General features: G+C 47.7%; 2 protein-coding genes and 1 non-coding gene across 3 annotated transcripts; 1 reads left to right on the forward strand and 2 right to left on the reverse strand.

Annotated features, from left to right (window-relative positions):
• The first annotated feature begins 40,014 nt into the window (after window positions 1-40,014).
• On the forward strand, window positions 40,015-40,488 carry LOC124684604. The gene has a single exon (XM_047218881.1). The coding sequence runs from the start codon at window positions 40,015-40,017 to the stop codon at window positions 40,291-40,293; it is 279 nt and encodes a 92-aa protein (XP_047074837.1). The 3' UTR covers window positions 40,294-40,488.
• A 4,100-nt stretch (window positions 40,489-44,588) lies between these two features.
• On the reverse strand, window positions 44,589-48,119 carry LOC124701762 (RNA pseudouridine synthase 2, chloroplastic-like). The gene is made up of 7 exons (XM_047233865.1): window positions 47,756-48,119; window positions 47,310-47,453; window positions 46,599-46,862; window positions 46,241-46,440; window positions 45,571-45,649; window positions 45,199-45,374; window positions 44,589-45,097 (listed from the first exon to the last, which is right to left on the reverse strand). The coding sequence occupies exons 1-7, from the start codon at window positions 48,095-48,097 to the stop codon at window positions 44,953-44,955; spliced, it is 1,350 nt and encodes a 449-aa protein (XP_047089821.1). The 5' UTR covers window positions 48,098-48,119; the 3' UTR covers window positions 44,589-44,952.
• Window positions 48,120-51,979: 3,860 nt separating this feature from the next.
• Window positions 51,980-52,052, reverse strand: TRNAT-UGU. The gene has a single exon. It is a non-coding gene; the product is annotated as a tRNA-Thr (tRNA).
• Between the last annotated feature and the right edge of the window lie 18,483 nt (window positions 52,053-70,535).

The raw sequence follows: 70,535 nt of genomic DNA on the forward strand, positions 1-70,535 counted from the left end.
AAGGCATCATTGACTGTTACGGGGAGACGTTTTGCCGTCGACCAACTGTCGAGGATACTCAACGTCTGTTAGCGAAAGCCGAGGAGCGTGGCTTTCCGGGCATGTTAGGGAGCATCGATTGCATGCATTGGCAGTGGAGGAACTGCCCAGTGGCTCATGCTGGTCAATTCACAAGGGGAGACATCAAGCACCCTACCATAATCTTAGAAGCCGTTGCGTCGTATGACCGTTGGATCTGGCATGCCTTTTTTGGAGTGGTCGGGTCCAACAACGACATCAATGTACTCAACCAGTCGCCGTTGTTCACTGATGTGCTTAGGGGAGAAGCACCCGTAGTGAACTTCACGGTGAATGTACACGAGTACAACTATGGTTACTACCTTGCCGACGGCATCTACCCCTCCTGGCCGGTGTTCATGAAAGGTGTTACTCTTCCACAAAGTGAAAAGCAGCGAGTGTTCACTGCTGCTCAATCAGCTTGGCGCAAAGATGTCGAGTGTGCCTTTGGAGTGCTAAAGGCTAGGTTCAACATTCTAGCAGTTCCGGGACGCTCCTACTCGAAGCGTACTCTTGGGTTGATCATGCGTGCATGTGTCATTCTGCACAACATGATCATCGACGATGAGCGTGGTACAAATTTGGAGAACAACTATGAGACAGTTGAGTCCAACGTCGGCCCTGCAATACACAACCATGCACCACCAAGCCTAGCAGCCAGGATTCAGATGGAAAACGAAATGAGGGACTCACCGATGTATACACAGCTCCAGCATGATTTGATTGAGCATGTGTGGGCTAATGCCTAGATTATGTAATTTTTTCAAATTTTTATGTAATGTTTTCAAATTTTTATGTAATTTTTTTATGATGTAATCGGTAACAATTTTAGTTCAATAAAATAATTTCCTTGCATTATTTTTAATATTGTAATCTGAAAAAGAAATGCTGATGTCGAGGAGAGAGAAAAGCTGATGTGGAGGAGAGAGAAGTGAGAGCTGGCACTATAGCGAGTGCACTGGCACCGTGGGGTGAGAGTGAGGTGAGAGTGGGGTGAGAGCGAGGAAAAAAACTGACGTGGCGGGTGAGAGTGGGGTGATGCATTGACACCAGCCTCACGGGGCGCGATACAACTTGATCGGAGTCGCATAACTTGTTAGTTTCTTGTTGGATGCATGACCACTTCTTTTGGATTGAAAGTTGGCCGTGAAGAAAGTAGCAGAAACTCAATTCGTCTCCGGTGCGTATAAACCCTCTACCATAAAAACATATTTCGAAGTGTTAAAATATTTGACAAAAATACGTGTGCATCACCATAATATGTGTGTTCGTCAAGTTTCACGAAAAAATGATATTTTTTGTAGTCTACGTGAAAAAGAGAAAATTTATCTTGTGACAAGTCTTTGTTTTAGCACCGAATTTTATTTTTTTACACACGCCACACGACAAGTCATTTTTTCATGAAACAACTTTGTGAGGGCGTAGCACATGAAGATCTTACGTGCGAAACTTTTGTTTCAATTTTTTTAACATTTCAAAATATGTCTAACATGCATTTTAATATAAAAGAAGCATACGTTCCTATGTGCCAAAACATCAGTCCCAGAAAGTAGACGCTCTCATAAAAACCTTTGGTTGACCTTCCTCCAATACGCATTGTCTTTTTTGCTTGGCACAACATATGATCTTGGCTAGATGCATGCACAACACGAGGCCCTCCTTGGTGGTGTAGTCATAGGTCCTTTGGCTCACTCCCTTCTTCTTTCCATCGTCGGCACTCCCGGCCTCGACTTCAATCTAACCATCCTCAAAGACCTCATCCTCGCCATCATCAAGCACAAACTGTGTATTGGTCTATTGGTTGGCCACATTGGGAAAATAATGGCGCCCCCTCGATGTCGTACCCTTGAGTCTGTTGCTCGGTCCCAAGGCTGCCATCGAGGATGAGGCCACCGCCTGAGCACGGTCTGTAGGTCGGTATCATCGCCCTTAGCATAGTAGGGCTACGTATCATTGGTAGGTAGGGCTAAGTATCATTGGTCATCGCAAGGAAATGCCATATGATAATGGGGCATACCTCGCCGGCCCGCGTTGCAAGCATTGCTGGCATTTCGATGAACATGTTGCGTGGGCGGGGCATGTTCTATGGCGGGATTGCCCAGGTCTTCCTGCTAGGCCCCGCTCCCGAGTCACCACACACCGGTGTGCGGTTGAGGTCAAGGGCATGGTTGCCAGGCCGCCCTCGTCGAACTTGACCTACGGGAACGACAATCACGAACCGCCAAGACGTGAGAGCGGCACCTGGACCTGCATGACCGGGCATGGCGTAGCCGGCGACAAATGTCATGGTTGTCGTTGCAGATGTGGTGGTCGTGCGTCCTGGGAACTTACAGACCCCGCCGACGAGGCCTAGACATGATCACATAGCACTTCCCGCTTGAAGATGAGGACGGCCTCAGCGACAGTAGGAGAGAGCCCAAATTGGTCGTTGGCTTTCGCCTGGATCTTCATGGCCATTTGAGCGGACGCCCTTGCCGGGGCATCGACAGCAAACTGGATTTTCTCGTTCTTGTTACGCTGGTCAGTGTGCATTTCTTGGTTTGCACCGCCCTCTCTCATTTGCCGTCATCTCTTTCTTCGGCACCCATGCCTTCGATTTACGTTCGACAACGTGATTTGCGGCTGGGGTTGGGGCGGAAAGGGCCGGAGTTGGGGAGGCATGGTCGACGTCCATGGTGGTGACACCGTCCATAGCAGGCACCGGTTTGGCGCCGACCAATTTCGACTTTTGGGTTGCGGGAGAGGAAGTGGCTTATATGCCATTAGTGGGCGGGCCATGTATAGGTATATAAGGGCACACGTAGGGACATGTGCGCCCAAATTTAGCCCGCGAATATGTCGAGGTGGATATGGTGGCATTTTGCTTCGGACCGCTAGGATGAGATTCTACCTATTTTTTTATTTTTTTTTTTTTTGCGTGGAAGGAAACACGCACAATCTGTTTGCGCCGGGGGTGATGCAGACGCGTTATGGTGACTGAGCATGCCGCATGGGGGTGATCTTCTGGAGTTTTCTTTTGGTGTCATCCTCGCGTGTGTAATCTTCTATGCACTGTTCCAATTTTATCGAATGTTTCCAAAAAAAAAACACTTATGACGACTTTGTTGTACTACAAACTTGCACTTCTGAAACTTATAGCCCTTTTACTCACACACCATCTAAATTGGCTTATGTCAAGTACTTTTCTCCGTTCCATAAAAGTTGTTTGAGATCTATCAAAATTTAAATGTCTAGATATATACATTAAAATTTAAATAAAATTTCGACATGTTTGGTGGGACGGAGAAAATATATAACATGACAGTTGGCAAGTAAACCACCACACTGTTTACCATCGAGAATCAGGAACCGCACTCCCCACCACGTAATATCTTACCATGCTATCCGAACTTTGTCTCACTTTGGCATATAAACACTCGACAACATCAAACTGCACTACCTACACTTAATCGATGGCCACCCATACATGGTGCCACCTAGCTACATCACAAAAGACCACCATGATTCACCTAAGTAAGCAATTATCACATGGAAATTCAATTCGCCTTCCTCCCTCCACCCAAAATACATATTTCTACTTAGCGAAAAATTCTGACAACAAATTTCGCATGTACATCTCGACAATCTATGTGTGTTTGTTGCACGAAAAACCGATACTTTGTATGATCGATGTAAAAAAAGACAAAACATGGCTCACAAAAGCCTTATTAATTTTTAGCAACAAATTTAAGATTTTTAAAATGCATCAAAGATGCATTTCAAAACAAAGGGAACATATGCACCCAAGACCCAAAACATCACTCACATTATCACACCGCTATAGAAAAAAAGGAGTTGGAATGTTGTGCTTGAATGTAAGAATAAATTAGGTGGGAGCATCTTTTTAATTACGTTGGGATTCCAGGTTTAGTCAAGTTAAACTTTGTAATAATTTGACCAAATATATATGTAAACGTGCAAACATTTAGCATATAAATAAATGTAAATGGAATCACCCTAAAATATATTTTCTTATAACATGAAATTCATTGTAGATGTTGATATTTTTTCATATATACTTGATTAAACTTTGTAAATTTTGACTTTGATAAAACCTAAAACGCCGTGTAATTATAAGCGGAGAAAGTACCATGTTCTTGACAAGAAAATTGAAATGGATGTGATGTGGGAATTTGTATAAGGACAGCATTCGTCCACCATTAAGCTGGCTTTGTTACTTTGTGAGTTTAATAACTTACATGAACTATTAGCATCTAATACATGTGTCAGCCAATTAGTGTACACATGCGTGATCACGACTTAAACTAAATCTATCCAGCTGGACGCCTGGAGATATAATTAGGGCAATAAGGATCACACCAGAGTAGGAAAAGCGTTTTATGTAACATCTTTTTGAAAAGACAGTGTGGAAGCACAATGAAATATTGCTATAAAATCTCTCCGTGGTGAAGTGCAGCTTGGTATTGGTAAAATACATACGATTCTGCATGTAAATACTATATCGTAGACAACAGAATAGCCATCGAGGACTGTAAACAAATGGCCATGATTCTCTAGCCCACTAGTGACCGAAATCAAATATGCGGGTTCAACAATCGACAGCATAAAACTGCAGCACTTACGAATCTCGATCCATCAGCAAATCCATGGTGCTACTACCTAGCTGCACGGCAAGACCTCCATGATTAACCAAATTATAACGACGCCACTAGAAGACCAAAAGGTGAAATGATGCCGTGCATGCATGGATGAACTATTATTAGGTAGCTTATGTTCATGACAATAAACAAACTATGATGTTGGAATTTAGCAACATTCACCCTCCATTTACCTGGCCCCTTTTGTCTTTTGCTCGATTTAAAAACCAAAGTTATTCTCGTAGCATCGATGTGTCAGTCTCCCTAAAAAAATAATCGACGTGCGAGTAATGGTAGTGTGCTACTATACTCAAACCTCAACCTTCTATAAAAATATGGTAGTCTTTGGCGTACTCTCGATTTTTTTAGCCTATATGTGCATGTATTTGTATCTAATTTTGTGATGCCTAACTTAAGACGAGAAATGTCACTCACACTTCATAAAATAACAAGGAGCTAGCATTTGCTATATGGCAGTAGTGCATTGCTAGACAAAGGAGGATGCCCTTTTTTCTCCTTCTCGTTTCCCTCTCTTCTCGTTGCTTTGAGAGTAGCCGTGTGCTCCCGAGCTCCTCTATCCTTCTCATCTGGCGGCCTTGCTGGCTAGAGTGGGGAGGGGAGAGGAGGTGGGGCTCCTCCTCTGTATATTAATAGTAGGTTTTGCTTTTCATAGTTACTTTATGTGGAGTATGGCGTAATGTCGAAGGAGATGTGGTCCCCGGAGCTGTCAAGCGGCTTCTGGTGGCTGGTTGAGGTGGTATGCCTCTCCATGGTGCTCTAGAGGTTGGAGACGAAGGTGGAGAGGGAGATCCAAGAGGCCTGCCCTCAAAATAAGCTTGGTAGGGCCATAGATTTGTGGTCAACTGCTGCTGGTGGGGCCTTTTTCTTGTACCTCCCTGTTGGACGAAAGTTGGAGGCGGCCATGCAGTCAGTTTGGGCTAGATCTTCGGAAATCGATTGGAGTTCATGCTTACCAACACCTCTGCGACGGCGTTGTGTCGTCCATCTGCTGACTCAAATGGCCGTCAGGCGGCCACTTCGAGCTCTAGCGTCGGCCTTGTCTAGTGCCATCTCACGTTCTCCCTCCCGCCGTCGAGCCAAAGGGGAGGGTCTTTAACAGCTTTGTCATGGCTAGCATCGCCAGCCCATTTCCAAGTGGCGTCATCGTCATAGTCATCGTGGGTGGCCATGGCGTCGAGCACGTGTGCATCGTTGGTGGAGTAGGACCTGATCGTGTTCACACTTATATTCTAGGGTCTTTTCTATAAAAGTAGCGAAGTACGTTACTCTAGTATTGGTGGCCTTACAAATTACCTAGAGGACCTCCAAATAAAAAACAATGACTAGAATACGATCGTTAGCTTTAGCTTACCTACGCGTCGATTTAACCAGACAGGAGGGAGTACAATGTAGTCCTTGCTCGTTGGTCGCGGACCACATGCGGGGGTCCCAACTCCTCTTGAGTTCTGCTCTTGCACGCCGCCGCGGCTGCGTTTCAGCGAACTCACCTAGAGGCTGTGGTGTGTGTCAACACGAGAACCACTTAAAATTTCATTCGTTAGGGCATCTCCAGCGGCAAATGGTCGCTGAGCGACCGTTTTCGTCCGTGACCGGAAATGCGTCTGGGCTGCTCCAGCGGGGCGACGCAAAGTGACCGGCCCGTCCGTGGAGACGCAAACCTGGCCCAAATATGCGCCAGGTTTGCGTCTCCGCGGACGCTCGGCGGTCGCGGAAAATGTCCGCGTTGGGTACATACGGACCCGGTCGGCAGTGACTAGATAAGCAAAATATTTTTTTATTACTATTGATTGGCCAAAAGGACCATCTTTACAGAGATGGTTAGTCGAGTTAACCTAAAACTACAACGGCCGTACCTACTCGCCGTCGCGCGGCCTACACCGGTCTCGGTTACTCGCAGTCGCGCGCCCTACTACTGGCCGCCGGATGGGCCGGCGCCGTCGTCGAAGCGGGAGCGCTTCTTGCACTCCGCGCGCCGCGCACGGCGGCGAACGGACATCTCGTCCTCCCACAGGGCCGTCACCGTCGCAAAGGCCACCTTCGTAGCCGCCGCCTCCGCCGGTCGCCCGGGCCTCCTCCTCTCGCCGCCGCCGGACCGCCGCCGCCGCCCGGGCCTCCTCCTCCTCCGCCGCCGCGTCCTCCTCCGCCCGGACCGCCGCCCGGATCGCCGCCACGTCGGCGACGAAGCGGGCCCCTGTCCCTAGCCGCCGCCGCCACGGCTTCGTCCCCGGCGGCGATGGCGACCTCCGGCTCCCGGTTCTCCTGCTCGACCCGCGCGGGAGAACGGCCCCTACGCCGGAGCGAGTCCGGGTCGGAGCACATTAACCCCTAGCCATGGCCGTCGCATAGCCGGCGGCTTCCTCCTCCGCCACCAAAGCCCGGCGGCGCCGGGCGTCCCCCGCATGGGACTCGAAGGACGCGAGCAGAACCAGCGGGTCACGGGCGCACTCGAAGCGCCGGGGCAGGGGGGGGGGGGGTCGTCGTCCGCGATGTCGTGGATGACGGCGTCGGCCGGAGGGGCCGCGAGGGCCGCTCGCGCCTCCGCGGGCTCGGCCCTGGCGCCGGCGAGCCCGACCAGGGCGTTGGCGATCTCTCGCCCGGTCGCCGCGAGGCGCCCTTCCGCGCGCTCGCCGCCTCCGCCTCCGCCTCCGCGACCTCCGCCTCCGCCTCGCGACCTCCGGGTCCAGTCCGCTGGGCCTCAACGCCGGCGGCAGCCTACCTCGTCCTCCTCCTCCTCCGGGTGGAGCCGGGCGGCAAATGTCAACAACTTGCTCCCAACTCATGTGGTCCGCCATGGATGGATGGTACTGTGAGGTGTGCCCGTCGCACCCGGCGGTGTCCACCGTATATAGCCACGGCGGGGCGGAAAACGGCGTTTGCGCGCAGGGCGTTTCCCGCGCGCGCGAAACGCCGGCGAAACTTGTGAATGTATTGGGCGCGCGCGGGAACGATCGTCGTCGCGCGGGAACAGTTAATCGCCGGCGGCAGTCCTCGACGGGACGTAAAACGCCATTAGCGACCTTGACGCTGTCCCCGGATAAAATATGCGTCCGCACCGCTGGAGCTACCCCCGACGCAAACGGTCGCCCTGGGCCACAACGCGTCCGCGGGCCGACGGAAACGGACATTTCGGACGGCCGAAATGCGTCGCGCCGCTGGAGATACCCTTAATGTTTTTTTTTTTTTTTTTGGTTTGGGTCGGCTAAAGTTCAGTGGGACACTTTTTTGCCCTCCTCCTGGACTCCTGGTATTGATGCCGTGGGCCCGTGCGAATTTCTGTAGTACAAGCGGATGGACAGCGGGAGACAAAAGCTGCACCGCTGCCGGAGCGGACGGACCATGAGCAAGTACGCGCGTATCGCAGCGGGTCCCTCTTACTGACTAGCTACCGTGCCATCCCGTGGATGCTGCCTGCCATGCATGTGCTCCGGCGGTTATGTTTCACTGTTTCAGCTTTCAGCTAATTGGAAACTTTTCGATTGGTTTTGTTCGGCTAATTAAGTCAAATCATATCATTCACTATAATCGAACAATGATTAAGAGGCTGGAAACTATGTCAATCCAGTTGTGTAGTCATGTAATATGGAACAGGTGACCTAATGTGTATAAACATTATATTAAAGATCGATATAACATGCATTTTAGAAAAAGAATGCAAAAAGTACTATATCAAAATAGATGACATTGTACAAAAATCAATCACATTTTAATGAATATTCCGAATAAAATATAATATTACTAAAATAGTGTTGACTCTTGGTTTACTTTAATTTTTAGGATCATATTAGTATAGAATATAATGGTCGATGTTTCACCATAGAGACCATCGTCTAAAAAGTCGAACATTTTAAAACAACACAAGTAATTGTGAGGAAGAAAATTAGAGAGAGAGGTTACAACTATAAATGCCTGATTTGGTCCACCTATTAATGATGATGAACTATTTTCCTCAAAGTTTATGAATAAAATATATCGATGCTAAATAAATCACATTGTGATCTAACACCGGAAAAAGTTGTACTACTAACCTAATAATACTTACAAACAACAAATATGGATGTTTTCGCTGTTGACGCAATCATTATTAGCCACAAATTTAGGTTGATTGAAGCTATTACTTGCATATGTGATACTTTATTTACCATAACTTTTTTATGAAGTACAACTGGATTATTTCTTATTATAAAATGTTATATTGATGAAACCATTACTTTATTTTCTTGAACACTCCCAATCCACTACAGATGAAGCCCTTGCATGTTATTTGCGAAGGCCACCGCACTAGTTAGATCTTGTTCGTCTAATCCCTTGGAGAAGGGGTTAGTGGGGATTGGGTGGAGGGACGGGATCAACCAAATCCAAGTCTGAACCAGTTCCACCTCTTGGTCCATTCCCGAGAAAATGACCGAGGCCTTAAGGAGAAATGCTTTCATGCACCGAATAGCCATCCAGGTAAAGGATGATCAGTAGAGAGTGGCGTTTTGGAGCTCATGCTACATGGATCCCGTTTTTCCAAAAAAAAAATGTATGAAATTTTGTAGTTCAAAAAAATTCCGAACGAAAAATCTTGAGGCCGACTTCCTGTATTCAACCACTGTGAAAAAGAATCAACAGGAAAGACTCACTATTTGAGGAAGCGTGAAAATTCACAGAAGTGTGGATGTGAAGTAGTGGAAAGCCCTCCGACATTTGTCAGAATTTGCTACTTTTGTATAGCCTAGAATACAATCTTTGACCATGAGATTTTGCGCTTTGGCATAATGCATCATTGGCTGCATCTAGAAATATGCAGAACATTTTAAATTTTACAATTTCGAATTCGAATTTTGAAAGAAAAAACAGAAACCATGTAGCTCGAGCTACATTTAGGGTTTCCGATGATGAATAGCCTTTTTTCCTCTGCTAGCTGTTGCCTTTTATTAAAAAAAAGGAAACTGCTGGGCGTCCCCCGGGGGATCTGATTCCCCAGCCCCCGGGTCCCCAGCCGTCGGATCAACCATTTTGACGGTTAGATTTGCATGTAGCAAAAAAACACCTCCGGCAGCAAAAAATCACCCCGGCAGCAAATGACTGAAGCAAAAAACGGTTCGTTCAGAAAAGAAAATAAAAAGGCTGGGCTCGCCGGAGACCTCGCCGGAGACCTCGCCGGAGACCACGTAGCAAAACAAATATGATAATGTAGCAAAAAACGGTTCGCCCATGATACAAAAAAAAGATTGAGTTCGCCGGAGACTCGCCGGAACCTCACCGGAGAACTCGCCGGAGACCACGTAGCAAAAATGTTACGCTAATGTAGCAAAAATATATAAAAAATCGTTGAAGACCGTGACAAAGGTCTCGCCCAAGATTTCGCCGGAGATCCCTTAGCAAATGTATTGTGCAATTGTAGCAAAACCGAAATAAAAGTTATAGCAAGAAAAAATTCCTATGTTACAAATCCACAGGATAGAGACCTCGTCGGAGACCAGAAGTCGCCTTCAGAAGAGTCGCCCATGGTTGCGGCAACTCCGTGCACCTAAGGCAGCAACGCCTCGAACCATCGGTAGCAAGGTCGAACACCTAAGGTAGCAAAAATTCACCCTCGCCTGGTAGCAACGCTAGACATCAAAGGTAGCAAAAACCGGCCTCCGCCGGTAGCAACACCAGGTGCCCAAGATAGCAAAACCCTGAACCGCCAGCAGCAAACCCCCGAAGACGGACGGCGCGCGACACATCGAGCTGCGCTTGTAGCACCAGCAGCCGCTCCTCTCGGAGCCCTCTTTGCACGCCTCGACGGCGAGGAGAGGTGGACCTCGCAGGGCATGGCTACACCTCTCAGCGGCGCGCAACGCCGCCCAAAGCGCACGACTCCGCCCAATTCGATGCGGAGGCGACGAAGGCGTACGAGCTGTGGTGGAGGCCGAGCTCAGCGTGAGCGCCGACGAGGACGTGACGGCGCTGCTGCAGAAAGATTATTTCAGGGGAGGCGGCGGACGCGCGCAGGGAGGCGGATCTCGGCGTGGGGGGCGATGAAGGCGTGCAAGCTGCTGGGGGCCGACGAGGACGCGGCGGCGCAGATGCGGGAAGCTCGGTAGTCGCCGGCGTCGGAGGGAGTTGGGACCACGTGGCGACCTTCAGGCGGCGAGGTGCGCGAGCTCGGGGCAGCAAACGACTGGGACCGCGGCTGGGGCGCGGTGGTGTGGCAGGGCGCGGTGGCGTGGTAGATTTCTCCATCTCCATTAGCGAGCAGCAGTTGCGAGAGAGACGAGGAAGGAGATAAGGTTCCGTGGGAGGGGCCCACCAATGACGCGGCTGCTGGATGTTAGACGCGGCCTGCGCGCGATGATGGCCATCCAACGGCCACGGAGCCGGAGGATGGGAGCGCGTTATCCCCCGGGGGTAACGAATCATTTTCCATAAATAAAGGGCAGCGCTGAGCGTCCCCCCGGGGGATCAAATCCCCGATTCCCCGGGTCGCCAGCCGTTCGATGCGAATGGTATTGACAGCTAGATTGGGGTCAACGCTCCCGTACAGAGGAAAAACGAAGAAAAAATCCCCTCCTCCACGACGCACAACCTTGCAGCTGTCGTGATATCGTCACGGCATATGCTACGGGGTAGCTAAAGTTAGGTGGTTCCTGTATGGGCGTCGACGGTATCCGGATGCGGGATTGGTACACAGCACGCGGTGATGTACCCAGGTTCAGGGCCCTCGCGGTGGAGGTAAAACCCCTACTCCTGCATGTCTGATGTATATGACAGTATATGGTGTTACATAGTTGCTCCTTGAGCTGTTTGTCCTGGGGAGGAAGAAGCTACTATGAGCTATGATGAGCCTGGCCGGCTTGGAGAGAGCCTGGCCGGCTGCTCGTATGTGAGCTGAGAGAGAGAGAGGGCAGCGTTGGCCATGTTGAGCGTGAGCCTGAAGGGCTCTCCCTGGTGTGCCTTATAAAGGCTGGCACCCAGGGGACAAGTGGTGGCCCACATGCACTGTAGCTGAGATGACTACTGGGGTTCCATCAACTGTACACTACAGTGCTACTATTGTGCCACAGTGAGTCTAGTCTACCTATCGATAGCTTGATAGAGTAGCACGATCCCTTGTCTTGTCGCTGTACGTAGCAGAGCATCTCGATGCTGTGGATCCTGATCGATCTCATCCTTGGATGCTAGAAGCTGGAAGCTGGATCGTACGTGGCCTTGGTCAGCTGGCCACTTGTTTGGTCTTCACGTGAGGTGGTTGCATGTATGATGGAGAGTTGGAGCCGGCCATCTTGCATGGAAGCTGGCAGCTGGCTGTGGGAGTTGAACCCGGCCGCACGCATGGCGACGAGCAGGGAGCTGGCCACGGGGTGCTCCTGATCGAGCGTGGTTGCCGGTCGATCCTGCACCGATCGGGGAGCCGGCCGGGCGACCGCCCGGTCGGCCCAGCGCGGAGGCCTCCGGCCGGATGCGGCCCAAGGAAAGGAAGCGGCCAGCCGTCCGAGCGGGCCGAGTAGGAGGCCGACCCAGCAGGTGGAGCCAGATCCGGAGCGGGCCGGGCAAGCCGGAAGGCGGCCCGAGCATGGGCGCGAGCGTGGGAGCTAGCCTGGAGCAAGCCGGTGCAGCCGGAAGCCGGCCCGAGCGCGACCGGTTGACCCGGGCGCACTATTTCTTCTATGTTTTACTGATTTCTTCATATCTTTTGCTACGCTGCATCTTTTATTGATCCGCGAAGTGCTGCGCGCTCGTAAACTCGAGGACTTTGCCATACCGGGGGTCATCCCCCCGACATTAGCCCCCGAGCCTACGTGGGACTCGAAGAGTAGTCGAGTCGCGTGGAGGGTCCCGAACTCGATGTTGATGATGTAGATGATGATGGCGATGTCGATGTAGCCCATGGCGTGGCGTGGGGTCGCAGCCGGGCAAGGCGGCGAGGGCTCAGCCGGACGAGGCGGTGGGAGCGCAGCCGGGCGAGGCGGCGATAGCGCAGCCGGGCGAGGCGGCGAGGGCGCAGCCGGACGATGGCGGCGAGGGCGCAGCCGGACAAGGCGGCGAGTTCGCAGCCGGATGATGGCGGCGAGGGCGCAGCCGAACGATGGCGGCGAGGGCGCAGCCGGACGAGGTGGTGAAGGCGTAGCCGGACGGGGCGCGAAGGCGCAACCGGACGAGGCGCGAAGGCGCAGCCGGATGATGACGGCGCAGCCGGACGAGGCGGTGAAGGCGCAGCCGGACGAGGCGGCGAAGTCACAGCCGGACGAGGCGCGAAGGCGCAGCTGGACGAGGCTGAGACGCAGCCGGACGAGGCGGCGAAGGCGCAGCCGGACGAGGCGACGAAGTCGCAGTCGGACGAGGCGCAGCCGGACGAGGCGACGAAGTCGCAGCCGGACAAGGCGCAGCCGGACGAGGCGGCGAAGCCGGACGAGACAACGAAGGCGCAGCCGGACGAGGCGACGAAGTCGCGGCCGGACGAGGCGCGAAGGCGTAGCCAGACGGCGAAGGCGCAGTCGGACGAGGCGCAGCCGGACGAGGCGGCGAAGGCGCAGCCGGACGAGGCGACGAAGCCGCAGCCGGACAAGGCGCAGCCGGACGAGGCGACGAAGCCGCAGCCGGACAAGGCGCAGCCGGACGAGGCGACGAAGCCGCAGTCGGACAAGGCGCAGCCGGACTAGGCGACGAAGCCGCAGCCGGACAAGGCGCAGCCGGACGAGGCGACGAAGCCGGACGAGACGACGAAGGCGCAGCCGGACGAGGCGCAGCCGGACGAGGCGACGAAGTCGCAGCCGGACGAGGCGCGAAGGCGCAGCCAGACGGCGAAGGCGCAGTCGGAAGAGGCGCGAAGGCGCAGCCGGACGAGGCGGCGAAGGCGCAGCCGGGCGAGGCGGCGAAGGCGCAGCCGGACGAGGCGACGAAGGCACAGCCGGACGAGGCGACGAAGTCGCAGCCGGACAAGGCGCAGCCGGACGAGACGACGAAGGCGCAGCCGGACGAGTTGACGAAGTCGCAGCCGGACGAGGCGACGAAGTCGCAGCCGGACGAGACGCAGCCGGACGAGGCGTGAAGGCGCAGCCGGACGAGGCGCGAAGGCACAGCCGGACGAGGCGCAGCCGGAAGTGGTCGTTGAGGACCGCCAGCTCGAAGGCTCTGGGCCGCTGGCAAGGTGGACGCGGTGTCCACCGGCTCGTGCTGAAGAGCACCCGGAAGTGGTCGCTGAGGACCGCCAGCTCGAAGGCTCTGGGCCGCTGGCAAGGTGGACGCGGTGTCCGCCGGCTCGTGGCCGAAGAGCACCCGGAAGTGGTCGCCGAGGACCGCCAGCTCGAAGGCTCTGGGCCGCTGGCAAGGTGGACGCGGTGTCCGCCGGCTCGTGCTGAAGAGCACCCGGAAGTGGTCGTTGAGGACCGCCAGCTCGAAGGCTCTGGGCCGCTGGCAAGGTGGACGCGGTGTCCGCCGGCTCGTGCTGAAGAGCACCCGGAAGTGGTCGCTGAGGACCGCCAGCTCGAAGGCTCGGGCCGCGGCAAGGTGGACTCTGTGTCCACCGGCTCGTGCTCGAAGAGCACCCGGAAGTGGTCGCCGAGGACCGCCAGCTCGAAGGCTCTGGGCCGCGGCAAGGTGGACTCGTGTCCGCCGGCTCGTGCTCGAAGAGCACCCGGAAGTGGTCGCCGAGGACCGCCGGCCTCGAAGGCTCGGGCCGGCCGGCAAGGTGGACGCGGTGTCCGCCGGCTCGTGGCCGAAGAGCACCCGAAGTGGTCGCCGAGGACCGCCAGCTCGAAGGCTACGGGCCGGCGGCAAGGTGGACTCTGTGTCCGCCGGCTCGTGCCGAAGAGCACCCGGAAGTGGTCGGCCGAGGACCGCCAGCTCGAAGGCTCGGGCCGCCGGCAAGGTGGACTCGTGTCCGCCGGCTCGTGGCCGAAGAGCACCCGGAAGTGGTCGCCGAGGACCGCCAGCTCGAAGGCTCGGGCCGCCGGCAAGGTGGACTCTGTGTCCGCCGGCTCGTGCTCGAAGAGCACCCGGAAGTGGTCGCCGAGGACCGCCGGCTCGAAGGCTCGGGCCGCCGGCAAGGTGGACTCTGTGTCCGCCGGCTCGTGCCGAAGAGCACCCGGAAGTGGTCGCTGAGGACCGCCAGCTCGAAGGCTCTGGGCCGCTGGCAAGGTGGACTCTGTGTCCGCCGGCTCGTGCTGAAGAGCACCCGGAAGTGGTCGCTGAGGACCGCCAGCTCGAAGGCTCTGGGCCGCTGGCAAGGTGGACTCTGTGTCCGCCGGCTCGTGCTGAAGAGCACCCGGAAGTGGTCGCTGAGGACCGCCGGCTCGAAGGCTCTGGGCCGCTGGCAAGGTGGACTCTGTGTCCGCCGGCTCGTGCTGAAGAGCACCCGGAAGGTGGACCTTGGGGTCCGCCAACTCGATGAAGTCCATCGGAGATAGTCATATAAGAGACAAAGTTAGTCAGTAAAGACATATAATATGTGCAGCCTTAGCAGTGCTAGCTTTATGTAGAGGGATGTTGGCTCGGTTTCGTCCGAGCCCCCTGGAGTCATTTTCATGTCCCCCCCGCTCTTTGGCTTTTGCTCTTGCCAGTCGGACAGCCGGGTTGCGGTCTGTAGCTGGGTCAAGAGTGGGCCGCAAAGTGGAGCGCACAGTACTTAGACTTTGAGGGGCGGACTCATTCGAGCTACATCGGCGAAGGCCGGGATGCCCAAGGTGATCTCTCTTTGGACGTTGTTCATGTGAGGCGACCTCCAGCTTTTGCTCTTGCTAGCCATGAAGCCGGGTTGCGGACAACAGCTGAGTCGAAGAGTGGGCCTTTGGTACCGTACACACTACTAAGCCGTTTGTGGGATAGAGCATTTTGGACCAACCGGCGAGCCCCCGGGACGAGTTGAGTCGGTCCGGGGTTAAGCGGCGAAGTGCGGCGGGAGAGGGGTAGCCCCCGAGTGTAACTCGGGGTTACCCAGCTGAGCAGCGGAGCGGAAAGGTACTGCGCAGTACTTACATTTTGTTTTCGCTGTAGGGTTGATCTCGATAGTGATGAAGAGTTGTTGAAGCCGTAGAGGCGATAGAGTGGCTAGTGGCCTCAGCCGGCTTGACTCCAGCCGGCCAAGCTACCAAACGCGCTGCAGATGTACAAGTCGATGCAGATTCCGGCTGCACAGATTCAGCCGGACGGGCGACCAAACGCGCTCGGGCTGGTTCAGTCGGTGCAGGCTCCACTCATCCCATTCCCAGCCGGCCTGGACAGGCGGAACCGGTACGAGCGGAGTCGAGCCACCAACCAACAGACCCAGCCCCAGCCGGGTTAAGGACAGCCCGCCCAGCCGGCACTGGCACAGCCGGCTCAATCGATTGAACATAGAGCGGATTCAGTCGGCGGCATGTTTTCCGCCGGAATTTTTTTTTTATAGCTGGCAACTTATTTTTCTCTTTTTATTTTTCAGTCGGCAGCTTGCTTGAGCCGGCCACTTTTCTTTCTATTTTCACCCGGCTAGGGGATTTATTTTCAGCTGGCGAGGCGTATTTTTTTTTTCAATCGGCCAACATTCTCTTTTTCTTTTTTCTTTCTCCTTCGTTTTTCTTTTTTTCTCAGCCGGCAGCCATACGTTCAGCCGGCCCCACGTTTCTTTTCTTTTCACCGATGCGTTCTTTTCTTTGGCAGGAGAGCCATAGGCTCACGCGGCAGCCGGTACGGGCGCGGCGGGCGGAGCATCGCCGGAGCAAGCCGGCCGCGGCGAGCCAACGACGAACGTGAGCCAGGCGCAGCCGGTAGTGGAGCTTGGCGCGATGGCGCGCGGGAAGAGCCGGAGCCGCGAGTCGGAGTTGGAGACGAAGCCGGCAGGGGCTGCGTGGAGCAGCCGGAGGTGGTGCGGCCGACGCGGAGCCGGGCGGCGCAGGAGCCGGCCATGGCGAGGCGCGGGCGGCGGATGGCGCGGCGCAGAGCCGGCAGAAGAGTTGGCAAGGTCGGCGGTGGCGCAGCCGCATGACGCAGCGGTGAGCCGGCCACGGCGCGAGCCGGCAGTGGGCGCGGCGCTGCTGCTGCTGCTTGGAGAGGACCGGGCGCTGTGGTGCAGCTTGGGAGCCGTTGATGGCGCGCGCAGCCGTAGAGGCGCGGGGTAGCCGGAGTCGACCACGGCAGGGTGCGCGGCGCGCCGGACGAGGAAGAGCGCTGGAGCTGGGCGCGGCCGGAGCCGGCCGCCGCGACGGAGTTCACGCATGCCTGGATGGTGCTACTGTGAGCCGGCCATGGCGCGAGCCGGCAGGGGCGCAGGACGCGGTGGCGTCGCAGCTGGAGCCAGACGAGCGGGTCGCAGTTGGAGCCGGACGAGGCGTTGCGCACGCGCGCGGAAGGCGGAGATGGTCGCGGCGAAGCCGGACGGGCGCAGGTGCGCAGCAGCCGGAGGTGTTGGCGACGGAGCCGGTCATGGCGTGGCCAGGCATGTGAGCCTGAAGCGGAAGCCGGAGCTGGTGATGGCCGTTGGTGAGGTGGTCGCTGGCCGCCAGGCGCAGCTGCGTGGCAGCCGGGGGTGGCCTGAGCAGCACTGACCGGCGGGCGGACGTGGCGGAGGTTGACGCCGGCGAGCCGCAAGAGGCCGTGGCGCCCGGAAGCCGGTGATGGCCGTGGTGGGCCGCCGCGGGCGCGCGTAAGCCGCAGGAGACCGTGGCGCCCGGAAGCTGGAGATGTCACGCGGCGGTGATGGCCGTGACGGGCGCAGCCGGAGATGGCCGTAGCGCGGCCGATTCGCTGCTGTTGTGCTCTTGCTGCGCGGTCGGCCGGCCCGTGGCGGAGCGAGTGCTAACGCGGCCGTCTTCTGGTTTCTCGCCGGCGCTGCACGTATGCGCGCGTGTGTGCTGCTGCTTGGCCAAGCTCGTTATTGCTTGCTTGCTATAGTAGAGAGAAACAGCAGCCGTGAGAGTACAGGAAATGATATACTGTGGCTCTTTATGTGCGTGCGTGTTCACGAGACATGTAAACTGGGAATACAGAATACAGATTGAAACTTAGCTCGAGCGGCCGCAGATGTGCGTGCTTCTTTGCTGGTCGCGCGTGCGCGCTGCTGCCGTTCGTCGCTGGGCGCTGCACCACCGTCTGCCGGCTGCTTGTCCGCCAGCCCTGCTCGTCGCCGTGCGCTGCTAGCTCGAGCGCGCGTAGCGGCCGAGTGGAGCCGTCGCAGCTTGGCCTGCTGAGAAGCGTGCGCTCACGGGCGGACGAGGCGATGCAGCTGCGGCCGGGCGAGGCGTGCGCGACGGCAACGTGACCGCAGCCCCTGGGACAGGTCGGAGACGTCGCTGTCGGCCGTGGGCGTCGCGCCGAACGGAGACAGCGTGGCCACGGCCGGCCGGCGTGCAGCGGTTCTCCAGGGGCCAAGCCCCCGGTTTTGCTGTAGACATGGGCGCAGGTGAAGAAGCTCGCGGCAGCAAGGGCCGCAGCGGAGACGAAGCCGCGCCTGAGGAGGGCGGTGATGAAGGCCGCGGCGGTGAAGCCATGCTCGGAGAGGGCGGCGGTGAAGCCATGCCCGGAGAGGGCGGCGATGCCGGCGGCGTTGAAGGCCGCGGCGGTGACGATGATGAGGAAGGGTCCCGTCCGGACGAACTCCGGCCGGCGCCACTGAAGGCCCCACGGTGGGCGCCAAATGTCGTGATATCGTCACGGCATATGCTACGGGGTAGCTAAAGTTAGGTGGTTCCTGTATGGGCGTCGACGGTATCCGGATGCGGGATTGGTACACAGCACGCGGTGATGTACCCAGGTTCAGGGCCCTCGCGGTGGAGGTAAAACCCCTACTCCTGCATGTCTGATGTATATGACAGTATATGGTGTTACATAGTTGCTCCTTGAGCTGTTTGTCCTGGGGAGGAAGAAGCTACTATGAGCTATGATGAGCCTGGCCGGCTTGGAGAGAGCCCGGCCGGCTGCTCGTATGTGAGCTGAGAGAGAGAGAGGGCAGCGTTGGCCATGTTGAGCGTGAGCTCGAAGGGCTCTCCCTGGTGTGCCTTATAAAGGCCGGCACCCGAGGGACAAGTGGTGGCCCACATGCACCGTAGCTGAGATGACTACCGGGGTTCCATCAACCGTACACTACGATGCTACTATTGTGCCACGGTGAGTCTAGTCTACCTATCGATAGCTTGATAGAGTAGCACGATCCCTTGTCTTGTCGCTGTACGTAGCAGAGCATCTCGATGTCGTGGATCCTGATCGATCTCATCCTTGGATGCTAGAAGCTGGAAGCTGGATCGTACGTGGCCTTGGTCAGCCGGCCACTTGTTTGGTCTTCACGTGAGGTGGTTGCATGTATGATGGAGAGTTGGAGCCGGCCATCTTGCATGGAAGCCGGCAGCTGGCTGTGGGAGTTGAACCCGGCCGCACGCATGGCGACAAGCGAGGAGCCGGCCACGGGGTGCTCCCGATCGAGCGTGGTTGCCGGTCGATCCTGCACCGATCGGGGAGCCGGCCGGGCGACCGCCGGTCGGCCCAGCGCGGAGGCCTCCAGCCGGATGCGGCCCAAGGAAAGGAAGCGGCCAGCCGTCCGAGCGGGCCGATGAGGAGGCCGACCCGGCAGGTGGAGCCGGACTGGAGCGGGCCGGGCAAGCCGGAAGGCGGCCCAGCATGGGCGCAGGCGTGGGAGCTAGCCTGGAGCAGGCCGGTGCAGCCGGAAGCCGGCCCGAGCGCGACCGGTTGACCCGAGGCGCACTATTTCTTCTATGTTTTACTGATTTCTTCATATCTTTTGCTACGCTGCATCTTTTATTGATCCGCGAAGTGCTGCGCGCTCGTAAACTCGAGGACTTTGCCATACCGGGGGTCATCCCCCCGACAGCAGCACGCCGGCGTTGTCGAGCCCTACTTGCGCACCGCCGCCCGCGCCGCTAAATGGTGCCCGCTCCGGCAGCACCACCGTCCTGGACATGTAGCTTCACCTCCGGCCTGTGTTATCACCGCCAGCAGCCTCGCCGGACTACTTACAACACGGCAGCGCCCAGTTTGTAGCAACGGGCGGCGCCCGTTGGTGGTAGCACCGCTGACGGCCTCGCCGGAATCCTTGCAGCAAGCAGCGACCTGTTTGTAGCAACGGCCACTGCCGTTTGTAGCAAAGGCTGCCGCCGTTTGGAGCAACCGTCGCCTCCGTTTGCAGCAACAGCCGCCGCCGCTTGTAGCAACGGCCGCCCCCGCCGCCGCTTTTAGCATAGGTCGCCGCTCTTTGTAGCAGCCATCGCCACCCTTTGTAGCAGCGGCCGTCGACTATTAGAGCAGACGCCACCGCCCTTGTAGCCGACGCCGGCGCTCCTTGTAGCAGACGCCGCTGCCGCTGGCAGCATAGGCTCCTGTCGCTCGCAGCTCTTGCAAACGCCGGTCGTAGCATCACGACTGGGAACTCCTTCGCCGCCCCGAGCATCGAGCGACGGCGTGGCCCCAACTCCTCCGGCGTCCATGGCGGTCTCAACATCGAGCCCATGTCGGAGTTGTGGTCGGCGACCTGTGGCTGGGCGGTGGCCGTGGTGAGTGGTGGGGAGGCGGTCCGAGCTCTACGCATGGGATGCAGGCTTTCGCCAGGGTGCGGGCGCGGGGGAGAAGATGCAGCTACCGCAGAAAGCAATGGAAGATGCGGAGGAGAGCATATCGTTGAGGAAGAAGAACTAGGGGATAAGGTTGGGGGTGGGCCCGCTGTCGCTCGATTCTGCCACCAATAAGGACGCGTGTCGCGCTGGCTATCCGGAGGATGCGAGGCGAGCGATCGTCCGGGGGCAGCCAAGCGTTTTCCTAAAAAAAATCACTCGGTATACGTAGCTTCCATCCCGGCAGAAGCTAGGCAGAAAGTCTGGCGATTTGCACAAAAATAACCCAAAAGTGAAAGAAAAGCACAGACTAACCCTCCGGCGAAACTATTTCACCAATCTAACCCTTTTGTGTGGCGCCCCTCCCACGGGCGCCACACATGCCCATGTGGCTCCCCTCCGCCGGCGCCACACACCCAGCCGACATGGCCCCCTCGCCGCTGAGCTGGTGCGCCCATCCGACGTGGCAGCATGTGTGGCGCCCCTCCCAACGGCGCCACACATGCACTTGGAATCCCCCAAAACATACTGTAAGACAAATCCTCTGGGACTTAGCCGTTTTGCGAGGCTCGATGTGTGGCGCCGATGCCACGGGCGCCACACTAGCCTGTGTGGCGCCGATGCCACGGGCGCCACACATAGAGGCTCGCGAAAACGGCTAAGGACTTATCGTCCGGAGCCCCTGGATGTTTTGGTCCTAATAGTTCATATAAGTTGGCATGTGTGGCGCCGATGCCACGGGCGCCACACTAGCACTTGTGGCGCCAGTGGGAAGGGCGCCACACATGGACTTGTGTTGAAAACATGAAAAATCCTACCAAACTCCAACAGATTACGAGTACAACATTGGACACAACAAGTAGCAATTTCATGACATACACATATAACACTTCATAGGTCACATTGTAGCACGTAGATTCAAACAACAAGTAGCATTACAGACCATGGTTCGAAATGATATAGGGTTCACAAATCGATACTTATGAATATAGAGTTCAGAACAACACGTAGCACATCCTAGTAGCGTCCTCGACGTGCCGTCCTCGTGGGCTGCTTTCGGATGGCCATCCTCTTCGTCCGCTGCCTTGGCTGCTCCTGCTGCTGCTCCTGCTGCTCCTGCTGCTGCTCCTGCTGCTCCTGCTGCTCCTCCTGCTGCTCCTGCTGCTCCTCCTGCTGCTCCTGCTCCTCCTCCTCCTCCTCCTCCTCCTCATCTGAAGAGAACGGCTCGTCGTTCCTCATCCTCGACATAGCTGATCTCCGCGGCCGCCCGTCATCCTCCTCAGTGACAACCTTCTTTCCTCGGTTGACATAATCTTCCGGAGTGTACCGGTTTGGAGCCTTGCCCCTTGGCTTCAGCTCGGTAAGCTGACCGTTGCTTGGAGGTACGCTTCGGAAGTATGCCTTGACTCGGAATTAGGTCGTCCTCGGGAGGAATCTTCACAAACATGAACACATGAGATTACAAAAGTTGAAATTAGTAAGAACATGTTTCACGAGCAACAAAATAGTCCATACATGTTCTTCGGAAGAGGAGGATGTAGGGATTTCGCCTTCGCGGCAACCTAGCAAGTTCGCTAACCGCCGCATCTTTCGTGCGGTGTTCGCGTCATGGAACTCACGGTTACAAAGCCACCGGAACATAATTGCGTACATTCAAAGTTGGTGATCATACCTTAATGAAATTCCGCAACGGTCCGACGAGCTTTTCATCTCCGTGGCTCTGCTCCCACACAACCTCGCACTCCTCAGCATGTTTTCCGGATCTCCTCCCGCCGTGACAAACATAGCATACACAATTTAAGCGAGCACATGGCAATTTAGATGATGTACTAGTTAGTGAGAGAATCCATTACCACGAAGTTCAGCTCGGAAGCAATAGAAGTCGATCTCCCTCTCGCGAGCAAAAGTGTCGTGCTGGCTTTGCCCAACCTCATCGAACCGGATGGGGTCGTCCAAGATCTCTTCACGATACGCGCGCTTCACTAACTCGATACGCGTGTTCCGATGGAACCACTCGAGGTAGTTGTTGAAAGCGGTGAAGTCGTGAGGCACAATCTGCTCGGGGCCGGCATTCCGTGCCGCTTCCAAGCGATGTTGGAACGCTGCGATGTGGCCGCTATGATGGACCGGCCAATTTGTGATCTTCCTCTGCCGCTGCCTATCAAGCCTGCAAGAATCAACAAGTTAGTTTGTACCTCTTCTATCAAGAATCTTCCATCGCATGATTCCGAAGTTTACCCGTGAAGCGCCTTGTCCGTGTCTTGCCATATTGGTGGGCACTCCCGATACGACCCAAGCTGTCTCATCACTCTTTGCGGCTGGTGGTGTTCAACAAGCCACATGCATATGAGTGGGCAGCGCATACGCCAGAACCGCGCCTCCTCCGTGCACTTGGGGTTTAGGTCAGCCATCGCCGCGCCAATACGGTAGTAGCTACCATATGGCTGCCATTCCACCTGCAGCATACAATTATTTAGTACATGCCAGTAGAATCAATCAAAACTAGGATTGCAACTCCGCAGTGATCGGTTACCCGCTCGGCGGTAAGAGTGTCCAACTCCGCGGTGTACTCGCTCGTACATGACCATTGGATCGCTCGTCATCTCCGAGACATTGTCCCAAAGGTATGCCCAAGTGGGCTCCCGATCAGGAAAGTGAGGGAAATGAGGCCATGCCGTCTCGTTGAGTACCCTGGACGCCCAACCGATAGGCGGTCCCGGCTCCATACGGAAAGTAGGAGCATGCATCCACCAATACCGCCGCTCCCGGTCTTGCTCCCGATCCTGCGACAAGCTTCGTCCAACTGCGTACATAAGATATTTGGTTACTACTTTGTGTAGCGCAGTACTATAGGAAAATAGTACATAGAACAAATCATCACCTGCCGGTAGAGGTAGGCAAGTGCCGCCTGTTCCCCAACTCCACCGGTCGTCCAACACCGTAAGCGCCTTCAGCCAACACCAATGGGCCAGCTTACCCCCACCGTCGAGAAAGAGAGTCCTGGAAATCATGTACCATAAGTACACGCGGGCGTACGTCCTCCGAGTGTCCTCGTCGGCCTCTATGGGGCATTCTCGCAAAGTTAGTTCGATCCAAGTGAAAGACGCGCCGGCGGGAACTCTCTCCTTTGGATTTGCTGGCGCCGGAGGAGCCCTGCCAATAAGGTCCTCCATCTGTCCGCGCCACCCATCCGAAGCTGTGTTCATACACAGTGGCTCGCCCTGAATAGGTAGTGCAAGGATCATGGAAACATCCTGCGAGTAGGGGCCATCTCGCCGGCCCTCAAGTGGAAGGTGTGAGTCTCCGGCCTCCACCGGTCGACAAGGGCGGTGAGTGCCGAGGGGTTCATGTGTGGCCCCCACGGCTTACAAGGGATATGAACGGCATAAGACCGGTAGGCCGGATGAACTCCGTGTACCTCTCGTCATAAGGTATATCCGGTGTGCCATGGTAACGAATCTTCAAAGGGTGAAGATCCGTTCCCCTCTCCGTCATATGAACAGCCCGGTGCTCCCCGTCGTACTCTTCATCCAGAAGCCACACCATCCTACATGTTTACGCAACCATATTATGAGTCATTCCACTAACAAAAATGAGCAACACATACATGAGAGTTCATATCCAAATACATGAGAGTTCCATACATACACACATACATTCATATCTAGGGTTCCAACAAATATTTGGTTCAAATATGAGTTATTCCATCACAAATAGTAGACATTTCAAGACATACATACATAGAATTTGAACACATACATAGCCATTTTATATCTACATAGCCAAATCTAGGGTTCATAGCCATTTCAACACATACATAGCCATTTCAACACATACATAGCCATTTCAACACATACATGTAAAATTTCATATCTAGGGTTCCACCAAATCTAGGGTTCATATCCAAATCCACCAACATATCCAAATCTTGCTAGGTTCAGAGCCAAATGCACTAACATATCAATGGTTCATATGTAAATCCACCAACATGAATTTCCATGTCTAGGGTTCATACCCAAATCTACCAAATCCACCAACAATAGTGGACGAATCAGAGGGAATCGAAGGGGAATACCTTGAGGAATGGAGGAGGAAGGACTTGCCCGGATAGATCTGACGAATCCTTGGTCGATTTGGTGGGGGGGACGAAGGGGAGTCGGGCGGCGGCGGCGGTTTCCTGGGAGAAGAGAAGAAACAGAGAGAAGAACTGGCTGGGTCGGGCTGGGCGCGGGCGCGGGCGCCACACTTAAGTGGATGTGTGGCGCCCGTGGCATCGGCGCCACACAGGCTAGTGTGGCGCCCGTGGCATCGGCGCCACACATCGAGCCTCGCAAAACGGCTAAGTCCCAGAGGATTTGTCTCACAGTATGTTTTGGGGGATTCCAAGTGCATGTGTGGCGCCGTTGGGAGGGGCGCCACACATGCTGCCACGTCGGATGGGCGCACCAGCTCAGCGGCGAGGGAGCCACGTCGGTTGGGTGTGTGGCGCCGGCAGGAGGGGAGCCACATGGGCATGTGTGGCGCCCGTGGGAGGGGCGCCACACAAAAGGGTTAGATTGGTGAAATAGTTTCGCCGGAGGGTTAGTCTATGCTTTTCTTTCACTTTTGGGTTATTTTTGTGTAAATCGCCAGAAAGTCTTCCTTTCTTTTCTCCCCCGGCCTCTGATGCAGGCAGCATGCATGCAACAGTGGTAGCGTAAATGCATGTGCGCTACGGACTAGTGCCTGCAGCCTAGCTAGCGCAGTGGTGGTACTCCAGGCTCGCTGCTGCCCTGCCCAAGACCTGATCTGATGCTGAAATGGTCGTCGCGTCAAGCCAAAGGAACGCAGGAGGACAAGATGCATCGGTATACTGAGAGGGAATTGCAGTTTGCACTAGGTCCTGTTTCGGGCGTTGCAAAGACCACCAGGTCGATGTCTTTTTTTGCAACATCCACCAGTCCTTGTACTAATCTGTTGCATTCTAGTCTAAATTTTGCTTTGCCTTGCGTTGATAGCCTTATTAGAGCATCTCCAACAACAATAATTTGGCAACAACAATAATTTGGCGCTGCAAAACCTACTTCATGCGCTGCAAATTTTTAGCGCACGCTGTGTCGAATTCCCCTCCACCGGAGACGCTATTTCGCAGGGCGGGTGGCCCGCTGAAAAAATGCCCGCAGAGGAAGTGTTAATTTACAGCGCCACAAACATATTTTAATAGAAGATAGTCTAAATAAAAGATCTAAAAAATCAATGAAAATACAATTAAAATAGATAAACTACTAGTCTACTCGTCGGCAGAGGTGGACTCAGTCCAGATGTCATCCCAGCGAGCGTCATCGTCAGCCCAAGTCGTGTTTGGGTTGACTATCTCGCAGTCGGCGATGTCCCGACGGCGGCGCCGGTCTGCCCTTCGCTGCGCCCTGAGATCGGCGAAGAAGGCCGCGCTCGGCAATGGCGATCCGGCGCTGCGCCTAGCGGTGGCGGCGACGGTCCTCCTCGTCGAAGAGACACGGCGTTGGCGCGAGGAATGATTGCGTGTAGTTAACACGTCCGTTGGGAACCCCAAGAGAAAGGTGTGATGCGCACAGCAGCAAGTTTTCCCTCAGTAAGAAACCAAGGTTTATCGAACCAGTAGGAGCCAAGAAGCACGTTGAAGGTTGATGGTGGCGGAGTGTAGTGCGGCGCAACACCAGGGATTCTGGCGCCAACGTGGAACCTGCACAACACAATCACAGAACTTTGCCCCAACGTAACAGCGAGGTTGTCAATCTCACCGGCTTGCTGTAAACAAAGGATTAGATGTATAGTGTGGATGATGATGATTGTTTGCAAAGAACAGTAAAGAACAATTGCAGCAGTTTGTATTTCAGATGTAAAGAATAGGACCGGGGTCCACAGTTTACTAGTGGTGTCTCTCCCATAAGATAGCAGATGTTGGGTGAACAAATTACAGTTGGGCAATTGACAAATAAAGAAGGCATAACAATGCACATACATATATCATGATGAGTACTATGAGATTTAATCAGGGCATTACGACAAAGTACATAGACCGCTATCCAAGCATGCATCTATGCCTAAAAAGTCCACTTTCGAGGTTATCATCCGAACCCCTCCAGTATTAAGTTGTAAACAACAGACAATTGCATTAAGTATGGTGCGTAATGTAATCAACACAAATATCCTTAGACAAAGCATCGATGTTTTATCCCTAGTAGCAACAAGCACATCCACAACCTTAGAACTTTCTCGTCATCGTCCCGCATTTAATGGAGGCATGAACCCACTATCGAGCATAAATACTCCCTCTTGGAGTCACAAGTATCAACTTGGCCAGAGCCTCTACTAGCAACGGAGAGCATGCAAGAACATAAATAACATATATGATAGATTGATAATCAACTTGACATAGTATTCAATATTCATCGGATCCCAACAAACACAACATGAAGGATTACAAATAGATGATCTTGATCATGATAGGCAGCTCACAAGATCTAACATGATAGCACAATGAGGAGAAGACAACCATCTAGCTACTGCTATGGACCCATAGTCCAGGGGTGAACTACTCACACATCGATCCGGAGGCGATCATGGCGATGAAGAGACCTCCGGGAGATGATTCCCCTCTCCGGCAGGGTGCCGGAGGCGATCTCCTGAATCCCCGAGATGGGATTGGCGGCGGCGTCTCTGGAAGGTTTTCCGTATCGTGGCTCTCGGTACTGGGGGTTTCGCGACGGAGGCTATATGTAGGCGGAAGGGCAGGTCAAGAGGCGCCACGGGGGCCCCACACAACAGGGCCGCGCGGGCCCCTTGCTGGCCGCGCCGCCCTGTTGTGGCGGCGCCTCGTGGCCCCACTTCGTGACTCCTTCGGTCTTCTGGAAGCTTCGTGTAAAAATAGGCCCCTGGGCGTTGATTTCGTCCAATTCCGAGAATATTTCCTTACTAGGATTTCTGAAACCAAAAACAGCAGAAAACAAAGAATCGACTCTTCGGCATCTCGTCAATAGGTTAGTGCCTGAAATTGCATAATAATGACATATAATGTGTATAAAACATGTGAGTATCATCATAAAAGTAGCATGGAACATAAGAAATTATAGATACGTTTGGGACGTATCAAGCATCCCCAAGCTTAGTTCCTGCTCGCCCTCGAGTAGGTAAACGATAACAAAGATAATTTCTGAAGTGACATGCTATCATAATCTTGATCATACTATTGTAAGCATATGAGATGAATGCAGCGATTCGAGGCAATGATGAAGATAATGAGTAAGCAAATGAATCATATAGCAAAGACTTTTCATGAATAATACTTTCAAGACAAGCATCAATAAGACTTGCATAAGAGTTACTCATAAAGCAATAAGTTCAAAGTAAAAGCATTGAAGCAACACAAAGAAAGATAAAGTTTCAGCGGTTGCTTTCAACTTCAACATGTTTATCTCATGGATAATTGTCAACACAGAGCAATATAACAAGTGCAATAGGTAAACATGTAAGAATCAATGCACACAGTTGACACAAGTGTTTGCTTCTGAGATAGAAAGAATAGGTGAACTGACTCAACAATAAAGTAAAAGATAGGCCCTTCGCAGAGGCAAGCATTGATTACTATATTTGTGCTAGAGCTTTTCATTTTGAAAGCAAGAAACAATTTTGTCAACGGTAGTAATAAAGCATATGTGTTATGTATAAGATATCTCATAAGTTGCAAGCCTCGTGCATAGTATACTAATAGTGCTCGCACCTTGTCCTAATTAGCTTGGATTAACACGGATTATCATTGCATAGCATATGTTTAAACCAAGTATCACAAAGGGGTACCTCTATGCCGCCTGTACAAAGGTCTAAGGAGAAAGCTCGCATTGGATTTCTCGCTTTTGATTATTCTCAACTTAGACATCCATACCGGGACAACATAGACAACAGATAATGAACTCCTCTTTAATGCATAAGCATTCAACAACAGTTAATATTCTCATAAGAGATTGAGGATTGATTGTCCAAACTGAAACTTCCACCATGAATCATGACTTTAGTTAGCGGCCCAATGTTCTTCTCTAACAGTATGCATACTCAAACCATTTGATCATGAAAATCGCTCTTACTTCAGACAAGACGAACATGCATAGAAACTCACATGATATTCAACAAAGGTAAAAGTTGATGGCGTCCCCAGAAAACATGGTTACCGCTCAACAAGCAACTTACTAAGAAATAAGACACATAAGTACATATTCTTCACCACGATAGTTTTTAAGGCTATTTTGTCCCATGAGCTATGTATTGTAAAGGTAAAGAATGGAAATTTTAAAGGTAGCACTCAAGTAATGTAGTTTGGAATGGCGGAGAAATACCATGTGGTAGGTAGGTATGGTGGACACAAATGACATAGTTATTGGCTCAAGGATTTGGATGCATGAGAAGAATTCCTCTCGATACAAGGCTAGGCTAGCAAGGTTGTTTGAAGCAAACTCAAGTATAAAAGGTGCAGCAAAGCTCACATATGAACATATTGTAACTATTATAAGACTTTACATTGTCTCCTTGTTGTTCAAACACCTCAACCAGAAAATATCTAGACTCTAGAGATCAATCATGCAAACCAAATTTTAACAAGCTCTATGTAGTTATTCATTAATGAGTACAAGGTACATGATGCAAGAGCTTAAACATGATCTATATGAGCACAACAATTGCCAAGTATCACATTATTCAAGACATTAAACCATTTACCACATGCGGCATTTTCCGTTTCCAACCATATATCAATGAATGAAATAGTCCAACTTTCGCAATGAACATTAAAGATAAAGCTAAGAACACATGTGTTCATACGAAACAGCGGAGCGTGTCTCTCTCCCACACAAAGAATGCTAGGATCCGATTTTATTCAAACAAAAACAAAAACAAAAGCAAACAGACGCTCCAAGTAAAGCACATAAGATGTGATGGAATAAAAATATAGTTTCACTAGAGGAACCTGATAAGTTGTCGATGAAGAAGGGATGCCTTGGGCATCCCCAAGCTTAGACGCTTGAGTCTTCTTAAAATATGCAGGGATGAACCACGGGGGCATCCCCAAGCTTTGCCTTTTCACTCTTCTTGATCATATTGTATCATCCTCCTCTCTTGACCCTTGAAAACTTCCTCCACACCAAACTCGAAACAAACTCATTAGAGGGTTAGTGCATAATCAAAAATTCACATGTTCAGAGGTGACATAATCATTCTTAACACTTCCGGACATTGCACAAAGCTACTCGGACATTAATGGAACAAAGAAATTCATCCAACATAGCAAAAGAGGCAATGCGAAATAAAAGGCAGAATCTGTCAAAACAGAACAGTCCGTAAAGATGGATTTTATTGAGGCACCAGACTTGCTCAAATGAAAATGCCCAGATTGAATGAAAGTTGCGTACATATCTGAGGATCACGCACGTAAATTGGAAGATTTTTCTGAGCTACCTACAGAGAGGCAGGTCGAAATTTGTGACAGCAAGAAATCTGTTTCTGCGCAGTAATCTAAATCTAGTATTGACTTTACTATCAAAGACTTTACTTGGCACAACAATGCAATAAAATAAAGATAAGGAGAAGTTGCTACAGTAGTAAACAACTTCCAAGACTCAAATATAAAATAAAGTGCAGAAGTAAAATAATGGGTTGTCTCCCATAAGCGCTTTTCTTTAACGCCTTTCACCTAGGCGCAGAAAGTGTGTATCAAGTGTTATCAAGAATTGAAGCATTACCTCGGGCATCGCGCCCACCTTTCTTATTATTTTTCTTACCCTTTGATTTAGGGAATACATGTCTACCTCCTGATGTAGAGGTGAATTTTAGGGTGCCTTCTCCCACATTTATGACTGCTCCCAATAGTTTCAGCAGGGATCTTCCGAGTGTGATTTGTCCTGTTCCTACACATTCAATAACAAGATAATCGAGTGGATACTTGTTCTTCCAAGAATGGTTGTATGCACACCCTCGGCTATTCCCTTAGGAATTATAACAGAGTTATCAATAAGAGTTATTCCTTCTCCCCCTTCAACGAGTCCCCAAAGTGTCAAAGAATCATAAATACTCTTGGGCATAAGGCAAAATTCAGACATAATATCACAATTGGCATAAAAAGTTTCACCACCAATAATAACTTTAATAGTAGGGTCCCATGTTGAAGGTTCAGAGTTCACTAAAACTTGATCAAGACGGTTACGAACATAACTATAATTTTCTTTTAACCAAGATGCACTTGTCTCAAGAGTGTTTAATCTATTATAGATGCTAATAAGAGCTGATTCAAAGTTATTAGCTGAACTATGTGATGCAACTAATTTTTTTATGGCATTAAAAGCTTGATCACCATCGCAATGAAGGAAATCTCCTCCCACTACAGACATCCAAGGCATATCTATAGCGAATCATAAGCCCAAAATAAAAATTACTAAGGAGCAAACTTAGAGTCATTTGAGGTTCAGCTTTACGATAAGAATCAAAAATTCTGGACCAAGCATCTTTAAAACTCTCCTCATCCCCTTGTTTAAAAGTGAAGACTAATTCCTCAGGTGAAGAAGTAACAGGTGCAGAGCTAGACATGATAACAGAAGTAAAAATGCAAGTAACTAATTTTTTGTGTTTTTAATATAGAGAACAAGACAGTAAATAAAGTAAAACTAGCAACTAATTTTTGTGTGTTTTTGATTAAGTGCAGCAAACAAAGTAGTAAATAAAATAAAGCAAAGCAAGACAAAAACAAAGTAAAGAGATTGGAAGCGGAGACTCCCCTTGCAGCGTGTCTTGATTTCCCCGGCAACGGCGCCAGAAAAAATGCTTGATTGCGTGTAGTTAACACGTCCGTTGGGAACCCCAAGAGGAAGGTGTGATGCGCACAGCAGCAAGTTTTCCCTCAGTAAAAAACCAAGGTTTATCGAACCAGTAGGAGCCAAGAAGCACGTTGAAGGTTGATGGTGGCGGAGTGTAGTGTGGCGCAACACCAGGGATTCGGCGCCAACGTGGACCCTGCACAACACAATCACAGAACTTTGCCCCAACGTAACAACGAGGTTGTCAATCTCACCGGCTTGCTGTAAACAAAGGATTAGATGTATAGTGTGGATGATGATGGTTGTTTGCGAAGAACGAGTAAAGAACAATTGCAGCAGTTTGTATTTCGGATGTAAAGAATAGGACCGGGGTCCACAGTTCACTAGTGGTGTCTCTCCCATAAGATAGCAGATGTTGGGTGAACAAATTACAGTTGGGCAATTGACAAATAAAGAAGGCATAACAATGCACAAACATATATCATGATGAGTACTATGAGATTTAATCGGGGCATTACGACAAAGTACATAGACCGCTATCCGAGCATGCATCTATGCCTAAAAAGTCCACTTTCGGGTTATCATCCGAACCCCCTCCGGTATTAAGTTGTAAACAACGGACAATTGCATTAAGTATGGTGCGTAATGTAATCAACACAAATATCCTTAGACAAAGCATCGATGTTTTATCCCTAGTAGCAACGAGCACATCCACAACCTTAGAACTTTCCGTCATCTGTCCCAGATTTAATGGAGGCATGGACCCACTATCGAGCATAAATACTCCCTCTTGGAGTCACAAGTATCAACTTGGCCGAGCCTCTACTAGCAACGGAGAGCATGCAAGAACATAAATAACATATATGATAGATTGATAATCAACTTGAAATAGTATTCAATATTCATCGGATCCCAACAAACACAACATGAAGGATTACAAATAGATGATCTTGATCATGATAGGCAGCTCACAAGATCTAACATGATAGCACAATGAGGAGAAGACAACCATCTAGCTACTGCTATGGACCCATAGTCCGGGGGTGAACTACTCACACATCGATCCGGAGGCGATCATGGCGATGAAGAGACCTCCGGGAGATGATCCCCTCTCCGGCAGGGTGCCGGAGGCGATCTCCTGAATCCCCCGAGATGGGATTGGCGGCGGCGTCTCTGGAAGGTTTTCCGTATCGTGGCTCTCGGTACTGGGGGTTTCGCGACGGAGGCTATATGTAGGCGGAAGGGCAGGTCAAGAGGCGCCACGGGGGCCCCACACAATAGGGCCGCGCGGGCCCCTTGCTGGCCGCGCCGCCCTGTTGTGGCGGCGCCTCGTGGCCCCACTTTGTGACTCCTTCGGTCTTCTGGAAGCTTCGTGTAAAAATAGGCCCCTGGGCGTTGATTTCGTCCAATTCCGAGAATATTTCCTTACTAGGATTTCTGAAACCAAAAACAGCAGAAACGACAGAATCGGCTCTTCGGCATCTCGTCAATAGGTTAGTGCCGGAAAATGCATAATAATGACATATAATGTGTATAAAACATGTGAGTATCATCATAAAAGTAGCATGGAACATAAGAAATTATAGATACGTTTGTGACGTATCAAGGAACTCCGCCTCCTCTAGGGACCTGACGTCCGGGAAGTTGAGGTCGCGCCGCGGCCGCCGAAATCGTCACGCGGCCGCGTCGTAAGCACGCGCCGCCAGCTCCGGCGAGTTGTAGGTGCCGAGGGTGAGGCGGAAGCCGCCGGCGCGAAGCTCCGCATAGAACCTGCCGTTGGGACGCGCTCGGACACCGCAGAAACCAGACGACCCGCGGCGGCGCGGCGGCATCCCGACGACGAAGGTTGAGCGGCGGCGACGCGTGGCGCGACGAAGCGGCGAGGCGTGGCAAGACGAAGCGGCGACTGGAAGTTTCCACGGTGATTTGTTGCGCGCGCTCGAAGCGACACGCAAGTTTGGCGCTCGGGATAGCGCTCCCACACAGCGAGCGGGTTGACCACGTCTAACCAGGCAAGAGACGAACCGACCGAGCAGCCCTCTCCACACCTCGTTTTCCTCTCGACCTCTCACGTGAGCGCCGCCACGAGGGCACCAACGGCCGGCAAATCGCCGCCAGTTGGACGCCGATGATGGGCTCGGACGATGGCCTCGACTTCCTGCACAATCCTCCCCCTCCTCACGTGATGCTAGCCCAAGTTAAGGCAGATCAAGGACTCCCGCGAGAAGCAGAGACTATGGTGGTGGCAGCAGCAGAGGCGTCGTCCGTCCAATCGGTGGCGAGCATCTTCGACAACACGGAGGCCTTCTTCGCCGACCTCAGGGCGCATCGAAGGGCAGACGAGCGCCGCGGTCGCCGACCGCGTGATAGTCAACCCAAACATGACTTGGGCTGACGATGACGCTCGCTGGGACGACGTCTGGACTGAGACCACCTCCGACAACGAGTAGACTAGTAGTTTATCTATTTAACTGTATTTTCAATGTTTTTTTTGGATCTTTTATTTAGAATATTTTCTATTAAAATGTGTTTGTGGCGCTGTAAATTAGCGCTTCTGCTGCTGGCGCTTAGCGGGTCACCCGCGCGGCGAAATAGCGCCTCCGGTGAAGGGAATTCGGCACAACGTGCGCTAAACATTTGCAGCGCACCAAGTAGGTTTTGCAGCACCAAATTATTGCTGTTGGAGATGCCCTAATAAGGCTATCAACGTAAGGCAAAGCAAAATTTAGACTAGAATGCAACAGACTAGTACAAGGGCTGGTAGATGTTGCAAAAAAGAGGTCGACCTGGTGGTCTTTGCAACGCCCGGAACAGGACCTGGTGCAAACTGCAATTCCCTCGTATACTGGCCTATATCTGGTCTCCAGTAGAGAAATGCACAGTGAAATGCACTTTGACTCATAGGCTTCTATTATATGAATCCATATTTTGACGTGTTAAAAAATTCTAAACTAATTTTTTTACATATATATCTAGACATTTTATGTTGGTACATAAATTTTCAAAAAAAGAAATTTTTTTATGTGGCTCCTTAAAAAGACAAATTTTACTGTTGTAACAAGACTACGTACAGCACATTTTTTTGTCTATTTGTACACACCACACAAAATGCTGTTTTTCCATGGAAACTTGTGTACGAACATAGAATGTTCTACACCAAAAAATTTATGTCAATTTTTTTTTTATTTTTAAAATTAATTTTTAATTATTTTATATAATGGAAACATTTGCTCCTATGAGCCAAAACACCACCTCATCCACTTTTGCTCATAGGAGCATATGAGCCCGTTGTGCGAAATTACATTTTGACGTGTCAAAGAATTCCGAAATAAATTTTATATGTACATCTAGACATTTTATGTTTGTACACAAGTTTTTAGATTTTTCTTGTTTTTTTGTATCTCCTGTAAAAAAGATAAATTTTGAAGCTACAACACGACTACGTACAGAACATTTTTTGTCTTTTTTGTACATGCCACATAAAATATTGTTTTTTCACGAAAATTTGTAGAATGTCATGATGTACACCATAAATTTTATGTCAGAATTTTTTAACATTTAAAAATGTTTTTTTAATTATTTAGCATAATGGGTGTAAATGCTCCTATGAGCCAAAACGCCTCCTCCACATTTCACTACCTTCTCATCATCTCTGCGGTATGCGCATGTCACCATATTTACTGAATTTGTGCATATTTCATCAGGTCTTGTTTTAATAAGTTACAAAAAAGATAATTCTTTTGTTTATCTCCATTGACAAGTTGGCATCAAACTGACAGTGGACACACTTGGACAAAACCAAGGAGGGTGAACGGCGCCACATGCGTCCGATCTGGGAGACCTAGATATGAGATTTGCGTTGGAGCTGCCCGAGTGAGAAGACGAGAGTTGCGACAACAATTCCTTTCACAAGGTAATGATACAAAGATGCCGACATCACCTCCCATGACCGAAGTTGGCGCGGCTTTCAATGGCAGCCAAGTATTGCCCCTCCTAGCCGTGCCATGGCCGCGGGTGCTCGGGCACCACTATCCCCTTCACGGACACCATAGGTGGGGTTTCATGCAGCCACTTCTAGGGACAATGAGGGAAGAGGGGTAGATGAGGGAGGTGATGGTTGGGAGGGCTAGCGTTTCTCCCCGGTCACCCAAGGAGGAGGCGACGTGAGGGACTTAGCCGCGTAAAAACTAAATAAATAGTATTTCCTATGATTTCCCGTTTAATTCGAAAGTTCTGCATTTAAAATATGTATGACCAAATTCTATGGAAAATTATCTATGATGATTGTTTGATTTGTAGGATTGATCCTCATAAGATTTTTATTATGGAATTATTTGCACTAGATTCATAGAAAATATTTTTTTTTGATAATGGGCGTTTTATTACTCATAAAAAGTAATTACACCTGACCTCTGCATAGCTAGACCTCTACATAGCTAAGATGCGTACAACCATTCAAAAAGTCTCAAAAGTTTGGAGTGACAAAAAAAGGAGAATTACATATCAGACATGAGCAAATGTAAAACGCCTGAGGTGAAGATGGAGGTCCAATCCGTAGATTATGATGCCACCCATGTAGGGAAAAAGTATCTCTCGCCGTGTCCTCCAACCATGTACAGACCTCCGTAAACAGGTCGTGGTTCTTCACCTTCTGCAGCGCATACCACGAACGGAGAGTAGCTGTACATCTGTAGATAACCTGCAAGAGAGAATAATTCTTGTCATTAAAAACTTTGACATTTCCACACCGCCATAGCGACCATATAATGACAAGCGCTCCCACCCTAATAAACGTTCTAAATTTGTGATCGATCCCATGAAGCTAATTATCGAAGATGTTGGCCACACTAGTCGGGGGATACAGATCAGAAGCTACTTGGATGCATGATCATATAGAAAATCTAATATCTACACATAGCTCTTCTCCAGAATTCTTTGCTTTTCCTGTGGTGAAATCAAATAAACTTTGATCATTTTTTGTTGTTGGATTAAACATGCCTCATATTTGACTGATTTTAACTTACATAGAATTTAATCCACCTCAATCCGTGTCGATCCCCTCTGAGCCCCCACCAAACCGAACAAGAGTTTGAGAGAGTAGCGGTACATCTGTAGATAACCTACAAGTGAGAACAATTTTTATCATTAAAAACTTTAACATTTCTACAAAGTCATAGCGACCATATAATGGTAAGCACCCCCACCCTAATAAACGTTCTAAATCTGTGATCGATCCTATGAAACCAATTACCGAAGATGTTGGCCACACTAGTCAGGACATACATATCAGAAGCTACTTGGATGTATGACCATATAGAAAATCTAATATCTACACATATCTCTTCTCCAGAATTCTTTGCTTTTCCTGTGGTGAAATCAAACAAACTTTGATCATTTTTTGTTGTTGGATGAAACATGCCTCAAATTTGACAGATTTTAACTTACATAGAATTTAATCCACCTCAATCCGTGTCGATCCCCTCCGAGCCCCCAACAAACCGAACAAGAGTTTAGGGGAGGATTTCTTTCTGCCTGAGAGATGACAAGTAAAACAACAAACTGTTCCAGATTAGGAATCAGAAACCGCACTCCGCACCACCACGTAGTGTTATCTTATCTCACCCAGCTGTCCTTTTACTTTCTCTCGCTTTGGCATATAAACACTCGACAGCACAAAAATGCACTACGCACTAGTACCCTCGATCGATCATCACCATGATTGAAACAATGCCGTGCATATAATGATATATGTATGGGGGAATAATTCGGTACCATGCACAGGTAGCATATGTTCATGACAAGCAATATAAAAGTGTTAAAATACATATTACCAGCCATTCTCTAACACGGTGGACTTTTGGGTGAACTGGTTGGCTCATCAATTTAATATTGGGTATCAAAGTTAGGAGGTCTCATGTTCAAATCTGGCTAACAACGCACAATTTTTTATCCTACGCTTATGTTCTTTCCGTTTGTGTAGCCTAGATGAAAGAGGAGTGATAAAATACAGAGCCTAGTCCTTTTCAACAGTTTGAGCTTTTGAATAAATTAGATATATATTTTTAACAAAAGGGGATTGTGATATGGGAATCTAGCGACATTCGCCATCCATTAACATGGACTCCTTTTTTGCTCCATTTAATTATGTGTTGCATCTACATGTTTCAGCCAATTAGGGTACTCACGAACATGATCCACTTATATCACTAGTAGAACGACAATGGAATCTAGCTATCTCGAGAAAATAATTACAATGTTAAGAAGTAGGGTTGGAAACCGGTAGTAGATAATCCCAATTATCGAATATTGATATTTGTAAAATTGAAAATGATATGGAAATATCAAATCCAGATGAAAATAGTAATATATGGGAAAAATCCAAATTTGAATTGCCAATGACGATACAAATGTGCTACTACCTCTGTCTATAAGTAGACGTCTTAGGTTCATCAAAATTTGAACGTATGTAGACACAAATTAGTGTATATGTACATTAAAATGTAGAAAATTCTAAAAGATCTATTTATGGATGGAGAGGGTATTAAATTTTAAGAAAATGTGAATATGGAAATGAATTTACATACCAAAAAGTTGTTTTAACCATTTTTTAAGTAATTTTAGCCCGATAAGCCATTTAGCCAACCTGATTTTATTAACGAAGTGCTTACTTGTGTAAAACAGGTGGCTAAATGTTTTTTCTATGATTGAACTAGAAACTATCGTGTATTATATCACTATGTAATTAAGATAGATGTGCTAGGTTTATTGACTAATTTTATGTCGCGTGTCTACTTTACTTTGGTAGTTAATACATAAATTGCTAGCAATTTCAACATTATCTTACCTAAGCCGACCAAGCGGTTTCTCACTTTGGCATCTATAAACATGACAACATAAAAATGAACTAACTACTGTGATTGATCTATGATTATCTATTGTGCTGCCTTCTCCCTATCAGACGACCTCCATGATTAGCCTAATTATAACGCCACTAGAAGAACAAAAGGTAAAATGCCGTGCATGCATGGAATTATTAGGTAGCATAATCCTACACAGGTATAGCTTATGTTCATGACAAAAATAAAAAAGGAATGTGATGTTGGCACTTATATAACTATGACATTCGCCCTCCATTAACCTTGTCACTTTTGTTTCTTTGCTGAGTTTAATATGAACTTTTTAGCACCTAATACATGTGTCAGCCAATGAACGTACACATGAATGATCCACTTAAGATGAAAGCTAGCTAGCAAGACATATAATGAGCGGCAAGAACCACACCAACGCAAATTTTAATTGCAGGAAAAAGGGCGCCCGTCCGTTGCATTTGTAGTGGAAGAGAATAGATGCGACACGCTCCATCCCTATTCCCTAGTATCTTTAGCTTTTGTTAGGCAGAGACAGAGGCATGTCGCTGACGTGGACGCCAATGTTGACAACAGTCTAGCTGTTGAATGATATTTTTGTAGTGTGTATAAGTCTTCTGTTGTTGACTCCTGTTCTATCCATTTAACAAGTCTTGCAGCAAATCATGTATCCATCTTTATCTTTATGCATTCCCATTTGGCGGGGGAACAAAACTTCCATTGTTTTTAAAGAGTGGACGTCGACTCAACCGGAGCAAGAGAGATGCATTTGCATCTGTGTTTGGGAATATATTTCCAAATCAAATAGGTAGATAAAGTTGAGTTTGACTCTAGGGTGGAATATGATAAAGTTGAGAACCAACCTAAGGTTGGGTGTTAGGAGGGTGATTGTACCCCCATCCTACGAGAGTTCAAACTCCAGGTTTGACATCTGTGTGTCTCATTTTCTCGTCGACAGCGAGATGCCTATGGTGACTTCGTCAATTTCAAGTTTCAATCCGCCGGCTCAGTTTCCGGAGGTGCTCATAGGGGTAGGGTGTGCGTGTGTGCGCTAATATGAGTGAGTGTATGCACGTGTATGTGAACGTCTACATTTGTATTGTGTTTCTCAAAAAAAAAATCGTACTCATCCGTTTCAAAAGAAATGTCGCAACATTATTTGGATATGGGTACAACTGAAAGGCATCTAGATAGATATGTATCTAGACGAAGTTGTGACCCTTAACGGAGGTGGAATATTTTACAACAATAGATTTGTTTTGTGGACTGCGACAACAGATTATTAATAAAACAAGTTTAGCTCAAAAACGAGCCAAAATGAAAGGCCTACCGGTAAAACAAAATCCTTTTTTTTTCAGTTCAAAAAAAAATCCTTTTTTGCCATTCATTGTTTAGGGGCGTATTTCCAGGCCCAACTTATGAGGCCCAGTACTATTTCTAGCCCATGGCTGGTCCCGGCCCAGGCTGGATTTTGCTGTGACGCCTAAGCTGAAGCGGACCGCGCGTGCTGCCCTAAACAACGGGAAGACCACCGGCCGTCGGAGCGCCGCCGCACACTCTACCTCTCCGTCGCCTCTCCGCCCGGCGGTCCAAGCTCCTGCCGCCGCCTCTCCGCCCCCTGGCGTAAGTTCTAACTCATCCTCCCTTACCATCTTCGTCATGCCCAAATCTATGATTCTTGCAGCATCAATCGCTCTAACTTTGGGTCGATTTGGTTCATCTAGATATGTAGGATAGGCTGCAGGATTTGGTATTCACATGTACCGGATACGATTATCGAGACATCTTTACCTCTGTATGTATGGAACGCGTTTCTGAGCTACGGAGGAAGACTGAATTTGGTTGCAGTACAACGCCAACACCTCGATTCTAATCCCCATTACTGTACTTGTTTTAGTTCGAATTCTACTTAGATTGAGTCCATGTAAGGGCCTGATTAGTTTCAGAACTGCGTCTAATGGCCACTAGCATAACGAGCAGTACATTGTTCTGCACTGCCAAAGAGTTCAGCTACATGTCAAGTATGCGAACTTACCATAAAGTCGAACCCGTAGATCTCCCATCAGAGGTTCCTAATTTCTGCACTAAATTCCCCCTGGCAGGCGCGCCTAGTTGGAGAACAATGGAACAGACGGGCTCCGCCGCGACGACGATTCCTCATCCGAGAGCGAAGGCCACCCTGGTTCTCGGAGCAGAATCCTTCGCGGTCAGCTCCGAGTCTGGTACACTGTCGGAGCAGCTGGCGGCGATGAGGGAGAAGAGCATGGTCATCCTCAAGGACTACATCACCAGGCACAACGCCCCGAACGACGTCCCCGATGAGTCCGTCGAGGGCTTGTCCGACGACGAGGGTGAGGCCCTCGCGAAAAACCCGCCCAAGAAATCTAAGAAGCAGAAATGATGGTACTAATTGTTTTATTTGTCGCATTTTTGTCATAGTCCCCTTGGGAGAACACCCTGTCTTGTCCATTGCTGGATTTTCCTTCTGACGCACATTGTTAGGCACTGTCTGCTTTGTGTAAAGAACTGCTATCTGATGATATGCGTAGGGGAAGTTAGCCCCTTGCTGTATGACTCAAATTTTAGATGTTTTGCTTTGAGGAGAATATATGAGATTTGGCAAAAGAGCTCTTTGCTGTCAATTGTCAATGGCAGGAAGGCACCAACCACTTGAAATCCAACAAGAAATAGGTCTTTTGATAGCGGTCAAAATTTACGTTTGTGTTTTAGTGTATTTTCTGTAGATTACATGCATCCAACTGTGGAAATGTCTTACGGCATGTATTCTGAAATGTTTAAGCTAGCGACTGCAGAATGATCCAATAGGTTCATGCTCGTTTCATGTTCTGTTAGATGTTGGACCGGCATCGTGAATTCTACCTGCGTGGTGTTACTGATTTCTATTGGGAAAAAGAGTGCTTCCGAATGTCGCTTGTGTAGATGACTAGGCCCTTTTGGTCATCATTCTCCAGTACATACTTGATGCAACCTGTAGACTTTAGATCCAACCCTTGATTCTTTTTTTCTTCATATTACCATGTAGTTATGTCATATGTGCTTTTGATGCTCAAGATCAACTAATTACCTCCAATTGGTGTAGGTGTTTGTGCTGAAAGATTGAACACTCCACCGTCGTCACAAATGACGCGGCTGGTGAAACTTTCCTCATTGCCACCATGAATCTGGGAGGGTGTGATGGGATTTAAGAGAGAGCCAACCTTCCTCCATTAAGATTTTATTGGCGTCTGCGAAAAAGATACAAGGAAGGACTGCAGCCTGATAGCTTCGTAACCAATTATTTGGTAGATGGATTGGTGTGGAATCAAGAGACAATTGTGAATTTTCAGAATTGAGTAACCATATAGTACATGAAGAAGGAAAACCCTATGCTACGCTAGAGTCTTATTGATTCTCCTTTGTTACTTCTCATTCACCAAGTCTCGGTTTATAAACCCTTTTCGAGCTGAAAATCTACAGCAACACGATTACTATAACTACAACACTATTCCAACAGTAACAAACTAAATCTAACAACTATATGAGAGACATATTTTTGTCGGGAATCGCTATTCCTTATTAGGCGCCGATCTAGACCGTCAATCTTATGAACTCATCGTCCTCCTCCGTTGATCGGTAATTGTCAAAACACAGTATGCGGCAAGACTAAACTTGAACAATATAACTTCGGAGTATCAGTCCTGCAATGTCTCACACCGCTGACAAGGTGGGAGAGGCTAGAGAGCTATCTGGTAGCAGTGTCTTACACAGAGTTGTAAAAACATTTTCTTTATCGAGGAAGGTTTAAGGAAAATAGACGTGTTTCTTTCTGTGATGATATCATCCCTTTTTCTCTTAATATAAGATGTTATTACAATTAATTATAGTCTATAATTGGTTGTAAACTTGTAGCATTTCATATTAGATACAGTAGATATTTTTTGTTAGGTGCACCTACAACTCTCGACCTAGATATTTAACAATCTAAAAGTGGATCTCAATTCATGCAAGTACACTAACATAACGAGTGATACATATTAATCATTATCTGCACAATATTTTTTACGTTAGGAGATTCAGCGAAATGAATGCTTTTAGTACAAGAAAATATAATTAAAGTTTGCATAACTTTTTCCGTGCAATATGGTTTAAATTTAAGAAAAATTCTAATAGTGATGATGAATGTAGGAATTGTTGCATAGAATATTATATATTAATATTTAATGACACATCATAAGGGACCAACTATGTTATATGTACAATAAAAATATACTCGTTAAAATTTATATTGAAAAAAAAAGTTACAAATAAGTAAAATAGTTTACTATAAATATAAACAAGGCATACTAAATATATTTTAGATTAGGGACGGCGCTCAAAAGTTTGACGGTGGTGCTCTTGACGGACAAGTCCCTGTACAAAGGTCTTTGTGGGGTTGTAGAACATGGCCATTGTGTCCTTGTGGTTACATGGTGGTTTTGCTGCCCATCAAAAACTGGTTGTTATGACAACATTCTTGATTGGCTTTTATGACAACATCTTAAACTAGCGTATTAGACTAGTTTGTAATTTCCCCAACTCAAGTTGGGAACATGGCCAACATTGAGCTTAGTTATGCTTTCTTTAAACTAGCTGTGACTCAAGTAAGGCATAGGGTTAAACCTAGCCTTAAAGAAGGCATGCAAGACTGGATTGATACTTTGTAATTTTCCTTTTGCTTGGGACCAGAACATTGTAAATATGTCTTCTTTTATATATAAAAAATGAAAATGGCGCAGTGGGGGCCTTCCCCACTGTCTTTGTCTTCAAAAAAAAAAAAGCGTATTAGACTAACATCTTAGACCAGCATCTAGCATATTCTTGGCTGTTTGGTAGCCTATAAATATGTATTCCCAACTTCTTAGGTTGACATGGCATTGTGTGAGAAATAAACTAGAAAATTTCCCCAACTCCTAGTGTCATTTTCTCCCTCGATGAGAGTAAGATTTTAGTAACTAAAAAGTGGTATCAGAGCCAAGTGAGCAACCCCGCACAGTCGAGCAGTACCTCGTCAGAAGTAGTCCTCTCTTCACGCAACAGCCCTCCAGCGGCGAGCCATGTTCACAGGCCACTCTCAGCACCCGGTTAACTCGAGCACGCAGCAACGACAGGAGGCTGAGCTCGTCGCGACAGAGGAGAGTGAGCGAGCAGCAGCAGCAAGGGCGTCGAGGATGCCAGCGGCAGAGCTAGCAGCAGCCAGAGCGGAGCTAGAAGCAACAGCGGCGGTGGATGCAACATGTGAGGCGACGCCAGAGGTCGAGATATTGCGCGACAACGCCAACAACTCCATTTGTACGGCAGCCCCGACGAAGACCGCGAGGACCGCTGGTTACAAATAAGTAAAAAAGATTACTATAAATATAAATAAGGCATACTAAATATAATCTATACTGGGACACCGAGCTCAAATGTTTATTAGTACTTAATATCTGAAAGAGATATGATATGCATGAGAAATCATATTTTTTCATCTAAAAAATTGACAATTAACTCAGAATGGGAGAATGTATATATCAACCCAATTACATGGACAAATTAATTGACTAATTGATAAATATATTTATTTTAAATGGAAAATTCATTTAATAATTTGTTACCAAAGTTTGAAAGGAACATCATGATTTATATTTAATTTGTTTTGTATAAATTTTGAAAAAAATATAGATTATGGATCTTTCTCACACCATAGGTGTTATAGTTCATGTATACTACCCGATTCTCGTCTCACGTGGAAGCAAATATTACACTACTAAATTCCGTAGACCATCTTAATATTGTCATTCATTTCATCAGTACAAAAAGTATTCTAATTGGTATTTCCATTGTACATTATCTTTGTTGGGTCGGATAACTTATGCTAAAAATCTGAAACTACAATACATTATTTCTTTCAAAATTGTGGCATTAAATAGGTGTAGTAGGTTAGTACGTTCTTTTTGAGGATAGGCTTAATGGAGTTTTTTTTTAGATCGACAATTTGAAGTTTTAAAAAATTCTGAAAAAATCTTATATGTAGACAGTGATGACTTCTGCCTATGTGCGAAAAAACAATACAAAATATTATGTATTCCAGGCTATGTAAAAAATACAATATTTCTAGATCTGAGGTTCTGAATGATGCAAAATTCGAAAATCGTTTAGAATCGTTAGTATTTACCATTTTTGTGTAGATCGGAATACAAATGATTTCACGTTGAGATTTTGCAGCGCTCGTACAATACGTCACTGTCAACATCTAGGATTCTCCGGGTTTGTTTGAAAATTCAAAATGTCACTTTCGAAACAAAAATATATATAAAAAAACTAGCTCTCGGGAGCATGTTCTCCAAAGTGATTTTTTTGTGTAAGTTCACTTTTGTTCCAGCTCCACCCCTCCTATATAGTCATGACTCATAAGCTTTTAGGGTGTGCGAATGTACAAACATGTCCATGCACGCACAAGGTGACATGTCATGGACTATTCTTTATTGTTGAGCTTTTATTTTCGTTTATTTTTGGAACATAAAAGTTTCATTTCTCTTTTTTGGGTTTCTATATTTTTGGCACATTCATAAGATTAAGATTGCATACATTCAAATTTGGGAATAGCTTACTTCTTGCTCTGAGATACCTAAAGTTCCATTATTTTTTTCCATCTTTCCTCTTAGTGTGGTACCACACTTGAAATCCAACAAGCAGCGTCTTGATGTAAATCAAAAACATTGTGATTCAGTGTATTTTACATCTCTGTACATCACACACATCTAATTATGCTAAAATGCTTTCAACATTAAATATGTATTTTCTTAGGTTCCTTAAACATAGAAAAAAGAGTGCTAAAACTACATTTCCAAATCTTGTCAAAATTCTTGAAGCTTCTCTCTCGTGGCCTCCTTGTGTAGTCCTAATCTCTCGTCGAACATGCTAAAAAGCTTCACAACCTGTCCGTCAGTTTGGTCACTCACTCCAAGATGGCATGAGTCTGGATACATCCAGGCAAAACATATCATATCCTGAGCAGCATTTTGTGTATTCTCCATTCGCGTTAATCAGAAAATTGAGCAACACCATCACTATCTTGGCCATCACTTGTCGGTGTAACACGACGCAGTTCATCAAGTACCTCGGTAAAATCATCTGGAGGGGGGCACGAGAATTCAAGTGCCTTTCCAGAATGAGGATGCTTGAAGCTGAAAAAAAAATGACCAAAGTCAAATGCATGAAAAATGTCCTAAAAAGGAAATGAGACAAAACAATGTTAGTAAGATGCTCAAACTTGGATAATACCTACCCAAGCAATGCAGCATGGAGACATGGCCTGTCTATCTTTGATATCAGACTTGAAAGATCAGCATGATATTTTGAAGGAGTTTTGGGTCTCAGAAGTGACAATGCCATGCTTTTCGTACCTCCATATGTTTCATCACCAAGTAGGGGGTTCCCTAGATATTTTGCATGTGCTCGGATCTGAAAGCAATAGGCACAGGTTCATTAGCAAGATAAAAGAAATGGTTGTATCTGAGTATCATTTCCCAACGGTGAGATGTACACGGTATACAATTCAAAATTCCAACTGTTGCTTAGAATGCTTTCTAAGCCACAACAAATATTGTAATTGTGATGCCCCTTCTTAGAATACGAGACTATCATGTAACGTAATCACCTGGTGAGTGCGCCCTGTCTCCAATCTCCACTCTACAAGTGCAGATCCACCACCACAAAATACCTCTCTTACTTTATACCTGTAGAATTTCTTGAAATAACAGAGAAATAAATTTCTGGTCTTGACAAACTACCTAAGCAACCAAGCATGAAACATTTAAAGTTGCATAAACAATAATTGCAACATAAATAAGGGTGGTATTTATGTGGAGACATTCTACTCTTGTGAGCAAGATATGTATAATTACAGGAACCAAGAAGTATCAACTTTGTAATTCTATTCCAGCACAACTAATGGTAGGCTCCAGGAGTAAGTAGTGATGTCAGGAAATGGAATGTTCAGGTCAAAGTAGTCAAAGGCAAGGAATTAAGTTATTTCATATTTACACTAGTCAGCATAATTATGTACGCAACATGAACAATTTGTTCATTCGCGCGCATACAAAAATGACACAGGCTGTTTCATCTAGAAGAACTTGGCTTTAGGGACAACAGAACATTTCATCTAGAAGAACTTGGCGTTTAAACAGAAACTGCGGAGTATTTATTAGAAACGTTATTTTTAGTATATATGTGTTACCAAGCAATTTGTTTAATACAAACAGCTTTGGAGAAGCAGCATCATATATTCAACCACAAAAGAAAAGGCACAAGTCAAAAGCATGAATCACCTACTAGCAGCATCCTTTGCATATCTGTGGCCTGATCCAGGAGCAGCAACCATACGTATCCGGTTGTTTGGATCACGGGATATAGGCACTTCAATTCTCGCAGAATATGGACTAGGTAAACCACAAGTAAGACTGAGGTATACCCTGCTTATTGTATGTAGCTTGAATTGTTCTGCTAATTGGGCATGAGAATGCTCATCCTGTCAACAAGGTGATTCCAAAGTGAGTCTGTAAACTAACTTGTACAAAATAAAAGAGATCAAAGTTAATCTGGTAAATATTTGCAATTCCATCAATAGAGATCAAGTGGCAAGGGAAGATATTAGTGTTTTGTGGGATAGGACAAACTGGGCAGTACCTTAGCTACAACAAGCAGTCCACTTGTCCCTTTATCAAGCCTATGCACGATACCAGGGCGCACAATAGCTTCACGAACCTCTGAACTTACGTCATCAATAGTAAATTGGTCAACATCAAATACGTCAACATCATCGTCCGAAGATTCAGGGCACTCATCATCAATGGAGTTACGTGCTAAACAGGTAAAAGTTGAAATCTTGCAGTGGTGAAGAATAGCATTGACTAAGGTGCCATTTGCATTCCCTGGTGCTGGGTGAACAACCTAAAAGTAAAAACACATCGAATGCCAGAATAATTATCGCCACTGTCAGTAGAAAACTTGAAGTAAGAGTATAAGAAGCTAAATACTATTAGCATGAAAAAGTATTTGGGGGAAAAGGTTGTTGATAGGACAATACAACCAATATCTAAATTCGAATATTTATTTAACAAGCCTCAAAATTTGAAGTAGAACAAGAGATGCCTCATTTCCCACTGAATTTGCAGATAGCCAGAGACTTCTTGTCAGCTACATGTGTGGTTATCCACTGGATGTTTTTAATCATTTTGTTTAGCTAGATAACCTCATTGGACTCATATGTCTCATGCAAAGTCCAGCTATGCAGAAAAGAGGATGCTCAAACTAATGTACATAAAACCTTAAGCGGGACATTCCTAAGAACAAGGTAAATCTTACTATCCCATATCAGTGAAAAAAGATGGTGCATACCATATGAGCCGGTTTGTTAACGACAAGAAGGTGCTCATCCTCGTAAACAATGTCCAGCGGAATGTCCTCCGCTTCTGCCTTCAGTGGTGTTAGGTCCGACACTGTGCAGCTGACCGTGTCCCCTCCCTTCACCGTATGCGAAACCTACAAAGCACATCGCAGCGCAAACCAGCATAAGAACAGTAGCAAATGAGGAGAGGCTTACTAGCATTCGACATTTGTACCGGAACTAGCACTAATCATGATGTCATATGTGTGCGTCTGTTATGAATCAGTACCATCCTATGATATCTTCAGATGTTTAGCATGAATTAGGTTCGCACTTCTTTTTGGTACAGAGGCGTTCTAGTTCAAGCTAACTAACAAGTGTACAATGCTTAAGAAGGTTCCTAATTTGATTGTCGCAATGACAGAAAGATTTACAGGAAGTGGGGAAATGGCAACACCTTAGAGACGGGGCGGCCATTGACGGCGACGAGGCCGGCGCGGATGCTGGCCTGCACGCGCGCGCGGCTGACGCCCCCGCCGCCCAGCCGCGCGGAGATCCACGCGTCCACCCGCGACCTACCCTCCCCGGCCGGCACGGCCTCCTCCAGGCGCGTCCCGGCGTGGCCTCCCCTCCGGCTTGGCGGCGGCGGCGCCGGCGCAGGCTCCGCAACCACGTCTGAGTAGATGCATCTCCTATGAGAGGCCTGGAGGGAATGGATACAGTTCTTGCTGCGGCGGAGGAGGGTGGAGAGCGTGGTGGCGATGGCCGGCGGCGGAGCCGCCGTCACTGCGGCTGCCATGCTCGCTCGGGGGTTGGGTCCGTGGCGACGACTGAAGTGGACTTTATTTTTTGAGAATTAATGACGGATGTGGATAAAGCAAGGGGATAACGTTTGGGTAATTTGGGCCTTTGTATGGAGCCCCAATCTTTGTTTAGGCCCAACTTCAGTTTTGTTGTAGGTTGGGTATGTCCCTCTTCTATGATTTTTTCCATCCTCTTATCATTTGATTTGAGTTTGGGGCCTCTCCACCTCCTTCATAGATTGTTCTCCTCTCTTCTGTCCGGTCTTGCCGGTGTTGGGAGGGACGGAAAATCTGATCTATATGTGGACTTTTTAATTAAAGTAAGGTTTTCAATAAATTATGTGAGGTTTTGATAGTCGTCTTCCTTTTGGCGCCTGCCTTAATGAAGATAGCATCGTATACATAAGTGATATTTAGCTCTTCGTTGGACGAGATCTCCTTCTCCAAATCAATGGTGGTGTTGGAAGATTAAATTTTCTCTAAGATGGGAACTTCAATTTGTTAGATTTTGTTTCAATCTTTTCTCATGGTTCAAGCGAGGACGAGTCTCCGTTCAATATTTACCCCGGCTGGTACATCCTTGACAACGGTGATTTATACTCTAGGCTCTCCAGCGATGTCGATCAAACTGTTCGGTTTGTTTTTTCCTGACATGCTAGTGTTGGTATTCTTTACCGATTTTGATTGGCTACTTTAATGGTTACCCGCGTGGTGTTGTTATTACAGCTCAAGTTAAATTATTGGAGAACGTTCGTTGGTATTCACAAGATTGTGGTTTGATATCTATGTTCAGCTACCTTCAAAAGATACAATATTATGTTATAGAACAAGAAAGAATTTGATCAGACCTTGAAGATTTTCTAGGTACTTACAGACTATTTTGTAACCGCTGGAGATAGCTCATCTATCTCTACTATGTACTATTTACAACTATAAATATATATAAAGGTATTGATTGTAAAAAATCTCGTTTGCTCCAATCACTTTTGTCTATTCTACCGTTTGCTTAAAAAGAAATTGCATACTTTTGTTTCTAGTTTTAAACCACGATGAAGAAGCTGAAAATAGCTTAAATTTGTTTCAGCGGGGGAATGACTCAATCTTTCGGCAACAATAAGTACGCAATTTGATTTTGTGTGCGGAAGACACCGTGGTGGTGATGACCTGATCGTAAAGTCTTTTGAGCATAGTTCTCTAAATGTCACCCCGTGAAATTGAATTTTTTTGCAGTAATTCATCGAGGTCCGAAGGCACTCTATTAATACGCAGAACTTTGAAAACTTGTCGCAGCCAATTCATTTTCAGTTTCGTGCATCTCATTCATTCACACACAAAAAGTGTCAAGAATTCTTCAATTACATGAGAATTGGCAAGATGGAACAAGTCACTGTAGGCGCAACATTTTTTCTACATGCCCTGCCCAAACAGTTAGTTAGGGAATAGGGACCTCACTCGACCAACCCAATTGACCCTACGCTACTTCCCTCCGATGTACCTAGTTGAATAAGTTGAGTGTGCACATGATTAATTAATTTCATGTGAGCGACCTTCCATGTTTCATCTTCACAATCGATCTAAAGGAAGATTGCATCGCATGTGATCTTCACACATACGTGTCCAATTCAAGCACCACTCCACTTAATTTCATCTCACGGGTTGATGGCCGATCGGGTAGGTCACCAACTCGATCCAGGAAGCATTTATCCATGAAGCATGAAGTGGTGTATTTCCTTCGTGGAAATCATACTACTAACATGCGGTTAGCTGAAGATATTTTAGCTTGCAGTTAACGAACTATGTGAGCAGGGAAAAGTATCAAGATGATGGGCAGCCATGCGATGCAGGCCCTCCTATTTATAACGGGTCGTAAAACACGGAAAATTATAGACGACGGTGATTTGATTGCATATGGGATGTCACATAACACAATATATTACGATGGTGATATTTTAGGGACCCATCAGTCTATTGCCAAAGTTAAGGTGATACGAGTGCAGACATTTGGAGCTCAGGCTCTAGTGAGCCCAATTTTCGGCAAATAATAATTTAAAATTACATTTAAATGATATACCAGTAATTCTGAAAATAATTGTACATGTATATATTTAAGTGTATTTTTTTGCCTAAATTGTTTTAACATGTGAACAACATTAAAAAGATAAATATGTGGATTTTAAAGCAAAAAAAGAGGATATCCACTGTGTTGCTTGTATATTTCTTGCATTCACATATGAATTACGTATTACATAAGATTACACGTACACATATCCATGTGAAATTGTGCTGAGATGTTTTTGGAAACTTTTCTGTTTTTCAAATTTTAGGCTTTTTGCTCGAGCTCGCCTTTTCATTTTTGCACGATCGTCATGTAACTACCATCTACTGATCGTTGAACAATAGATGAGACACACATGCTCGATTAACCTGACATCAGATTTTTTTTTGTATGTGACCTGGCCAGGTAGGTCACCAACTCGATCAAAGAAGCATTTATCCATGAATCATAAAGTGTTTCCTTATTCTTTTTGGAAATCATGCTGCCACAGTGTTTTGATGTAGAGATATGGTTGCTTTTGTAGATATTTTTAGCTTGGAACGAAATTTATGTGCAGACAAAAAACATAAGATCAGATGAATGGGCACAATCATCACTACAAGAGATCTGATATACTGTGACGAGCTCAAGACGTCACGCAATAGCAATAAACGTCACGGAAGACCCCTCTGTGACGTAGTTTGAGCGTCACAAGCATCGCACGGAATCCCCGTCACAGATTACTCCCTTGTGACGCGGCGCGCAAGAAAACGTTATAGAGTATGGATGATGTTATGTATGATGTCAGCTCCTAGGAGACGATCACATGGCTAGGAAAAGTCACGGATTGGTGTCACGGATATGAATGATGTCATATATAATGCCATTTATTTAATTTATAAAAATCCTAATATTTTTTGAATTTTTAATTTTCAGTTTTTTAATATTTCTGATTTTTTATTTTCAATTTTTTATTTTTCAATTTTTCTCTAAAAATAAATATTTATTTCGTTCATAATTATTTTACCTTTTTGTAGCTATTATTTTTTAATAATTATTTTTGTATGTAATATTATTTCATTTTTATTTAATTGTTTAATTATTCCTTGCACTAAATTCTAAATTTAATATAGACCAGATTGTCAATAAAAATTAATTTCAAATTCATACGAAAACATATACTCAATTGCCATCAAAATCACAATATATATCTAACTCACGAAAGAATATCATCATACATAACCAAATAAGTTGCACGATAGAATTAACATAACTTTTAACATAATATAAAACAAGCAAACTAAGTTAATACTAGAATATGAGGAAAACTTCTCCGGTATGTGGCTCCTGCATTCTTGAGACCGCATTACTCTCCACTCATAGGCACCAACTGGACCAGGGCATCTAAATGCAGTCTTGTTAATATCTTCTTCGGCGATTGGCACCTGGTTATATCCTGAGTGGGCATCCAAGAGGCTCCCCTTTTTTTGCGAATCCCTGTTTGTATCCTTTGAGCACACGCCTATTAAGTAGCGATCAAATCAAGGAAATCGATCAAACGATCCCAATACCGTGAAAGAGAAACTTCCCAGATCCAGGGAAGCTTATTATAAAGGGCTTCGACAAGGGGTTTTCTTCGTTCTTTGAGCAAAAAGATAAAGATCGGATAGATTCGAACCGCAATTGCAAGGGTAATAACTACTATGCCAGCCCAAATCATGATCTTCACCAACTTGGATTTGGTTCTCTCGCGAAAATCGCGAGCTGCAGAGATGAGAACCATGAAAAGCAAGATCCCGAATAAGAAAATAGAAACCGAGGAAACCACAAGAGTGAAGACTAAAGTCGACTATCGGATTTGAACCGATGACTCTCGCATTACAAATGCGATGCTCTAACCTCTGAGCTAAGTGGGCTTACATAGCAGAAATAGTGTAACAAATAGAAATAGGTATAGTATAGGAAATCCGTAAAATCTCAGATCTTATTTATTAATCTTAGCTATTAACTAGTTCAAAATTTAAAGTTCGACTTATACTTAATAATACTTATAAAAAAATACTAAAACCTCTTACAGATAAAGTTAGCTTGATATGCTTAAGTAGAAGATATCTTTAAATAAAATTATAGAATTTATTGAAGCGATAGAGTTTTCTTTATATAAGAATTAGATCTACACCATATTTAAATAGAATGGAAATAAAAAAAGAAGGGAGTCGGGATTCCATTGGATGCAATGCATCTTTAAAGAAGATGCAGCACAGAGCAAACAAAGGCTAAACTAAGCGCTTTTGTTTGAACAAAACGGATTCTTGTTTCACCAAGGAAAAGAGATAAGTTCGGGATAAATTGACAATGCTGTCCACATTAATGGGAGTACATTATGTTTGCATTGATTTTTGCAGCCTTAATGCTTTTTGCTGGTTGGTTCCATTATCACAAAGCCGCTCCCAAATTGGCCTGGTTCCAAGATGTAGAATCCATGTTGAATCACCACTTAGCGGGATTATTAGGACTTGGGTCTCTTTCTTGGGCGGGACACCAAATCCATGTATCTTTACCAATTAACCAATTTCTTGACGCCGGGGTTGATCCTAAAGAGATACCACTTCAAGGGAGGCCAAGCTACACGTAGCCCTTTATTTGCGAACACTTAGAACACGTGGCCCTCTCCTTTGTGTTGTTTAACTATTTCTCCTCTCTTCAGCGTGGATGATGTCCTTGACCTCCAGATCCTTATTGGTACCCCATGGTAAAAAGGAAGGCGCTTGAGGAGTTGTACCGCTTTAGAACTTCAGCCACAGTTTGTCTACGAGATACGGGGTGCTCCTCTTCTGAAGCGGTCTGTAGGAAAAAAAGAATCTATGGTCAACTTAGATAAAGGTGATACGCTTCAATTAAAGTGACAAAAGCATAGTGTAAATATGTACTAAATATATAATTGCCGTTCATGAAGTAAATAACCAACAACAAGTAGTTATCAAGTAGCTCCACTAGAACAGAAACAACCAGCCGTAGCAAGCAGCAAGCAACACAGAAACAACAAGCGGCACGGCAAGCAGCTAGCAGCATATATCAAGCAACGATAAATACAGCCAATGACAACAGTTATTCAAGTAACCAAAGTTAGAGAGAAATCTTACATAGGATTCAAGGGCAGCAGCATTCATGCATCCCGTCTTTCTATTGTTATGGGTCTATTTGGAAAACCCAATGGGACTAGGGTCCTCATTGTTGGACTTGCCTTTTTCCACAAGATATAGGAATTCATATAATTAGTACTTCTACCAAACTTTGCTAAACTATAGCCAGCATTTCTTAATGAAATTGGGGATTGTGTAACCCCAATACCCCATTCCTCCAAACGAAAACAGTAATACATAATAAAACTAGGGATCGTGTGAGTAATTATATTGTTCAGACTAGCACTAATGAGGCCAGTTAACTACCTATAAGACAACCATGTTTTCCCGTTCATTACCAATGCCACTTTTTTCCTATTGGGACAGAACACTTGATCCAGCACAAGTAATGAGTTGCGTTGGACATGGAACTACAATGAGCTTGGCAGAATACTTACAAGTTGGTGGAAATACGCAGGACTAGACACGCTTTCTTCTTTGTGGCTTTGTAGAAGCTTTCTTTGGCCGATTCAAACAAGTTGGGAAAAAACTAGGCGGTGAATCAACATTGACTCCTACATGGTCTTCATAAGTTGAACTCTACATCTACTACTAAGACAGAAAAATAGCAAGCATGTTTTTTTTCGATAAAGGAGCATAGCTCCAGCCTCTGCATCAATAGATGCACACGGCTTGCTTTATTAAAAACGAAGTATCAAGTTGTTTGACACGAGAAAAACGTACGACACGACTCCCGCGAGTAGGGCGGAAGGGCGTGGTTTCTCTCATGCGCGCCGGGATCGGTAAATGAAAGAAAGACGTGGGCGTGCCAGTGTATAACGATACACAAAGAAACAAAAGAAATGCGGGAACAGTATTTCATTAATCATATAGATAACAAATACAATTCCCGTGTGTTGCGCTCCGTGGCCTACTAGCGCGGCCAGCCTGACTAGGGCGATTGCAGTCTCCTGATTCCCGGGGCCTCGGGAGGCTCCCGGTTAATTACTCCCGCGGGTTACGCCGCGAGACACCTCCGATTAAGCCGTGTGGTCGTCTTCGTCGTCTTCGCTTCACGTCCTGCATGCATGATGGTGGTGAAGATGTGTGTGGGCAGCGGCAGAGCCCGTGTCCTCATCGGTACACGCGCCGCTGTAAGCGTGGCCTGTGCTGCGGCCTCGCCCGCCCTCGCCGTCGCGCCTCGTCGGTCTTAAGCGGCGATGATGAGTGTTGTTGAAGTAGCAAGATGCAGTCCGGTTAGCTAGGACTTCTTAACGACTTAGCGGCATCGTCGGGGTGTGCAAGTGACATAGGCATCCCAAATGGGCCTGCCGAAGATAGTACCAGGAGTTTACTGAAGGCCCACTATCCGAAGAATAAGAAGATTCGGGAGTCCAAGATATATTAAGGAAAGCTAGAATTGTAATAGGAAGTGTTATTTGTAATCTGGCGGGGTGAGTTAGAAACCGTCCCGGACTACGTAACTTGTACAAAACGAAAACCCTCGGCTCCACCTCCTATATAAGGGGGAGTCGAGGGACAAAGAGAGGATCGAATCTATCGTCAACATAACCATAGTTTTCATAATCGTCGAGTACTTTCCGCCTAAACCTTCGAGATCTACTTGCCCTCTACTTCTAGCAAAACCCTAGTCTACAATCTGTAGGCATTGACAAGTTAATCCTTTGTCAATTGGCGCCGTCTGTGGGAATTAGAGGTTGCAAGGAGCTGATCTCGATGGCACGTTCAAGATCTTCGACATCGTCAACAGCAAGCAACGCGATGGATCGAGGTAACAAGGAAAAAACTGATCTATTCAATTTTATTCCTCACCCGCCCTCCCGTATGGATGCATGTGCCTATCTGGAGGAGCCCATCATCATGACGTTCGGAGAATTCCGATTTGGCGTCAACAAGGAAGGATCCTACCGTCTCGAAGTTCCGATCTCGTCGGAATTTTCAGCGATCGATTCTAACTTTTCGTCGAGTGACGAGGAGTTTTCGTCGCCATACTTCGTCGACAACAAGGCAAGCGGAAAGCTCGCCAAGATCGTCAGCAACACATCCTTCGAGTCGTCTGCGGACTCCTTTATAAGCAGCGACTCCGACAAGCGTCGACAGACTTCAACTTCATCGACAAGTCCGTCGCCATCGGAAAGGTCTTCACCACTCTATATGATGGTGTCACCAATCCTGATAAAAATCAATGCGCAAAATATCATCGGATCTATGTGGTAGAAGGGGCAGGCACATCGAACCGCAAACGTCGGAGGCTTTCGACGAATTGGGAAATCCATACGTCGATCCCGCTGATCTCGGACATGGCTTAGGCACTAAATATCCCGGATCCTCAACTCGCGCAAGGGTACGGCTCCCGCAAGAAGCGTGGGATAGGGCTGCGAAAGCCATGGATGGTTCAGAACCTATGACCACCACCGCTACTCGTACAAGAACTTCAAGCATATCAATATAGACTTGCTCGAGTAAGCGGAGAGTTAGAAAAACGAGACAGCATCCCTGAATAGGAGGAAAGAAGCAGCCTCGCACAAGCAGACGCCGAGCAGAGTTAAGTCGCCTTTCAGGAACTACGGGAGATAGTCACAGAGAAGCTCGGAGGAGAGCAATGTCTCGGCTGCAAAACATACCCGAGGCAGAAAGAGGAAGTATAATCCAAAATCTCGACATGTCCTTTATGTCGATCGACGAACGGGGAAATATCATCCCAAAAACGCCAGAGGCAGGTTACATGGCAACACAAGCTTACATCCTCGCATCCAGACCACCTCCTGGAGACCCGAGAGAACCATTGTTCAATATGGCAATGGCTGGAGTAGGAGTTATGGGAACAGCGTTTGCAACAACGCCTCCCGAAGAAAATCCTAGGCAAAATAGTCCACGACACACCGCAGCAGTTCAAGACCCACCAAGAACAAGTGGGGCAAGAGACACAGCGAGTCCAAGTAAGGGTGGACGAGAGCGCGACAAGAAAGAAGGGAGCGTCAGCACTCGCAGAGCTTGCCGATGAAGATATGTGTGGACTCCCATGCTTTACGAGAAGAGTTCGCAAAACTCGAGTACCAAAAGGGTTCAAGTTACCCGAGAATTTCAAGAAGTTCGACGGCCTGCAAGATCCCGAGGATTGGCTCGTGGATTATCTCGAGATGGTAAAACTGGTAGGAGGAACCAGAGCAACAGCTATGCAAAGTATCCAAGTCCACCTAAGTGGTGCCGCGAGATCTTGGATAAAGAAACTCCCCCTAAATGCCATCGACAGCTGGGATAACTTTGAGAACATCTTCGTGAAAAACTTCCGATCCACCTGCAAGAAACCTGCATCGTTGGAAGAGCTGAGGGCATGCCGAACAAAAACACGACGAGTCGATGAGGAAGTATATACAGCGATGGAACATTATAAAAAACTCGGCGGAAGATATATCCGACGAGAGGGCAATAGATGCGTTCGTGGCCAGGAGTCCGCCGAGCAGATTTCATCGAGGACTTAGGGAGAACTAACCCTAAGACCATATCAGCACTCATGGAGATAGCCAATAAATGGGCAGATGGAGAAGACGCAATATACAACAAGCGACACAGGTCGCCAGAAGAGGATCGTGGTCGAAATTATCAAAATAGAAGGCGATTTTCTCGCCAGTTCTACAACAACGATGCTCCCGGCCATATATCGGCTGGTTTTCGGGGAAATCCTGGAGGAAATAGTCGAGATGATTATCAAAGGAGCAACGAGCAACAAGGCGAGAATAGAGGTGATTTTCGCGGCAACAGGCAAAATAGTGGACCAAGGATTCAAAGACCTTATGTATCTCCCGAGGAGATGATGAACGGTCCGTGTCAAATGCACTTTTACCTCGACAACAATGGAAAGAGGCAGTCAGGGACATCTCCGTAAAGATTGCAGAAATTTCCGAGGCAATGTTGCGAGCCGCAGGAATTGCAAATGCCCAAGCAAATAACAGAAACCCTCGGGAGCCAAGGAGCGAGATTCACCTTCCACCTCCTCCCGCAATTACGGACGAAAATCGGCATCAGCTTAGAATTGCGGCAGCACCACATCCACCTCCATATGTTGACCCCAACTCTAATGGTGCGGTCTCGATGATTCAGAAAGCCAGGCCATCAAACAGGGCGCAGAAGGTAATCTCGCGACAAGTGTTCATGGCAGAGAAGATGCCTCCACCAACAGTCGAGTACCTAAATTGGTCGGGGCAAGACATCGGCTTCACAATTGCAGATCATCCGCAGCAAGTTCCTCGACCAGGACAATCAGCACTCATCTTACCCGCAGTAATCGCTGGTTTTGATGTGTCGAGAGTCTTCATAGATGGCGGTAGCAGCTTAAACCTCATGTATGCAGATACATTGAGGAAAATGAACATATCCCTAGCAAACTTGAAACCAACTGATACACGTTTCCACGGGATTACACCAGAGAAGCCAAGTTACCCATTGGGCAAGATCAACCTCGACGTTCAGTTTGGAACCCGAGAAAACTACAGGATAGAGAATCTGGAGTTCGAAGTGGTGGATTTCCCGTCGCAATATCACGCCTTGTTGGGACGACCAGCGTATGCCGAGTTCATGGCGAGTGCCGCATTATACATATCTGTTGTGGAGGTTGCCCGGGCCTAAGGGACCTATCACAATCAAAGGAAGTTTCGCGTTATCTGATAAATGCGACAAGGATTTTCATCGACTGTCAGAAACCTTCGGGATGCAAGCAGAATATGCGGCGCCACGGTTCACCGATTATGATGTACTGCCAGAGGTAGGGAGATCTTCTAAGGAGCCGACTTTCAACACAAACAAGGATTCAAAAGAGGTACAGATCCACCCAACAGATCCTAAGAAAACGACGTCCATAGCCGCAAACATGGATGTCGCATAGGAAAGCGCGCTCGTCGAGTTCCTCTGTGAGCACTGGAAAATCTTCGCATGGTGTCCAGCTGACATGCCAGGAGTACCCAGGGAACTCGCCGAGCACCACCTCAATTTGGATCCTCTCGCAAGACCAGTCAAGCAGCCTTTACGACGCTTTTCGGAACCAAGCCGCAAAGCAATGTTATCAGAGATAGATCGACTCAAAGACGCCGGTTTCATCAGAGAAATATCTACAGAAGCCACATGGGTAGCTAACCCAGTGATGGTGCCGAAGAAACACACAATAGTCCTTCGCATGTGCGTCGACTTCACGTGTCTCAATAAACATTGTCCCAAGGATCACTTTCCCCTCCCAAGGATCGATCAAATCATCGACTCCACGGCAGGATGCGAACGTCTTTCCTTCTTGGACGTATATTCGGGTTATAACCAGATCGGACTAAAAGAAGAAGATGAAGCCAAGACAGCGTTCATCACACCTTATGGCGTGTTTTGCTACAAAACAATGCCCTTTGGTCCGAAAAACGCGGGAGCAACATATCGGCGGATGATGCGAAGTGCCTAGCAACACAGATCGGAAAAAATGTACAAGTCTACATCGACGATGTCGTAATAACATCAAAGAAAGGGTCGACTTTGATCGAAGATTTGAAGGAAACCTTCGACAACCTCGACAAATTCTGCCTCAAGCTGAACCCGACAAAGTGCTCTTTTGGAGTTCCCGCTGGAGAACTTCTCGGGTTCTTAGTATCAGCAAGGGGGATTGAAGCTAATCCCGAAAAAATACAGGCCATCGTTACTATGAGAAAGCCAACAAAGTTGAAAGAAATACAACAGCTAACGGGGCGAGTCGCAGCTTTAAGCAGATTCGTCGCCAGGCTAGGAGAAAAGGCGCTGCCGTTCTATGCATTGATCAAACAAGGGGAAAAATTTCAATGGAACGAGGAAGCAGATAGAGCCTTCGAGAACCTCAAGCGAGCAATTTCGACACCACCGATATTGGTGGCGCCAAAAGAGAAAGAACCTCTCCTCTTGTATATTGCAGCTACACCTCAGGTGGTCAGCACGGCCCTAGTGGTCGAGAGAGAAGAAGAAGGCAAGCTTCATGGAGTTCAAAGGCCAGTATATTTCATCAGCGAAGTCTTGTCGCCGTCAAAACAGCGGTACCCGCAATATCAAAAGCTAGCATATGGAGTATTCACGACGAGCAAGAAAATTGCGACACTATTTTTCGGCGCACCCGATAATAGTGGTCAACGAGGCTCCCTTATCAAATATACTGAACAACCCAGAAGCTACGGGTCGTGTCTCCCTTTGGGGAATAGAACTTTCCCCTCGGGACATCACATATGAAAAAAGAAAAGCAATAAAATCGCAGGTCTTACCAGATTTCATTGCAGAGTGGATGGAGCTACAAAACACGGGACCCCCAGATTTATCGAGAACTTGGACCATGAACTTCGACGGGTCCAAAAGATTGGAAGGTGCTGGAGCAGGCGTGATATTAGTATCACCTGAAGGCGACAAGTTGAAGTATGTCCTGCGGATGACGTTCCCAAATGCGTCTAACAATGAAGCAGAATATGAAGCTCTCATACACGGGATGAAGATGGCGAAAGCTTGTGGTGCAACCCGACTGAAAATTTTCGGCGACTCACAATTGGTGGCACAGCAAGTCATGAACCAATGTGATGCAGTCAACGAAAGCATGATAGCATATAAAGAGGTGTACAACGAGCTCGAGAAGTTATTCGATGGTTGCGAAGTAAATCACATCAGCAGGATGAGCAACGATGAAGCCGACGTTCTTGCAAACATCGGGTCACAGTGCCTCGCGATACCTCCAGGCGTGTTTTGGGAAGAGATAAGCGAAAGATCAACAAAGCTAACAAAAACAAAGAAGGAGAAGAAAGAGAAACCCTCGAATATCACCAAAGACATAGCAGAAGAAGAAGAAGAGCAAGAGCTAGTCATGATGGTGCAAATTCCATGGATGCAGGCCTACGTATCATATATTCTAAGGAAAACAATACCCGACGATCCAGTTGAAGCAAGGCGAATAATCAGGAGATCAAAAGCTTTCACTGTGATAAAAGGGGAGTTGTACAAACGAAGTATTTCGGGCGTGCTACAGAGATGCGTCACACCCGAAGAAGGAAGAATCATCCTAAAAGATGTGCACGAGGGGATATGCGGGCACCACGCGAGCAGCAGAGCTATTGCGGCTAAAGCCTTCAGAGCAGGATTCTATTGGTTAACGGCAATCGAGGACGCGAAGGAAATAGTGAGAACTTGCGACGCGTGCCAAAGATTTGCCGCCAAACCCCACTCTCCTGCCGCGGAACTTATGCCAATCCCACTGTCTTGGCCCTTTGCTCAATGGGGTCTTGACATGGTGGGTAAATTACACAAAGCTTCGCCAGGAGGATACGAGTATATGCTGGTTGCTGTCGACAAATTTACAAAGTGGATAGAAGCAAAGCCGATAAATTCACCAGACGGCGCGTCGGCAATCAAATTTGTAAAGAGCATCGTCTTCAGATTTGGAGTTCCTCACAGTATTGTGACAGACAACGGCAGCAATTTTACGTCCAAGGAGTTCAAAGCATACTGCGCAGAAGTGGGCATTAAACTGAGTTTTGCGTCTGTTGCGCATCCTCAGACTAATGGACAAGTCGAGAAGGCCAACGGCATCATCTGCAATGGCATCAAAAAGCGCCTGCTAGGCCCACTGGAAAAAGCTCGGCATACTTGGCCGGAGGAGTTACCAAGTGTGTTGTGGAGTATCCGAACAACACCAAATACGGCGACACAAGAAACACCGTTTTTTCTGGTCCATGGAGCCGAAGCAGTCCTGCCGATAGAAATAGAGCATGATTCTCCAAGAGTCACGGAATATAATGAAGAAACCTCGAGGGAAGCCCTGGAGGACGACGTTGATGCACTTGACGAAGCTCGAGACGAAGTTCTGTCACGAGTCTCAAAATATCAACAGGACCTGAAGAATTATCACAGTCGGAGATTGCGGCCACGATCTTTTCAAGTTGGCGATCTAGTTCTGCGGCTCAACCAGAAAAGTCACGAAAAACTCGAGTCACCATGGCTTGGACCCTACATCGTCACAGAGGTAATCGAAGGAGGAGCATACGAGAATCAAAGACAAGAAGACGAGGGATTGCCGAGCCAAATCCCGGAATGTGGCACAGCTCGGGCGTTTTTACGCTTAGATGCCGAAATATAGTCTCCTCTCGTAAATATACAATGTACTGAAACGCCCGCGAGTTTTCGGACGCACTCTTTTCCTTTTTCGGGGCACCGAGTGGGGCCGGAGAAGGTTTTTAATGAGGCGGGCTCGCGGTGCTTTGCAATATAATAAAGATAGTAAAGATATACTTCTTATTCGTCGACATACTCGGGGGCTCTCCACCCTCAAATATCAAAACAGACAAACTCGATTTATTGAAAATATTTCGCCTTGGTACAATAATACCTCGCCAAATACATAAATCGGGAGTTGGTCATGATCAAATATAGTGCACACGTCAGAATATCTCATTACTCTGGTCCAAAAAATCCGACAAACAAAATATAGAACTTCGACGCCAAGATCATGCAGCCTATCAAAGTGTTTTATTACGGCTCAGAAAAGAACCTTGGGAAGAGAAAAATAGTACAAACTCCGAACAAAAAAGGCTCGGGGGCTCCGACAATATAGAGCATTCTGCGGAATACAACAAATATTTTCGACAAAGTTTTACAAATCAATCAGAACCCAAAATAGTATCTATTGACAAGCCTACGGTCGTTCTATGCTCGGCATAAGACCCCTTGACGAAGAATTCTGCATCCATCCGAAGAAGCTCGTCTATCATCGATTCGGCCACAGGAGTCACCATCTCGTTGATTGCATCAATATTATTCTTGCGACGAGTCTTCTTCGCCATGCAATTAACTACAATCGTCGACAAGTCCAACTTTGGATGGCAAATATTTATCATAATCATGGCAAATCTTGCTCCAGCAGTCAGTTGGGCTCGTACGAAATTATGAATACGAGGAGCATCTCTGAAGGTCTCTAGCAATTCAGGAAGAGTCGCAGGAACCTCATTTCGAGGAAATAAAGTCTTGAAAACAAGGGTCAACGTCGTCGTGCAAAAAGTTAGAAAATCGCGCACTTGGCAAGCACGATCTTGGAACCTGACAATCTGTTGGGTTCGGTCAGGAGTAGCCCAAAATAAAGAGCCATGGTTCAGAGAAAGGTTGACAAGAAGATTTGTTCTTTCATTTACTCTTAGATCTTCGGCAGCAGCATCAAGAACTGAGCCTATTGGAAAACAAGGGAAGAAATTTGGAAGAAGGCACAAAAAAAAAAAAAAAAGGCATTAGAAAGCTTGGGATACATACCTAGCATATCCGTGCTAGCTTCCAACATCAGCTCGAGCATATTATTTTCCCGGGCACTAGCTCCTTTCGCTTCCAATATAGCAGCATCCTTAGCAGCCAGAGCTTCTTCGGCTTGTCGACGAGCAAGTTGTTCTTGTTCGGATGCTCTCCGGGACTGCTCCATCATTGCTAGAGTTTGTTTCTTCATGGACTGAAGTTGTTCTCGAAGTTCTTGTAAATCTTCCGACAAAGGTGTCTTTGGAGGAACCTTCAAGGAAATTGTCATCGGTTCTTATTTTCTTCGACAAGGAAGAAGCGGGAGCAGCATCGGGAGAAGAAGGATTCGTTGAATAATTATCAAATATCAACTGGAAAAGAAAAACCCCAAATCAATGATAGCGCCAAAAGGAATTTCATTGATTGTAGAAAATTTACATGGCCATTACAAAAGAAGTTCTCCTAAGGGACTGGCTGGGAACTTGTCGCCTTAATCAAGGATCGCCAAGACCAGAATGGCGACAAAAGCAAAGGAAAGAAAGAAAGCAAAAACTAGACCTCCGGCCTTGAAGAGCTAGGAGTCGAAGATGGCTTGATCCCGAGATAGGCCAGGATTTTCTTCGTGTTAAGCTTTGCCGCCTTAATCAAGGATCGCCATTTTGCTTGCTCTATTTGCTCCGTGTCGCCAACTTTTGCCCAGTCAATAGTTTGTTGACTGTCAGCAACTAGGGCAACAGTGCTTTCCACGGCAATCTTCATGTTCTCATGGCGCAACTTCAGCCCAAGATCTTCGGGAGGATTGAAGCACTTGGCAAGGCCAAGGAAAGTTGCGAGCTCCTCTTTCTTCGGGAAGAAGTAGGGGAAAAGCTTCGACAACCCCGCCCGGCTTCATCCATGCCTTCACGCGCTTCCGACCCATGAAACTCAAGGAATGAAACGGCGTCCAGAAGAGCATCGTTGTCAGGATCCTCAAGCTCAAATTCTTGCGAGGTCCTATCTGACAAAACAAAAATAGAAATTTGTGTCAACAAACAAGTGCAAAAAAGGAAAATCCAAAGAGTATGCAATGGTGCAAATGCTTACCAACAAAGCGACGACTTTGTGTTTTAATGCGTTTGGTGATCGCCGCTTCGCGAGCAGATTGAGCAGTTATGTGATCGCTTAGGGAAGTCTCGGCGTCATGCAGACGTTTCCGAAGATCTTCGACACCAGCAGCATCAGCCTTCGCCTTGTCGGCCTCTTGCCTAGCTTCAACTGCATCTGATTCGGCCTTCTTACGAGCCTCTTCACATTGCTCTAACTTTAGAGCAAGCGTGTCAGCACGTTCGTTGGCTTCTATCAATTTCTCTCGAAAAAGGAAGACAAGATTAGCTATAAACATCGACAAGTCATGCGAGAAAGGAAGCAAAAAATAGTCGAGCATTACCTTCGATCTTCTTTGGCGTAATCACGGTACCCAACGAATTGGGCACCGATGCGAAGAAGCTCTTTGATCATAGGCTGTTAAAGAGAGACAAAGAAAGAAAATGTTGGCATAAGAAAAATGGCGACATATAGAGCAACCAGAGAAAATATAAACAACGACAAGAGTGTTAGCAATTTACATCATCCAAGAGAGGGTTAGAAGAGCTACTCGATTGAAGAGTAAGCTCTGGATTTATTTCAACCCTTGCCCTTTTTGGTGAAGGGACAAGGGGGCTTGCCGGAGGAGTAGCAGCACCGACATTTTGTCGAGGAGGCGACGTTTCTTCTCCTTCGACTGGCGTTTCCGAAGCGACTAATGTATGTGACGTGCTCGTTCGAGCAGCCACATCAGCAGTGGGTATTTCTTCTTCATCATCGCTAAAAGAAAGCGTCGACAATGTAAAAAAGCAAGATAGAAAAGAATTTTTGAGTACAATTAAACAAGAAAAAAGGGTACTTACGAACTAATGATAGACTCGAGGTATGGATCATAGCCTGCCTTCTGGTGCGAAGGAACAGCTTCGTCGACTTTGGAGGTGCCGGAATCTTCGACATCATCCCTTTTCCTCTTGTTCCTTGGAGAAACAGCAGGAGGAAGAGATTGTGCCGACGCAGTGGCTTCAGAAACATCCTCCTTTTCGTCGGATCCCGCAGATCTTCGAGATTCTGCGGGTTCATTTGCAAAGGAGGGGGCATCTGGGTTATCATCAGAGATAACAGCCCTTTCTTCGACATCCCCACCTTCAGGAAGAGGAGGAAGTGAAACAAGATTTGGATGGTCCTGTATAAAAAGAGAAAAGACTGTCAGAAATGAATAACAACACAAAAAGCAAGGCAATAGATAAATTACGCGACAATGATTTACCTTGGGAAGTGCATGGGCGGCGCTGTAGGGTTTTACCCGATAAGTGGAAGGGATGGAGTCTTTCTTCTTGAGGGATGAAATCCTTCGAATAAGCTTATCCAAATCCTTGGCTTCCAGATTCGTCGACAGGCGATCCGTATCTTCATCGCCAGCATAATTCCAGAAAGGGTTTTTGCGAGCCTGAAGAGGCTGCACCCTAGTCTTAAGGAAGTACGCTGTAATTTGGATGCCTGATAATTCTTTTCCACGAGTATTTTGCAACTCATGGATGCGAGTCATCAGGGCCTCTGTCGAAGTTCTTTCTTCCTCGGTAGCTTCTGCGTCCCAGGAACGGCGGCGAAGGATTTTCTCGGCACCGTCAAAAGGAGGAATGTTGTCTTCGGCGCAGCCATCGTTTTCTTCACGGATGTACAACCACTTCTTGCGCCATCCTTGAACGGAGTCAGGGAGTTTGACGTCGAAGTAGTTGACAGAGGAGCGAACGGAAATAACAACGCCGCCTATATTATAGGCGACATTGGCAGAGCCATTACGGCGACAAAAGAAAATGCGCTTCCATAATGCCCAGTTAGGCTGGACACCAAGGAAGGCTTCGCAGAGGGTGATAAAGATAGAAATGTGAAGGATAGAGTTGGGTGTGAGGTGGTGAAGTTGGAGACCATAAACATAAAGTAACCCACGAAGAAAAGGGTGAATGGGGGCGGAAAGACCGCGGATGAGATGATCAACAAAACTTACCCGATACCCCATTGGAGGGGTTGGGTAGCTCTCTTCACTGGGGAAGCAAACCGCTTTGGGTTTCTTGGTAATCCCCAGCTTTTTCATCAGATTGAGGTCCTGGTTCGTGATCTTGGACCTCTCCCACTCCGCCGCTCCTAGATCCGCGGCAGCCATTGATGAGTCAGGTGTGCTGTGCCTGGTTAATCGACGCGGTGGCATCAACAATGGCGGAGGGGTGCAGCTACAAAGGGAAGAGCTTTGAGAGATGAGGAGCGCGGAAAGAAATTTTGCAGCGGAAAGCAGGGGGACGGCGCGAGCGGAAGTGATCGAGGAAGAAGAAGAAGACCTTATATACAGGTGCGGTGAACCGACGGAACCGTTGGATGAGAAAAGAGTGCAGCAGATGATCGCCACGTGGATACAAGGGCACAATAGTATTTTAACATTAACGAGGTTACAGAACGTGTGCCAGAAAAAGGGGAGAACATGTGTCCCCCACTTGCACGACGTGTCCGACAGAACAGGAATTGAGACCCACAAGGCAGCGAAACAAGTGATAATGGTCAGTTTCCAAAATAGAGATCGTGGCTATCATCAGCAATGACGTCGTCAAGATAAAAGAAAAATTCGACTGCGAGTTTTCAAGAGTTTATCGACAACGCAAGGTTATCTCGGGAGCCTTTGATCAAATACAAGTTTTTGCCCAAATGCTCGGGGGCTACTTTGGAAAAATAGAAAATTCCGAGTATGACAAGATAGAAATGGCGAGAGCCTATGACCAAATGCAAGCATTTGTTCATAGCCTCGGGGGCTACTCCCATCGGGAGCGCTGGTCGCGCACCCGATAAATATAAAACTATGGAGAAATATTATAAATATAGCGGCAATGGATAGTAATCTGTGGAGCCTACACCCAAGCACAAGTTCTTGGATGTAGCCTCGGGGGCTACTCCCATCGGGAACGCTGTTCGCGTGCCCGATGAATTTTATCAAAATAAAGAAACAGAAGTGAGTATATTTCGAGTTACACAGATAACTCTACATATACTCCCATCGGGAAGACAAAATAGGTCATCAAATATGACTCGATAAAATGTGCTATTCCAAAAGCGAAAAGCACTCGACAATATATTCTCGAACGCCAAAGTTGCGATCAATTTCTGAATGCCGCAAATTTGCGAAGGTAAGACCCCGGATCCGTTTTGCTTGGGCGTGGCATCGCCAAAGACTGCGCTCCGTTACTTTTATCCGTATCAACGAGATACGAAGAAAAATCCTAACGGACGCGTTAGGTACCCGATAAATTTGACTGGGACTCGACATAATGGTAAGACCTTAAGCGGCACCTGTCGAAGTTTGCACCAGTATCCCGAGATCATGTCCGGGGACGTGATCTTGAAGTAGGTTTTTGCGGATTGCCACTAGAGCAGTTAACTAGTACCTGATCCGTCAGATGAACTAGCCCCAACTACCGTTATCCCTGTACAATATAGAATTTTATGTGAAGAAGTATAAATAAAAGTTCTCGAATAAATATAAACAGTCGAGATTTCCCTTGACTCTACGATTCAAGCAAAATCTCGGGGGCTACTGACATAGGCATCCCAAATGGGCCTGCCGAAGATAGTACCAGGAGTTTACTGAAGGCCCACTATCCGAAGAATAAGAAGATTCGGGAGTCCAAGATATATTAAGGAAAGCTAGAATTGTAATAGGAAGTGTTATTTGTAATCTGGCGGGGTGAGTTAGAAACCGTCCCGGACTCTGTAACTTGTACAAAACGAAAACCCTCGGCTCCACCTCCTATATAAGGGGGAGTCGAGGGACAAAGAGAGGATCGAATCTACTGTCAACATAACCATAGTTTTCATAATCGTCGAGTACTTTCCGCCTAAACCTTCGAGATCTACTTGCCCTCTACTTCTAGCAAAACCCTAGTCTACAATCTGTAGGCATTGACAAGTTAATCCTTTGTCAGCAAGGGGTACGCCTCGCGAGAGTATTGTTATCAGGAGACCGGCGTCGGTGTAAAACCAACACACGCTCTGTCAGCATGGCCGGTGTGTGGTCGGCGCCGTGACTGGGTCCGACGCCGAGTACACGGCAGTCAGCGCAGCTTGGGCGCCGTATCACGAGGTCACGGTAGAGTCGTGTCGGAGCGTCATCTCATCGCCGAGGATGACCCATGCATCTATTTGCTTGTTGCCTGTTGCGGACGTTCTGCTCAGTCACCGGGCAACTCGCGTCTAGCCGGCCGCCATGAACGGACATGGTAGCAGCGACGGCGGTCGAACGCGGGCCAGCTCCTGTACCTGTACGTCAGAAGGGGATCCTGTACACCAATATATGCCGCGCCGGGCTGCGCTGTCCGCCGGATTGACGAGCTCAACCTGTACGACAACCTTCGAGCTACACCTGTACGTCAAGTGCCTGAGCCCTCAACACACCAGACCGGCCGAACCTGTATGGTGCGATCGTACACAACCATGCATGTACGTGCATTGCTTGGCCTACGTGTTCAGTGCAAGTTGCTGTTCTTCCCGTCATGCGCCTAGCTCCCGCTCGCCGGCCAGCTGCCCGCCCGCATCCAGAACTCCAGATGCGGCGGATGGCCACGACAGCGGCGACGGCTGCGGCGACTCCGCTAATATGGAGCACCTGTACACCAAGGCGTCGGGCTTCCCCTGTGATCTTCACGGAGTGGAGCTGGACTCCTGCCGCTCACCTGTCTGCGGTGCTGTACATGAGTGCTACTCAACCTGCACGCCAACGATGAACTGAACCTGCATGCCGGATCGAGAGCCCCCATATGCCGCCGGCTGTAGGTGATCTAGCGCCTGGCCTCTGTGTGAGCTTCTTTGGTGCACCGCCGCCCGGCAGTGCCTATGCCAGTGCGAGGCCGAACCTGTACGCCGAGCTGAACCTGTACCTCGCCTCTCAGCTGTGCTCGTCGACCTGCACCTGTACACCGAACTGTCGGTTGGCCGCGAGTGTTGCCTTCCATCCCGGATGAGCCATGGTCTTGGCGGTACCGCGCCGCACTCCCGAACGCCATGACTAATGTTAGTCCAACAGGCTCGGACGCAGTCGGCGGCGATGGGCTGCACACCGGCAGCTCCTCGGCTTCGCCGTCTTGGCCGGTTCACGTTGGCGGAGATGGCCGCAGGCTGCGCACCGGCAGCTCCGGCGCCTGTGCCTCTTTTCGTCCCGTCCGTGGCGGTGAACGGTAGAGAGCGATCGACGACGGGTGCACAATAGAAAGAGAGGAGTTTGCTACGTCAGCCGTAAATCTCACCATTAGAAAAGCTCATCTTCGCCTCCATGGTGATCCTCCTTGAGCCTGTACGTCTTGCTCCGAGTGCTGCCCTTGCTTGATGGATGTATGGAGATTGGATCAGTTTTGCACGAGAGCTGGGCTTCTTCTCCCGTGCGTGTCTTCTGCCTCTTTTCTTCACAAGAGCTGGACGTGCCTCTCTCGTGCGTCCGCTCTCCTCTATTCCTTTTCTCTGTCCTCTGGCACGGTGCATGGTTGCTTCTATTTATAGGCGGTCCGGCCAGCATCAAGATAAAGATCGCAGCGTGTTTTCCGGAACAAACTCCCCGATGGATTCCTCTGATTTCTTTCGTCGACCGCACGTCTGCTGTTTAAAATTTTATCTGTTTTGCTTCTAGAAACTCCACGTACGTATACAACAGATTCTCTTCTGAACCAAGTTGTTATGCATCGGACTCTCGGCTGATCGGTTCGTCGCGTGCGCGGGGAGATGCTGGGCCGGACAGCATCATGCTCGTATACGTGCTGAATCCATTAGCATACCAGAGGTATACATACACACGTATTTAAATGGTTTCTTGGCTGACGAGTGGACCTGGCCGATTGATGCATACTCATGTACGCGTGATGAGCTAGCTCACGTATATGTTAGGTTTTTTCAGACCTTAGAGCTCTGCATACTTATACGTATATACCTGGCTGCACTTGTATTTAAAATTTGCTGATAATTTAACAGCCGAACTCTGTCATTTAAACGCCAAAAATTCATCGAACACAAGTCACAACATATCCAAAATCACTTATTAAAATCACGGAAAAGCTAGGGTCGATACATGAATCAACCAGCTGAAGATATGGCAAATAGAAAAGCTATGCATTTGCAATCCTATTAAGATGCCGCCACCCAGTAGCCTGGAAAAAGAAGTCCTGAGCAACCGCTAACATCCGGTTGCATCCAATAACCATAGCCTCTCGTTGTTCCACTGGGAGAAGGTAAACCCATTGCTGAATTGAATGAGCAGCTCGCCGGATAACCTGCAAAATTTTTGTTCCAGATTGTTTATTAAAGATAATATCATTTCTAGTTCTCCATATAGCCCAACATAAGGCTGAAACACCAATCCGAATTTTCAATTTATCGTCTTTCCTCACCCCATTCAGCCATCTACCAAACATATTAGTAATATTAGCTGGCGGAGGAATATTATAAGTAAGGTACATCATTCGCCACACTATCTTCGCAAAAGGGCATTGAATAAACAAATGATTAACGGTTTCTATGGAATCACAAAAATAACACTTTTGACATCCCTTCCACTTCCGTTTAGCTAAATTATCCTTAGTTAGAAGCACCTTATTACTAAGAAACCACATGAAATTTTTTATTTTCAACGGAAGCTTCAACTTCCATAGATACGTGCGAAGATAGACAATATGGTCATTCATCCAATCAAGGTACATAGACTTAACTGAAAAAATGCCGGTATCTGTAAGCTTCCAAATAAAGTTATCAGGTTCAGAAGTTAACTCAATAGTAATCAAACGTTGGCAAAGATGTAACCATTGTACCCACTTATTATCATTCAGCCCTCTTAGCAAGCATGTTTGGAGTTGTATAATGAAGATCACATGTATTGCAAATTAAATAACAAGCATGCTAGCAATACATTCATAGGAG

This window comes from Lolium rigidum, chromosome 1, assembly GCF_022539505.1.
Source record: "Lolium rigidum isolate FL_2022 chromosome 1, APGP_CSIRO_Lrig_0.1, whole genome shotgun sequence".
Lineage (NCBI taxonomy): Eukaryota > Viridiplantae > Streptophyta > Magnoliopsida > Poales > Poaceae > Lolium > Lolium rigidum.

Coding starts and splice junctions, on each gene's coding strand:
- LOC124684604 (XM_047218881.1), top strand. CDS start 40,015: ATGGAACAGACGGGCTCCGCCGCGACGACGATTCCTCATCCGAGAGCG.
- LOC124701762 (XM_047233865.1), bottom strand. CDS start 48,097: ATGGCAGCCGCAGTGACGGCGGCTCCGCCGCCGGCCATCGCCACCACG. Junction 46,441..46,598: donor GACTGCTTGTTGTAGCTAAG/GTACTGCCCAGT, acceptor CCTTGTTGACAG/GATGAGCATTCTCATGCCCA. Junction 45,375..45,570: donor AGACAGGGCGCACTCACCAG/GTGATTACGTTA, acceptor TATTGCTTTCAG/ATCCGAGCACATGCAAAATA.